This window comes from Ruditapes philippinarum, unplaced genomic scaffold (assembly GCF_026571515.1).
Source record: "Ruditapes philippinarum isolate M1 unplaced genomic scaffold, ASM2657151v2 ctg4599_1_1_1_1, whole genome shotgun sequence".
Classification (NCBI taxonomy): Eukaryota; Metazoa; Mollusca; class Bivalvia; order Venerida; family Veneridae; genus Ruditapes; species Ruditapes philippinarum.
The window spans coordinates 13,742-77,932 of record NW_026865769.1 but is presented as its reverse complement, the minus strand read 5'-3'; the positions used below and the strand labels follow the sequence as shown (position 1 = coordinate 77,932).

At 31.8% G+C, this 64,191-nt stretch overlaps 1 protein-coding gene across 1 annotated transcript; it reads right to left on the bottom strand.

Annotated features, from left to right (window-relative positions):
- Nucleotides 1-6,512: 6,512 nt before the first annotated feature.
- LOC132730239 (sine oculis-binding protein homolog) lies at nucleotides 6,513-32,039 on the bottom strand (the record flags this gene model as incomplete). The annotated part of the gene is given in 4 exon segments (XM_060716118.1): nucleotides 6,513-7,320; nucleotides 8,674-8,754; nucleotides 14,751-14,952; nucleotides 31,700-32,039. Coding segments are annotated over 4 exon segments (1,181 nt in total), but the record flags the coding sequence as incomplete, so codon positions are not given.
- Between the last annotated feature and the right edge of the window lie 32,152 nt (nucleotides 32,040-64,191).

Genomic DNA, 64,191 nt, shown 5'->3' with positions numbered 1-64,191 from the left:
TAGAATTGATATATGACCGAAAGGCAAAAAATATTTACAATTTTTAATATTGCACATAAATTATTCAATCAAAATTTTTAATAAATTATTGAATAGTATTTCCATCACAAAATTTATCACAATGTATTAAAATAAATTTTATGAAGATATTTTTACAAATAAAGGTACTACTAAAATATGCAAAAACTAAAAAATTTTTTAAAAATAAAAATGAAAGTGATTTAATTAAAATGACTAAAAAATATTGATTGCAAAAAATTTTCCCTTTAAGAGTTTTTTTAAATTATCACACTTGCTATGCCCCTAAGGTTTTTGGGTAATGTCCATTCCTGAAACCTTTAAAATAAAAAGTTTTTTTACCAAAACCCTTTCCTTTAATAGAAAACTGTTACTATCTCAAAATCGAGTGGAAAAATTTTCCCTCTTTTGCCAATTTGGAAAAATGCTCATTTAAATAACTAGGTCCCCAATTTGTATGTATTTAGTAATGACCAAAAATAAAAAAATTTACCCTCAGATGTACTGGTACCAACCCAACTTCCTCAAATAGCCTCCCTATATGGTCGGGGACTGGATTAATTTTAAAAACTCAAAATTTTTGGTGGGGCCTAAAGTTTTTTTTTTAATTTTGACTAAACCCCTTAAATCCCCGGGGCACACGAAATCAAAATGACATTGTTTTTAATAAAGAAAAAAAAGTTTTTTTAGTTACCTATTAAAATAAACTTTTTCTATAAAAAAAATTTAAAATTTTTGGGGGGCCCTTTTTAAATTATGGTTGGTAAACTCCCCCAGATAGACATTGTTGGGTCAGCCCAAGTATTTAACAGATTTGGTTTTTATTGTAACCTTTACTACAATTTTAGTTGATCACAGACCTAAGTTTGGTTTAGACGCAAATAAAATAGATTGTTTTCCAAGATGTGGGAAAAGTTTTTTTAAGTGACCACTTACTCACATGCTGAGATCTCAGTAAGTGAAGAATTAGGGGAATCTTTCCCCTGATACTAAAATACCTGAGTCTCAGCATTATAAAAAGCAATTTTATTACAAACCCAGCCCCCATACTTTAAATTTTAAATCAAGAATAGGAGGGGCCCCAAGGATCGAACTTGGGGCCCCCAAAAGTTAATTGGCGCTAGTTAAAAGTACCGGAGACATTACCATTGTGTGGCTAGATAAGAAAGACCTAAACCGGGAAATAACTCACTAAAAAACCCCCTAGATCAATTTATTGTTTATTACCTGAATTTTTTTCTTTTTCAAAAATTTTAGTACATCTCTCTCAAATTATTTTTTCAATCTTTGGGCTTTTTTGGGGATGAGTTTTAATGGGGTTTAGTTAATTTTCTTTTTAAAAGGAAAAAAGAACTGATACCTTATATTGTTTCCCAACAAGAAAACAATATTAAAGCTATTTTGGTTTTTTCTTAAAAAAAATCTAAAGCGTTAACATTTGACCCATTTCTTAAAATTAATTTTTACAATATTTTCTTAAAAATTTTGCGGAATGTTTCTTTAAAGAGGGATATGGGTTACCCAATTTTCTTAAAAATCCCGTATGTTTTTGAGTTATGTCCTTTACATTTCATTAAATTTTTTTTTTTTTAAAATTTTTAAGGTCTGCGATAGACATACTAGTTTTTTTTCTTGCATTAATGTGTATTTCAATAAGAAAATTTTCCAAAAAATTTTCATAAAAGTCCATTTTTTTTTTTAATTAAATGATATCTCTTTAAATTTGATAACTGTACACAAAGTGCGAGAGGTGAGCTTTTTGTTTACATGTTAAATTTTTTCAAACATTTCTTTAAAAAAAATCTTTTTCCCATACCCAATAGGGGCCCGTGTAGATAAAAATTTCAGGAATATTCCTGGGTGAAGCTCTAAGAATTTTTTAAGAATTTCATTTTCCCTGTAGAAATTTGGGGCTAGGTTTGTCATTGTGTTTTGGGAATGAAAAATATAAGTTCAAAAAAGGCCCTGCCTGGGGTTATGGATTTTCCCTTTTTTATAATAATAAAAATATTAAAATATCTCTTAAAACCATTAGGTAAAACTTAGAATTTTGTCATGGAAAATTGTTGGTGGAAACTCTACCCAAATTTTTGAAATTAGCCACTATTTTTTATTATGTTAAATTCCTTTGGGGCCCCCTTAAAAATTGAAAATGTTGCTTCATCCAAAATCCATAGAATATTTTTTTGTCATTTTATTTTAAAGGATTACGGAACTTTGTTGTATTCCCCAATCAAAAATTTTGATGAGTTACCCCCTTTCCCTCATTAATTGAAAATGAAAACCAATGGACTAATTTTTCCCCGCCCTTTCAATGTTAAAAATTTCTAAAGAAGGCTGCAATACAATACAAACAATCGGTGTTTTCCTGTTCAGATGTCCTGCGTTTGCGAGGCCAATTTTGTCAGTTTCCCCTGATCTTTAATGTACTGTCGATTGAACGTCAATTTAAAACTGTTAAATTTGGGACTGTCCTCCCGATCAGACGGAAAAAAGGGGAAATAATTGTTTAAACAATGGTTTTGGTGGGATTAAAAGAGGCAGGAACTTTGCCTGTAAAAGTTAAGGGTTCGGTGGGCAAAAATTTCGACTTCGCTTATACAACTCCGTTACCGCAGAAGTATTAGTTCATAATGAATGATAGATTTTTTAGTATCAAACCCCTGATTTTAAATGAAAGGGGTGATTTAAAAAATAAAAATTATCACACGCCCAATTTTTAAAAAAAAAAAAAATTTTAATCTTTTCAGCCCTATACAAAATAATAACTGTAAGTTTTTCGGAAAAAACGGTCAAGGGCTTTTGGCCCCCCCATAAATGACTACGCAATAAAACTATAGACTTGAACCCAAAAAACAGTAAAAATCTCAGTCAGTTTATATACCCATTAACCTAAATGTTATTGTAAAAAGGGTTTAGGTCGGTTACATGTACTTTTATTTTCCCTTTTTTTATTTTAAGTGTTTCCTGTCCGTGCTATGCCTTGTTTACTGTCCTTTTTTTTTTGAGGGATCCCCGGTCCCAACGTTCCCTTTTTGTGGGGCGTGTGGGATTGCGTTCATTATAGCCCCTTTCCTTGTTATCTTTTTTCCCTATTTTTTTCCACCGACATTTTTTCTTTTATGTTTTAAAGTAGTGCCTTTTATATGGGGAGTAAAGAAAACCCCAAAGATGGTTAAAAGGGGCCTGGGAAATTTTTCATTTTTTTTCTTTTTGGCGCCCTTTAAAACCAGAAAATTATCAATAAAGGGTTTCGTGCTCCCTTTTGGGGGGTTCCCCCGAACATTAAATTAAAGTATCTAATCTTTACCATTGCATGTAAAAGTAGGTTTGGTATAAGTCCCGAAAAGTTTTTGCCTATGGAAAAAAAAGGAAAAAAAAAATAGATTTTGTTGCTGTTCCATTACGGAATATTTTCACTTACCCCGGAATTTTGTAGTTTGAGTGACTTTTTATAGGCTTCTATATGTAAGCCCCAACCTTACGATGCAAAAACATCAACCCCGTGTGTTTGGGGGACCGGACTGAATTTTCAATGTATGTTTTTGATGTCGAAAAGCCTCTTTATAAAAAATTATTGTTTTTTTAAATCAATTTCTCGTAAAGAAAAGCTTAAAAATATGGTCAGGGAAATCTTTTAGTTGGGTTGGTTTTCCCAAAATATTTTGGAAGTAAAAACGTTATCCGTCGAAAATAACAGTCTATACCTGCGTTGAGATTTTTTTATCCTTTATCCCATGCGTTTAAAATTGCACAGAATAAAGGCGGTTTTGCAAAAGCCGGTGCAGGAGGTGGTTAGCTTTGTATTGTAACGACCCGACCCTGAAAATTTTTTTTTTTGCCGTGTTTGAGATTTTAAATTTCCCCCATTCATCTGTATTTTTTTGACATTGCCCCCCACTTAAAGATACTGCTGCTCATCTTTCCCGATGTATTTGGGGAGGTCAATTTTCTACGAAAGTCCCGCACTTGCCTTTAAAATTTCCTATTCCGATTGTTACAGAGTTTTCAGAGTATAAAAATATTAAAATATAAAATTACTGTTTTCGTCGTGTTTAACTAACATTTTTTAAATGATTAAAATTAATCACAAATGAATTCATATAGGCTTTTTAGGCTGAAAAATGATATCTTTTTAGTTTTTAATTTCGAATATAAAGTTTTGGGCAAATTTTAAAACCAATCATGTCGTTTATAGAAAACCTTTTTGGGGTGCCCTTTTCGCTCAAACCTTTTGGTCCCGTTTGTGAGCGTCAATTCTTTAAAAAAGACAACCTCCCCAATTTTAATATTTTCCCGACTAAAAATTTTTACATATCTCATACTTTTTTTGTATATGTTTTGAAATATTGTAAAAAACATTTTTTTTTTATTTGATTCATTTTCGTTAAATTTTGCCAAATGTCCCTTTTTTATGTGGCCGTTTTTGAAAAAATTTTTTCGGAAAATGGGTCGAATATGTTTAAAAAAGGGGTTAAAGTTTTTATAACGTTTTTATTTAAAAATTTTGCTGGCCCCTAATTAAAACATTTAAAATTTCCCACATGAGGTCGAAAACCGTTTGGGACTTGGGTTTTTCTTGTAAATACTCCCTGTAGTTTCAAAACCAAAAATTAAAAAACTTGTACCGCTATTTCTTAAATAGTCCAAAGATTTTCTTTCGGGTTTCCCCCACGAAAAAAGCTGAAAATTTCGGGTTATTTAAATCCAAAAAAAACTTGGTGTTTAAAAGTTAATTTTTGTTGTGTTAAATAAAATTTTTTGCAATAAAATTACCTCGTTCAACAAATAATTGGATAATTTTAGTTGTATGTTGTCCGTTCAAAATTTTATTTGGTCGGGATTAACGCCGGCATTCTTAAAGTGCTTTTATCAATTTTCTTCAAAAAGGCTAATTAAGGAAATTTCAATGTTATATACCGATGATTAAAAAGAAAAATAAAATTGAAAAGAGAAAAAAAACACATAAAACAGAAAATTTTTTGAAGAAAAAAAAACGTAAAATTTTATTAAATACAAAAATTTGGATATATACAAATGTCATGGGTTCAAGATTCTAAATTTTATCTTTTAAACTAATATGAAAAAATTGGGGGGATATAAAAGTTATTAATGTCCCCGTATTGCTTAAATGTTTCCCCACTTGCTTTCTATTAAAAAGCCTTTTTTTTTTTACCGATATTAAAGTTATATTAAAGAAAGGTTTTTGTAGGGGATCTTACTGATTATTAAAAACACTTTTTTGTAACCATAAAAATTTTTCAAATTTTATTTGGTTTGAGGGGGTTTTTTAAACAGGTGATGCCCCAAACGTCTAAGCTTAAAACATTTTTTTATTTGAAATCAGAATGTATTAAAAAAAATGTTTTTTTTTATTATGACTTTGTCTTCCCCAAAATGTGATAAATGAACTTATGACTATTTTTTTTTTTTTAGCAGATTTTCTTTGTTGTTCTTTCCTCTACAAACGCCCCTGGGCTTCATTATGTAGTTCATTTCTAACTTACGGCCTTTCCCCGGGGAAGATCCTGTTTCTTTGGGAATCCCGGCGTCAAGATGGTCCCCTTTTATGAGTAAAAATTATCTGTTGTGGAAGGGTAGTGGTTGATTTTAATGGGACTCTTTTAGCGTATAAAATAATTTTTTAACAGGGGCCCCTATCGTATATTTTTCATTGTCGTCGCGGGGAAATACTTTCTTCGTTAAAATTCCCCTTTATCACTATTTCCATGGTATTTTTGATCTGTGACCTTGTTCGGGTTTTAGACAAAACATTACTCCCTCGTTTGAAACAGAGTACGAAATAAATCAATGCGGGTATTTTTGAAATCCGTTGATAAATCGAAGAGGGATTGTCCGGGTCCCGATCTTTTATTTTGAAACTTTCGGCACGCTTAAACGGTGGGCATTTGACTTTAAAAGAAAGGTCCCCAAAATTCTACTACCAGATCTCCCTTTGAGCTTTCATAAAAGTAATATTCCCGGTTGATGTGGTTTTTTTGGGACTTGTGCGTAGCAGAAGTGGGACCTAATTTATTTATGTTTCTATTTATTTTTGGCAAAAAGGGGTGTTTGTTTTTTTTTTTTGTTCACCCTTTTCCCTTCTCTCCCAAAATTTTTTTAGTGTTTAAGTTGCGGGTATCGGGGAAGGGGACTGGAAAAGGAATTGGGAAAAGGTTAAATCGGAAAGGGAAAAGTACAGGCGGGCCAGGGTTTTAAGGTGAAAGGGTGGTCTGCAGCAGCAGAGACCCCTTTTGTCCCTTTCAAAATGCCGGAAATCCCGGAAATAAAATGCTCTTCTGGTTCTTTAAATTGGGTTTCTCGACTCATGCGGGTGACTCAGAAGGTGGATTTAAAAATCCCAATTGCACGCCTTAAATGTGTTCTTTTTTTCATTGTTTTTTTTCCTGCTCCGATTTTCCTTATCTCGGTTTCAGAACCACTTTTCCCGGGTTTAGGGGGCGGGGATAAAACCCCCGCTAAGGGCGGGATGGCCATAAGGTAAAATGCCTGGCGGAAATGCACCCATTAAATGTGCCTGATGCAGCCACGGGGCCATTGCTACCGATGGGTGAAGCATATGTGCTGGGAAGGTTGTTTCGCTCTGCGGGGAAGGTGATGTTACCTGAGGTTCAGACCGCACAGGACTGGTTCTATCCTGTTCCCTTTCTGACAGGCTGCGTCTATGTTTAGCTTCACTCTTTATATGATCAAGTAGAGAAATTCGCATTTTTCCGGAACTGTCGGTTTTATTGTTTAGTTTCTGCGACGGCAGTTTTTCTGCACTTATTGCAAATGTTTTTTTACTATTTTCTCTATCTTCACGTCGCTCTTGACGCTCGCGCTCACGCGCAGATTCACGCGCTTCTGCTGCTCGTCGCGCATGCTCACTACGCATCCATAACTCAGGGGTTATAAGTATTTCTCTTTCTCCGTCCTTGTCGCTAGATGATTCCTCTCCATTTTTGCTCATTTTCTGTAAATGTTCTTGTGTCTCCTTACAAAATATACTCATTTTATACTGATTCAAACACTTTTCACTACAAAATTGTAACTGTGTTTCTCCGTCCTGAAATTCCACGTAGTTCACTGTATGCCTTACGTGTTTACACCAATCACATGTCTTGCTCTTTTTGAAAGAGGCCCGCCTACATTGCGTAAAGCAAACCTCGCTACAGAAAACTTTAGAACCAGCCGTCGTATCCAATGAGATTTGTTTATTTCCTGGTTTCCGGCACCAAGCGCACTCCTGACTAGATTCGTTTTCAGAACGGGATTCAGTATCTTCCGATGCCGCAGCTTCTGAAAACAATAAAAAAAAACAAATTTGAGCTTTAATAAAAATATCAATAAAGACATCAATGAATATATCTTTTTGACCTAAGACGTAATACTAGTAATCTGTTAACTGCATCCAATCACCATGTCTTTTCTATAAGAATCACATTGACTGTAGAATGAAGTTGCAATTAAATTTGCACAAAGAGTAATTTTACGACAAAACGAAACATGAATCGTCCTTTCAAGACTTCTCAAATATCATAGAGATCATAGAGCCTTCATCAGAAAAAAATGACTGAAGAAAAACAGAGAAAGGAACTGATACTTGTATCAGCTCAATACGATCCTTGTTTCTTAAACATGGCTCTTTTTATACTCGTTACATGTATTATCAACCACGTATGACGTATACGGACTTAGTGGATGTAATTTATTTTGGCTGACAAGAAACAAAGTTGCCATATGCGGCAAAATATATTCTATGTGATCAATTTAAAATTGGACAAAATATCACTAAGAATTATGCCTTAAATGTCTTCGAAAGTGGTTCAATTTTTGAGATGCCACACAAAGCCAATCCTTCATTATTTAAAAAGTAATTTCACTTATATATTATATCATCTTACAATGCTTTATCATATTTCTTACATGCACAACTACTTTTGATTACGTCTGCAAAATTCACAAAGATCTAGTTTTGTGTATCACCATAACAGACTAAAAAAAAAATTGATATATTTGGCCTACTTTACAATTTTATAATGTAGACAGAAGCTATTTCTTATTAGACATAATTCAATCCTGTAATATAAACAAAAACAACACACAAGAACACCAATTAAGTTATAATTCTAAAGAAAATTGTCAAATGACAATCTGACAAACTATAAATTTGCCGTGACAACACGAAGCCTGATAGTATTGAAAAAACCTTCGGATTGCGACTAGTAAATAAATATGGAATTATTACATGTAAGAAAATACAAACCTATGGACGCTACACTGGCAATGTCAGTGCCAAGACAATAGTTGTTATACTAAAATCGTTTATAATTTAAGGTAGACCATTATTAATATATTAGCTCCACTTTGAAGAGCATTCAAAAAGGCTAACTGCATTGAAATTGAGGGGTGTGGGTTCCAATTTTTGTTTTCTTTCTGTTTTTCTTTTTAAAATTATTTATGTATCTCTAAGGTCCATTATGGAAGAAAAAGTGTTTGATTTTAATTATATAATTATTGTAGGTATTTATTTGCTAAATAATGCCAAAAGTAGTAAATATGACACAAGATATTTAAAATAAAGCTATCTTCTGTTGCAGTGTATTAATACAACACACTACTAGTTGAGTAAAAATGTATGCAGGAACTCACCTTCGAGTTCTCGTCTTTTAAGTGCTGTGACCAGGTTCATATGCTGCTGTGCTAAAGCGTTTTCGTCCAGGGGCAGTAACTCTGGAAAATAAAACAATTTTTATAGGCTAAACTATAAAGCAGATATCAATTGATGATGATTTGATGTCAACAAAATTTACCCACAAGGAGGCAATATATTTAACTGGTTCTGGTAGATTTATAAAATTCTTGCCGCAGAGACTTAACTCATATTTAAACACTTTTGAGATGATGGGCAAAATTTGTGAGAAATAAAACCACTGGTCAATTCGACATGTCGTCAGACAAAGCTTTACAAGTACATGTGCTTTTAATGGGACTTTTGGTGGTGTTGTTGTTGTTGTTGTTGTTTTAACCATATTATTGATAAAAATTAAAAACAAAATGATAACAGACCTACGAAAAACGGTTGTAGGTAGTAAGGGAATACATAAAATTGCTGTCGACTAATAGCCAATGAGAACGTAAACTTGTATGATATTATTATAGCCGAAATAAAAAAAAATGTATTCTTATTGCGGTTTTCCTTAATATCAAAATCTGCAGGTGTTATCACACACATGAACCCTTTTCACTTTTTTAAGCAGAGAACGTAATTTAATAATGTATAAACATTTTAATGATTAAAGATGGTCCTTTGAATGAGATAACAGAAAACTACTGCGAACATATATTTTCTTTTTTCTTTCTGTTATTAGAACAAGGGATTGATCCGTTTCATAAAATTGCGTCTATAAAACGTGCATGTGGCGAAACTGATATCTTCATCGTCATATTTTAGAAAACTCGATAATGAAAATTAAATGTATTCGGTATCAGGGACGTGTACAGTTACTGTACGTGCTCGAGTTGATATCCACTTATGATATCAAAATTCAGATATAACTTGATAATTATAAACTATTCCCGTATGTTTTATACCATTGAAAGGGATATGCTAAATACTGTACAGCAGGTGCGGCCTGTCATGATTTGTTTTTTTTCCTGTATCGGATTTGATGCCTTGTCTTATATATGAAGTAAGAAATATCTGGCCCCCCTTTGTTCTGGCCTCAAGGTTATAAAACTTTTTTCAGAGTTCTATCTCAAATCTCATGTTTTTCATTGGTCATTGTATATTCTGTGGGAGTCTATGACCATTCCGATGCCTGTGATCTGAGTTTGAATTAATACAAGGGAAAATCGGGTTCCAAGACCAAAAATTTAAAATCATTAACAACGATGGTCCTCGCACAGATACAATTTTAATTGTGCTACACAATGTCATGTTCCTTGTAATAATAATTTCAGGAATTCCCTTATGCGTAATGTCAGCTTTTTGTCAATACAAAGAATATAATAGTCTTTTAATAGTTTTTACACAACTGCAGTCGAAAAGTGATTTTTTTTGAAGAGGGGTTTTAGAAAACAATTCAAATATCTCTGTACATTATCATAAGTCGAAACTTAAGAATGATTGTAACATAGTATCTTTCAACCAAAGGGAGTTAAATTGTTATGTTTTACAACTACTTTGAAAACAGCATTGTCTCCCTTTATGCATGTGAAGATTGCTAATTTCCAACATAATAAATAGTAAAAGTATTGTCAAATAAAAAAGTACGAAAGCCTAATAGTGTCAAATGAAATAAAAATGCAAAGGCGTTATAACGCGAATAAAGGCGTAGTAACGCGAATCAAAAGGCGTAATTACGCGAATCAAAAGGCGTAATTACGCGAAAAAAGGCGTAGCAACGCGAATAAAGGCGTTATAACGCGAAACAAAGGCGTAGTAACGCGAATCAATAGAGGATATTTGTTTAGTTCAGTGTAAGATCGGAATATATTTCACCGAGTGAGCACCAAAAGGTATATTTCACGAGTGGCGCAGCCACGAGTGAAATATTAACTTTTGGTGTTCACAAGGTGAAATATATTTCGATCTTACACTAAACTAAACAAATTTTCTTTTTATTATATGCAAAGAAACGTTTAAAAAAGACATTAAACCTAATATTGAATGAAAAGCGCGCCAAATAATAATACAACGTGACGTCATTTACGACGTCACGTCATTGAGTTGGTACCCAGTACTGTGTACGCTGGTATTTCACTGAAACAACGTGAGGGGCTTAAATTCAAAACAGTGAAATTATCAAAGTGGTAATTTCACTGTTTCAAACAGTGAAATTACCAGTTTTATATCACTGATATATTTCTATAAACCACCGAAAAGCATGTAATAAAAAGGCGTAATAACGCGAATCAAAAGGCGTAATTATGCGAAAAAAGGCGTAGCAACGCGAATAAAGGCGTTATAACGCGAATCAAAAGGCGTAATAACGCGAATCAAAAGGCGTAATTACGCGAAAAAAGGCGTAGCAACGCGAATAAAGGCGTTATAACGCGAAACAAAGGCGTAGTTACGCGAATCAATAGAGGATATTTGTTTAGTTCAGTGTAAGATCGGAATATATTTCACCGAGTGAGCACCAAAAGGTATATTTCACGAGTGGCGCAGCCACGAGTGAAATATTAACTTTTGGTGTTCACAAGGTGAAATATATTTCGATCTTACACTAAACTAAACAAATTTTCTTTTTATTATATGCAAAGAAACGTTTAAAAAAGACATTAAACCTAATATTGAATGAAAAGCGCGCCAAATAATAATACAACGTGACGTCATTTACGACGTCACGTCATTGAGTTGGTACCCAGTACTGTGTACGCTGGTATTTCACTGAAACAACGTGAGGGGCTTAAATTCAAAACAGTGAAATTATCAAAGTGGTAATTTCACTGTTTCAAACAGTGAAATTACCAGTTTTATATCACTGATATATTTCTATAAACCACCGAAAAGCATGTAATAAAAAGGCGTAATAACGCGAATCAAAAGGCGTAATTATGCGAAAAAAGGCGTAGCAACGCGAATAAAGGCGTTATAACGCGAATCAAAAGGCGTAATAACGCGAATCAAAAGGCGTAATTACGCGAAAAAAGGCGTAGCAACGCGAATAAAGGCGTTATAACGCGAAACAAAGGCGTTATAACGCGAATAAAGGCGTAGTAACGCGAACCAAAAGGCGTAATAACGCGAATTGAAAAGCGTAATAACGCCTTTATTCGCGTAATAACGCGAAACAATAGGCGTAATTACGCGAATCAAAAGGCGTACTAACGCGAATAAATGCGTTATAACGCGAATCAAAAGGCGTAATAACGCGAACCAAAAAAGGCGTAATAACGCAAACAAAAGGCGTTTATAACGCTTATTTAATACCATATAAATTCCAAACAAGTGGCCTATTAATGTATGGAAGGAAGAACAAGTTGATTTAAATGAATTGATCTAGATGTACGTTTTATTATATGCCGAAAGAATTTCGGGCATATTACGTTATACCCCTGGCGTCCGTACGTGCGTCCGTCCGTCTGTCTGTCCGTCCGTCCGTAAGCAATTTTGGTTTCGGGAGCATAGCTTAAGTTTCCATTTGCCCACAATATCAAACTTCGTAGGAGGATTGTTATTTGCAGGAGGTAATACTTTATAACCTATAAGTCACCAAGTCATCTTATATTGGCAAATATTAAAGAGTCTTTATTAGTTTATGACAAATAGTTTGCATAATTACTGTGCAAATGGAATGAAAGTTATTGTAAATGTATATTGTATTATTGTATACGAGTTTATATCTTGAGCAATAAATTCAGATGAATATTGGTCTTCCTTTCTCGCGAATTTGATTAGTATAAATATGGTATTAAATTGGCATTATAATGTGTTTTAATTTGCGTTATTACGCCTTTTGTTCGCGTTACTACGCCTTTATTCGCGTTACTACGCCTTTTGATTTGCGTTATTACGCCTTTATTCGCGTTATTACGCCTTTTGATTCGCGTAATAACGCCTTTATTCGCGTTATTACGCCTTTTTATTCGCGTTATAACGCCTTTATTCGCGTTGCTACGCCTTTATTCGCGTTATTACGCCTTTTGATTCGCGTTGCTACGCCTTTATTCGCGTTCTTACGCCTTTTGATTCGCGTAATAATGCCTTTATTCGCGTTATAACGCCTTTGCATTTTTATTTTTTATTTCATTTGATACTATTAGGCTTTCGTAAAAAAGGTTTATTAAGCATGATAATATGTATAGAACATGAAATTCGTTGTTACATAAGCATTATCACACCCTGCAGAGAGTAGCAAATTGTAGCTCTATACGTCACAAATCGGGGTGTATTTCTTCTTGCTCGATTCGGAAAGATTTTTTAGGGTGTGACAAAGATTCAGAATCAGTATTGTCAACGGGTAAATGATATTTACATTCATATCTGGGTATTTCACAGTCATAACTGAATTACTAATAATAATTGATTATCAACTTTTTTCTTTTAAAATTATCTCACTTTATAAGACGTCAAAAACCTTAGGTTTTTCAAGAGTTTTTGAAGATATTTCCAAACAATATACCTGAACGACCAGACATCGTCGGGTAACATGGCATCTTGATATTTCGGGCTTGGATATCCGACGATGTAGAATAGATTTAAGTTTTATTGATGAACTAGTGCAAGTGTTTCCGGATGTAAGGGCATCACATTCTTTAAAATAGCATGGACAAATTATTTAAAAAAATGTGGAATAATATTCATATTTATTTTACTCAATTTAAAAGCATACAATTACAGACAAATGTAAAATCTTTTGCATTAAAATTTTCAAGATCTCTATATTACTTAACGAATATGCGGAAATTGAACTCTTAAGCCAAAATATTTGTTTAGATTTTTTTTTCTCAAATCTTTCATTGTTTTTCTGCCATTATTCTATCCCTCTAGTCAGAAAACAGACTTTTTCTATGGCTGTTAAAGATAATACGAGAGTTTGTATTACAGTTTCCAGAGAGGCCTGTAGCTGTAACGTATAACATCAAACATTAATCATAGCCGACAATCAGTTTGATATATCCTTCATTATCGTGAAATTCTACCCGAGGGGTCCGATTCGAAACTGGAGCCATCTTTTCTCTCGTTTAACTATCGTATAGCCTATTATGGAGAGACGTTGTCGGGAAAACAAGATGGCGGCCGACTATAGGGTTGCACAAAAACAGCTGAATGCACCAAACTTTGCGGATCGAGTAACACACTTTTCCTGTAATTCGCAGACATTTTATCGATAGAGATGTTCTTGGTTTTCTAGTTTGCCACACACACATGTGGCTAATATACCAACATGTAGGCACCATCAAGGCTTATAAGTTACAGAAATACTTCCCCTTTGAATATTAGGCAATTATAAAGCATATCATAAGAGAAAAAACTAGAGTGCGGAGAAAAAAATCATTCGCCTTATCATGATGAAAAAAAGAGCGTTAGATTGATTATTATGACTATTAGATAAAATGAAACAGGCAGAAATATTGCAATACTAAAGACGTCATAAAAGCGAGAACAAATCAGTGCATTTCGAGAAAACAAATATTCTTATTATCAATATTTTATTTAGAATAGAGGTATTACTTTCAACACTGTTATCCACAGTTTTAATCATCTATTGTTTTATGAAATTATTATAATCTTAATTAATATCAAATTTATCAATTAAACATTATGGAATAATTTATCAATTTAATACTATGGAACCAGTGTGTGTAAATATCCGACCATTGTGTGAAGCTATGTTGCTCTATAATGACAATTGATTGATTATATCGAGTTAATTGAATTTACTTGAAACAGAAAGTCTGGCAAATATCTTAATTGGCTGTGATTAGACCTAAAGGCTCTTTGGCTAAATGGTTGAAGTATTTGACTTCAAACCGCCTCCCTCACCGCAGGTTTGAATCCCACTTGGGTCATAGGATACTACCGTGTGAGGAACATACCGATCTGGCTCCCTATCGGTTCCTGAAACATTTCTCTATTATTAAGTCTGGAAAGAAGGACCTTGACCTTATCAGTGTCATTATACGTCACCACCACATATACAAATTTTATAAAAATTTAAGTTTTTAAAGCAGTCCTTGATATTAAGTAGCAAATAAAGTCAAATGTAGTAAATACTCACTGCGCCTAAGACTTGACTTCAGTCTATCAGAGGGACGTCTTTTCTTATTTTTGACGTCACTACTTGTCTCTGACGTCGGCGAATCGCTGTCGTTGTTTTCCGTGTAATTCTCGAGGTTTAGATTTTCTGTGTCGGTACTATTTACTTTATCATCGTAGCCAAATAGCCCCAATAGTTCATTCATAGTATGCTCAGCATAATTCTGAAAATAAACAATACAGAAATTTGAATATTCTTTAACAATTTGCTTTGAAGATTGCTCGTTTCTGGAAAATTAAATAAACTTTATGTATTGCGCAGTGCCATAGAAAGCAATACTCCCATTGGTCAATTTCAAATGCAGAATCACCGATCAAAGAATAAAATCACAACACAAGCTTCTATAGCATTATATAGAAATACTCATAGAAAAATGAAACAGATATGTTGCTTTGTTGTATTTTTACACATTATTCAATGTTTACCTATTTTTTTATCATCTTTGACCTTTCTTTGTCAGTTTATACTTATCTTTATTTTTGTCAGTAAATATCTATCTTTGTCAGTTTAGACATATATTTGTCAGTCATTTTGGAAAACTCTATTAAAACAAAACAAATCATGACCAACTTTCTCATCTGTAACATGACGTTTATGAAGAAGATTTACTCTCAAGTTATAAAGATTAATTGTGGCTCTTACTTTAATCAATAGTCGTGGAACTAAAGTCGGACATAACGAGAAATTGAAACCAACATTTTTGAGCGCTATATCAGACAATGCACCAATTCAAAACTTGACCAATATAGTTAAAATAGATAAATATCGGACAAATATTAATGGACATCCTGTTCAAAATAAAACACTCGTCGTTAATATGTAACGTCAAATTAAATGGGCTAATATATTATGGTAAAAACATTGGGACCATCGGCAAGGTTCCGTGAGTTCATTTTCTATACCTGACCGGTGAGTGTAACCTACACAGTAAAGTGTCTTAAGTTGTCTGTGCTGGTATTCATTATGTAGCCTGTCTTACTTAAATTTTAAAATTTATAGCAGTATCTCATTTTCGCTGGACACTCAACATTAAAAGACTGGCAAAAAGCTCCTGTCACTCTTAACAAGGTACATTGCTATATTAAGACAAATAAGCCGCAATTTGTTGCCACTCTTTTTAATCGAAATTCACTATTTGGTAAATTACTTGATAAAATAAATCATCACAATTTTGGATTCATATTATTAATAGCCTCTAAAAGAAAATGTTTGATGTATCATTTTTTAATACACTGTTCAATATTCTAAGCTGGACAAGTGCATTGCAAATATTCATAATCGATTAATAATCGATAATCGATACCAGAATCGATTTTCGACATAGAAAACATAAAAAAACCTTAACATTGTTTAAAATCAGTATACACCTATTTTAAGTTCATATAATTTCAAAATTCATTCAATTCTTAATCATAAAAAACTCGTAAATTTTATTTGAAATAATATAACAGCACAAGAACGTTGCCAATGTATATATTAACCAGGATACTTTTTTTTACATGAAACCATCATTTTTTCACCCTATGTCTGTCATACATATCACAAATGTTCCAGAATATATTTATGAATTATTTATGTTTCTGCTATTTTATACATATAAGAAATTTTATATTTTCTTTGACAGCTATATTTTGATAGATGAAGTTAACATATGATATGAAACAGCATTAGAGTGACCAGACATACGTGATTCCTAGATGACGTTTTAATGCGAACACGATCTCTTGAATGTTTATTCAAGTTATAATATTCCATCTTATTTCACGTCCAAATCAATATCTCCAGCTTAAAGTCGGACATTCACGGAAATGATCGGAAATACGATCCGGGCTACGGAATATGAGAACCGTGCGTGAATTAAGCATTGATTCCGTATTTTTGTAGCGTCTGAAACGCTTGGCTCTAATACATGGTATCGAATAGACGAAAATGTTTGCTTCGTGATTAATTATGTTTTGGGCAATTTAAGCATCCAATTTCAGCATTACCGCTTGCCATATAACAATATATTTTTCATGTCTGTATTATGTTAAATATAATAAGCAATAAATATAATATTTCCATTACGAATGTTTTATTACAGGGTCTCCATTCTAAATTGACGTCCTCTCAAATATCACTGTTATTGTATATTTGTTAACCAAACACATGTTCTCGTTTATAATAATCGTAAACAGCAAGTGTGACCTTTCTCTTTGGAAAAATGTAAAAATGAGAAAATATCTTCTTTTTTCACTTATTATCTGAAATTCTACACGTCAAATATCTTAAATAGATTTATTTCCCTGCAGTTTAATGAACAAAATTCTAATAGTTAATACACCTAGTAAGCCAATTAGCACCTGTTCAGTTTATATAAGTTTCATATAATTAATTTACAAAAATTCAATTCTGTGCACACTTTTAATATGTGAGGGTTGTAGCTAAGCAAAGAGACCCTTTTTCACTGTCAACCATACACTGTCACCGTCGTGTTCTCTTTTGAGAATATTGTGTTTGTAGGGTTTCGGATATGCTGGTTTTCTTTCTTTCTTTTTCTCTTTCTTTCTTTCTTTCTTTCTTTTTTTCTTTCTTTCTTTCTTTCTTTCTTTCTTTCTTTCTTTCTTACTTACTTTCTTTCTTTCTTTCTCTCTTTTTTTTCCTTCTTTCTTGTCTTCTTTCTTTTCTTTCTTTTTTTAAGTACGAAACCATTTCTTTTTTTAAAAAAAGAAACAAACATGGAGACGGAGGTGTCTTGTATATGAATATAAACCAACTGTGAACAAAACACCCACGGGAACCCGACGTCCTAAATGAAAGGTAATGAGTACCATGTATGTTATAAGTTACATGGTATTTAACAATTGTTTTCTATTAAAGTCGTCTGCTTAAAGTTTAAGGTTACCCGTATGTCATCAAAAGACAAAAACTGCACTTGTTATCTTTTTGTGTAAATAATGTAATAATACACCTACATACATTCTTAAGAAATCGTAAATGCATAGTAATTAAATAATCTTCAATAATATCGTAAGTTGAAAAAGGCCGGGGAACGAACTGACTGCTCTGTTTCCTGTGCTAAAAATAGCTAAATATACGTCACAACTTGGAGTGACATGGCATTTAGCGGGGATGCATACCTTCTGATATTCCTCTTTAAAAGAGTTTGAAAATCTTAAAGTCAAAGTCCCCGCTATTCCCCATGAGTGAAAACCGTGATTTTTGATTCCGCTATTAAAATTATGTGTACATCTTAGACAATGCGATGGAATGTTGAATACGTTCTTGGTATATGGAGAGAGAAAGTCTTCTGGACAAGTGGTCATTTTAAAAAAAAAAGACTATGAAAAACCTTTATAAACTTTTTAAAATTATGCTCTCAGACATTTTGGGAATTTCTCATGTGTCTAAAATTTCAATAGTCATATCAAATTAAAATCTGACACCGATGTTAATTCAGAACGAGGTATATAATTGTTATCATTGGACCCTTTTAATTCGAGGTATAGATTTGCGTTACATGATATCATAAATAGTATATTTAGTGTCATACTCTCCTCGTTGTAGTTTGATATCTATCCAAATTGTTTTATAACTTGATATAACTTGATATCAAAATTGAAGGGAACCAAAGTAAGTTGTGTTGTTGCGTTGGTTAGACATCGGTAATCAAATAGCCGCTTACTCGACGGGTTCATGTTACATACTGGAGAATAACTCGTTATTCATGGTATAGACGGGGTATATCACTGATAGACATAAAATGTATCAATTGTAATAGATACCAGTATGTACTACGCTGACATCAAAGGTAAAGACAATCAGACTAAACACTAAGGAAGAAAAAAACAATGTTTATCTTAGTGCATCAGTATATCATGGCACGACCAACCCGACTAATATAGTTACAATAGTAACAATTGACAATGTATGTAAATGTTTCCACTTCCTAATGCTGAAAACAATCAGATTCTTATGTCGTGCATTTTTTAAGATATATATGCGATGTCTAATAGAATAGAGAAAAATAAACATCTTTGAATACTAATAAGAAATTTCAATGGGGTAGGGGTAGAACATGGGGTGGAGGACTGAGTTACGATATTCCTTACTGCTTACTGGGCTTCTGTCATGTTTCATTTGTTGTTTCTACTTCTTTAGCTGACATACAAGCTAGCATACTTATGACTTTGAGCCTTAAAGAATTAGTTTGTGAACTTATACATACATAACGCTATCACAATCTTTGTTATTTAGACATGTAAATTAGGATTTTAGATATAAAGCAATACACACATGTTCTATGCAATCGTATCAATGATTATGAGTAAAACTGTCAGAGTTAAATCACATGAAGTTTTAGTTTTATAATAACTAACTATTTAAGAAAGTGTTGCATAACCTTGCAGTGAAAGTGTATATTTTATCTACTTAGTAAATCTATAAAACAGTACGCAACTATGTAAATATGTAAAAGTACATTACGTACATTTGTATTTAAAATAATCGGCGAGAAAGCCCGATAACGAGACTTAAAGATAGCACATGTTAGATAATGTTTCATATTTTAATTGTCAAACTTAAAACAATTATCAATTCCACCACGTGCAGATGACAACATTGGAACTACTTTTTTATAAAAAAAAGTGAATTTAAACAACCTTATATCCTAAGCATAAAACAAACAAATCTTGTATATCTTCAGATATCCGTTCAAAATATTATAAGCTACATTTTCAGTCGGATATTTTAGCTTTGGCATACGCTCACATTGTCTCATTTTTCCGTGAATTCTTGTCAATTTACACAAAAAAATATTTTGTTATTAAAAATATGAATATCAAATTTCTGAGAAAAGAATTCCCCCTTAAAAACATCTAAATAGAAAATAATTGCCTACCTTTCTTAAACAACTTAATCCGTACCAGTTTTAAGCTACACCTATTTATGTAAGACCCTCAGCTATACGACGGGCTTTTAAAACCGTTTTTAAATAAGAAAGTTGCGTGCCACATCGTTATATGATAGACCAAGTAAACCTTTCTCTTGTTTCAGTTCAGGTCATCATGGTTTATTACCTCAAGGTAAGCTATGAAAGACGATCTATAATATAGTGGACAAAAAATACGGTTAAATCTTTATAAAACTCTAAATTCTTTCTTTAATAGTCTACTTTTAGAAAAAATTTGGCAGATAATATTGGACCCTGCCCTATTGCAGTCTTAACCTTTTTTTTCTCTCGATAATTATGAGTGAAAAGACTTGTTGAAAATTTAAAACCGTTTTTGTCACTTTTGCGATATCGAATAAGTAACATAATTCTACGGGTGTAATGAGGCTCTGTGAATATAGTATTTAAGTTTTGACAGGTGTTGGGCTCCACAAAGGAACAGCATTAATAGGCAAATTTTTCTCGGGGGTCGGATTACATTTGTAATGTAACGCTATACGTCTTGAATGTGCATGGTAATTTTAATTGGATAAGAAAACCGATATGAGTTTGTTTGCATAATTTAAGGGGAGAGTAAATGAGAGCCTAACAGCATACGTTTTTCAGGGCTTTCATTGCATATGATATGTATTTGAAAATTAAAAAAACAGATATATGGTTACATTAGATAGCACAAAAAATCGTAATCACACATCCCGCTGTATTTAATTAGATACTCGACACTTTTGTGGGTTTAATGAACAAATAATCCCCATATCCTTATTAGAATATAAAACACCCTAAAGATTAATGACTAAAAGTTGTTTTAGTTTTTGATATGGAAACCTGTTGCCAGTCCATTCATATCTTTTCAGATTCAAATAATTACCAAAATTTAAACGATCCAAGACAAGAACAGATCAAAGTTCAATGTCATTTAAAGGGAAGATGCTCAATCAAGAGCACTATTTAAAGTTCCATAATGCAATGTTATAACAAGATAAATCTGATATTAAAATGTAATTTGCATAATATGGATAGCTGTACGCTTAATTAAAATAGATTAGAATATTTGACAAACCATGTACCATACAGTGAAGAGGTAAAAATAGTTAAATCTATCATACCCATCATTTCTCAGTTCTTCCGTGTTAAATTAAAACGACACCCAAATTTGATATGTAACCATCTTCTTATGTAATGCATTATTTCTGCCAGATTTACTTAAGATAACATTTTTTAATTCAGCAGTATTTTGTTAATATAAGCTTCTTTTTATTATCTACGACCCAACACAGTCTAACGTTTCAAGTAAATAGTATAGTATATATAATATATGGGGCATTAAATCCTCTTATTTAAACAATTTACATAGATTTATATTAAAACCGATAATTTCTACAAGCAAATCATTCAGAGATCAAAACTTCCCTTTTTTGGTATACGATAACAAGACATAATTAGCAAAACGTATGTATAGTATACATTAACTCTTTAATTATTACATATTTTTATTTTTATTTTTAAAGCCAGGCTAAAAACACGACAGTACAAATAAGCTAAATAAATACAGATCAACTCGTGTGGAAGGCCACCTAAGATGACCAGCAGAGTGTTATTAGTATAAAATTTACTTATATTTATTCCAAATTTATACAAAAATAATATATATATTCAGTTGTTTTTACCGTTAGTTTAATGTATCATACAGCTGGGACTAATTAACGCCGATACTTTAACAAGTCATATCAAATATTCGGGTTATTCACCCCTAAATAAAATACAGTTACATGTCAGGTGTCAAGTTCAGAGTAACAGATACTTTCGGGATAGGTTTGCCAAGATTAAATTCTTTAAATATTACGTCAATATTCTATATTTGAATGGCTGCACACAAATAAGGAATTAGATTTTGCTTGACGCTTTTAGCTTTTAATCGTCTGAAAAAGCATTATTAGGAATCTCAGAAAAGTTCTTTTCTTGATGCGATTATATAATGAAACAAAACACCACGTCCACGTGTTATTTTAGATTTGCACTTTGTACATGTATATCAGCTGCGTCATGAATACATTGACATGTTTATAGATGGTTTCTTGCCCTTAAATTTTCTTCGAGGAATATGAAAAATAGAAATCTCCAGATCGGCGTTTTATAAATGACGACAATAAAAGAAGAGGAAAAACAACAACATGTAAAAAAACAAAACAAAAATAAACCCCAACAGATTACAGAATTAGTGTAAACTTGTTTTAAAGAAATACGTAAGAATATAATGATAGGGATACAAACAAAAACCTATGTTAACTCACTCCATCTTACTTTTCTTACTATGCCGAACTTTTTTTACATTGCACGTTTTTCACGATTCTGATTTTTTTGGACATATAAAACAAAAGTTCTGTTTTCTACTCAAGAATTTTGGATATACTTTATTTGCATACTTACAAGTGAATGTATGTATGTATGTATGTATGTACGTATGTATGTATGTATGTATGTATGTATGTATGTATGTATGTATGTATGTATGTATGTATGTATGTATGTATGTATGTATGTATGTATGTATGTATGTATGTATGTATGTATGTATGTATGTATGTATGTATGTATGTATGTATGTATGTATGTATGTATGTATGTATGTATGTATGTATGTATGTATGTATGTATGTATGTATGTATGTATGTATGTATGTATGTATGTATGTATGTATGTATGTATGTATGTATGTATGTATGTATGTATGTATGTATGTATGTATGTATGTATGTATGTATGTATGTATGTATGTATGTATGTATGTATGTATGTATGTATGGATGTATGTATGTATGTATGTATGTATGTATGTATGTATGTATGTATGTATGTATGTATGTATGTATGTATGTATGTATGTATGTATGTATGTATGTATGTATGTATGTATGTATGTATGTATGTATGTATGTATGTATGTATGTATGTATGTATGTATGTATGTATGTATGTATGTATGTATGTATGTATGTATGTATGTATGTATGTATGTATGTATGTATGTATGTATGTATGTATGTATGTATGTATGTATGTATGTATGTATGTATGTATGTATGTATGTATGTATGTATGTATGTATGTATGTATGTATGTATGTATGCATGTATGTATGTATGTATGTATGTATGTATGTATGTATGTATGTATGTATGTATGTATGTATGTATGTACGTATGTATGTATGTATGTAGTTTTTTGTAGGGCTTTTGAATGTAATGAAATAAAATGTTGAAAATGTTGATTTTGAAAACGCTCGTGTTTTACAAATATAGTGGGAAATCTGATCAGATTTCAAATAACAAATTGGTTTCTTCATTATGCACGTTTTACCTTTTTCGCTAAATTTTTGTAATTGAGTTGTCCTCCCTTGAATTTAGTTCAGTCGATCACAATTTAAAAGTATTTTAATATGAAATCAAAATATGCTAACAGCATAGGGTCGGACTCTATACTGTGTGCAAAAGCACAGACGCTTCGGGGTATACGGTATTTTTTCATATATGTAAAAATTGTTTGAAAACCATTTTTACCGTTGTAATAGATGTCCTATTCGTGTTAAAATATTAAAATAGTTTTGGTAGAGTGTTTACAGGGGCGTATCACGTTGGGGGCAGGATCTGACCCCCCAGCGTCTGTGTGCAAAAGCTGACAACTATCGGGTTAAATGTATAATAGGTCAGCGATTGTGGTTTTGCAAAAGCTGAATGTCAAATGATATTGACAACTAATATCAATCACTCGAGATTTCTCAATTTGAACTGAATTTGCTATAAAGAGAATATGAGGGTTGAAGCCAACTTTAATCTTATACTATTATTATTAAACTTATTATTATGGTGAACACTGGACATGACATATACTGACCATTACCAACGAAACTTGAAGATTTTAATACATGTATATACTTGGAATATCTAATCACTTGAAGTGGACGCTTTCTCGTAACAATTAAAATAACACTCAATAACAAATACGATATGGGATCCAGAAGTTCCCGAAAATACGCAGACACAAAATCATAATTTTTTATTACACGTCATATCAACTTTCCTTTCACTGTTGAAATTAGACTATAGAAATAGGAAATAAATCGAATATCGTTATTAAAGAAGATTTTCATACACAATACAGAGCTTTTGTTTACTTTTTGAACGTCCCTTGAAATGTAGTTGAATGTGACACTTCCACTCCGCTGATCAGTGAAATTTTATATCATTTAATTCTCATTCTTATGACCCTAAAAAGATGCATAATTTTGTGCATCCAGGGCTTTGACCTAGACAATGCCGTCAGTTTCAGTTGAAAATGATAATCCGGGCAACTACCTAGTAATTAGGCATCCGCAGATGTGTCGACTGCTGCAAATTTTACAGGACCCTTGTCAGTTGAAAGTAGCAGGTGTACAATTTCATTTGAAATTAGATTGTTATACTTTGAAATGTCTCAGTTTCAAATTAAAGGCGTAAGCAACATAATGCGTGTAAAAACTTTGATACATGATCTGTAACTACAAAAACGACTGGAAATAGCTGTCAATCAAGCGTCCACAGTACACCGATGTTCAGGATTCAAATTTCATGGCGGTAATAATTTGAAACCAAAACGAGGCCTAGTTATGTCGTCTGCAGCAGATAGACGAACAATCAGACAGACAGATTCATAGACGTCAAGCTATGTTCAAAGGTTCTTTACAGTGAGATAGTGGGTATCAATTTTCATTTTTTGTTTAGTCTTATTGTGGGTTTTCTTCTTGTTTCGTTCTCAGACAAAATTTTCTACATCCAAATGAATGCATACATTATATCATAATTAAATGTACATAAGCTTTCCGGATATGAGAATGACTTTCTTGCTATAATTAGATTATTACAACTGTATCCAGGGTGTGAGATAATAAAGACATTTTCTTAGCTCAAACATAGATCTACAGTATTTGATTGGTAGGAAACTAACATATAATATTTGCTAACCAATGAAAAACTTGAGACTTGAGAAAGAGATAAGGAAAAATATATAGCATCGAGGAGGCCTGTTCTATAAATAGAAACAAAACATTATTGAGTTATGAGGCCAGCGGGCGGCTCTCAGTAGAGAGGCTCGCTCCGGATGTAGAGATAAATCCGATCTTATCAAATACATGTGATTTAAATACTTGTATGGTGACCGTTTTACAGATAATGTTTTATTTCATAATTATTATTTTAACGTCTATTTAAACGTTACGTGATGACATGACGTCCGTAACGTCATACTAGATTTCTCACTATTATACAATACATACATCTTATCTACACATCTTATATGTCCGTATAAAACAAGTAATAATGTAGTACTTAGTATACAATGTAGTTACATGTAGTTAATATATTCAGTTATAAATAGTTATATATAGTTATTAATAGTTATGTATATGGTTATATATAGTTAAAAGTAGTTATATATAGTTATATCAAAGTAAATCTATTTCATGTTAGTTCGTGAGAAAACTTGGACCATATTTTGTATAATAGAACAAAAATTATGGAAATCAGTCCGAAAAAAAAAGAATAGTCTTTTCTCCTTGATTAATAATTACTTTTGAAGGAATGGAAATAGATGCTAGTCAATTTCGATAATTCTCCCAATTATTTTATTTTATATCTGCACATGTAAGTTTTACCCATATATATACATAAATATATCTAGATTTATATACATATATTTATATATTACAGCATGGGCAAAAGTCATTTGTATCTCCCATTATCATCATATTTCCCCCTGAAGAAATTTTATTATAATTCGTAATATCAGATGACGCATCTCATGTTCTTCAAGAAATACAATATTGAAGGTGTTACAAGAACCAACTTCTGATTTATATCCAGTTTCGTATATACGTTAAATGTCGGCTTGCATTTTTAATTGCGTCTCTGTCTTTCCCAATATATAAAAAACAACTAATTTCATAACGAATAATTGATTTTTTTTTTCTGCTTAAAACTGACACTTTTTTGTCACAAGAGTAAGTCTTAAAATAGATATTGGTTTACTTATTTAGACATTTCTGTCTTTTTTATTACTCTCAACTGGGAATTCGTGAGTCGTTAAATAAACTAATCTCGAAATCTTTATTCTTACTTTTGCCCATATAAGGACTAATGTAAGAGAACTCTACACAAACATTGTTTACTTTACTTATTTGGTGCTGACGTAAAGTAAGATATCCATTAAGTAAATATACGAAAATAAATTTCTATTTGAAGGATCATCCTCTAGTATTTCACGCCTAGACGAAAATTCTAAATCTATATTTATTTCCTCGTGCATGTAACAATACCAGAGCCCTCCGTGTCTTCAAGGATATATTTTTCCGACAAATAAACTTTAAACTCGTTTCCAAAACTTTAAGCCACCCGGAATAACACTTAAGTTCTTACGTAAAATATATAGATATACAGTCTTTTTAAGTATTAAATTTCTTAAACATTTTATTGTGGCGTCGTCCGATCCATCATGTAGCCTTTATTTACTGGACTCAAATTTCAGTCGCACTTAGTAATTAGTGGATTGTGATATGACAAAGATCTAGGGTTCTGTCAGAAAAAGAAGTAGCACAGTTGTTTTGTATCTTTTAAGTAAACCTATCATGACAGTCAAGCTCTGAGTCATGCAGAATTTATATCATTCCCCAGTTATATAATTACTATTATAAAATTTAAAGCATGGTATCGAATAACTCGGTAGCAACATAACAAAACCGGCGCGGTTTCATGGGAAACTACAGCGTTTACATATTGTGAACACGTTATTTACAAACTGGGATATCACTGTCAACAAGAAACTAAAGAAAACTACTTCATTTATGGAAGAAAGCCGTCCAGTTTCTCATTGGTCAAAAGAATTCGACTAATATCACATTCAACTAAGAATATGTATAATTTAAGTAATTCACATGTATAAATTAAGTTTTGTTTGTTTGTTTGTATGTTTGTTTGTTTTCATTTTACGCCTTTTCCCAACAGTGTTTCTGTCTTATAGGCGGGTAGTTTCCTAACCATCGTTCATGGAGAGTTACACCAGTACTAGACTACCTTCCTCCGCGCTAAACTACTAAAGCATCTCCCGGGGATCGAGCCCACGCCAGAGAGGTAACTGGGTAACTAAGAAGTCATCGTTTCTAACCCTTCGACCACGGAGGCGGTTATAAATTAAGTAATTTACATTTAAATTTAATTATTCACATGAATACACTTAGTCATTCAAATTTATAAATGAAATAAATTACACGTGTAGATTTAGTTGTTAACATGTATAAATTTAATAACTTACATGTATAAATTTAATTACATAATAAATTTAATAACTTACATGTATAAATTTAGTAATTTACGTAAATGTCACTTTCTATAACTCCCAGAAAATAAAATTTCCTTGTACTAATGAGATTTTGTTGTAATATAAAATGCACAAACATTTTTAGATTAACACTGACAAAAACCATTGACAGTATTTGGCACAAAACAGTTTCTTACGCATAAACACATACATGTATATTTTATAAATTGAGGCGACATTTTGATTTTGTTATATCTCCATATTTCAAACGAAAATAAGTAATAACATATAAAGGAGTAACCGCTGCTATACAAGCCCGTAACACAAATAAACCCTTCTCGATTTTTTTGTTTGGCAGAAGAACAATAACTCTTTTTTTATAGACTTCAAGAACAGTTGTCGTTCTTTGATTAAGAACACCATTATCTATTGATCTAATTTTTGCACGAAGAAAATCGCTATCATCTTACAGCTCATATCTGATAAAGTAGATTACATTAAATACTTCTTACCTACATAATGCTTTGAGAACTATTTTAAAAACCTCTTTTAAAAGTAATTAAGCGTTCAGGTAACGGATACACGTTGCTGGCACTTGAGGCAAAGAATTTTATTGTTTATATACAATCAAAGACTGCATCCGATATTTTGAGTCGGATGGCACCGACCGCTGGGGGAATATGTGTGTTAATAAACCTGACGCCAAGATTTTACCTGTGTGATACTATAAACCATGTGAATCAAGTATGCGAAGAATCGTGAATGTGAATATAGAGAATCAAGTATCATATTTCACAGGTACACCGAACATTACACGCTTTCTGAACGTTTATTTCGGCATCTCACATGAAAATTACCTACTCCAAAGAACTAACAGATGTGTGTAGGAAGAAGATAGCTCGTGAACTGGTTGCCAAAATCAGGTGTGTTTCCTTTGTTAAAGATATACGCGCGTGCGACATGTGAATTTCATCAAGAATATTCTAATCATGATCATGGCATGCATTTACAAATAAAGTTCGATCATATATCATTTTCGAACAGTTTAATATTCGGACAAACGCGCGAACACATGTGCGGACATACGATCGGAAAATCTTTATAACGTTAAATTGTTTTATTATCATCATTAGATCATAAAATCAACTACATTTTAAAACAAAATAATGTTTCTTTGGTTGCATCTATTTTATACTTATTTGAGTAAAATGATAAATTTCCAACTATTGGACGTGTTGTTTGTGGCCTAAATTCATCTGTTATACTTTTATTCCTATTATATGTAATACTCTTTTAGACTAGTTGATATTCAAGGTCATATACGAGTAGATATACTTTACCAACTTTAAAATTTTAAGATTAAATAAGTTAAAGGAAAGGAAGTAAAACAAATCTAGTATAATGCTTCACCCATTGTTTTTATACGGCCAATCATATCAATGTTTGACCTCAAACGAGGAACATATGTTGCGTGAGGTGTCACCCTACATTCCATTAGTCAGTAAGTAAACATATCAAGTTACTCGTGCAAATGATAAACCCGAGCTATTATGTTACAATAAAGATATTGACATCGATAATGAAGCGATGTTGACCATATAGAATGTCCGTCTTATGTGTATTAATTCAACGATATCACGTGATAGTAAAGTCTTCTGGCGCCAACCATGTTACTTAAAGAAAAACGCAACCAGATACACGATGAATACAAGATACGGGACATGGGATATGTGTATTATACAATTTTTTGTTAACAATACATTGTATTTCAATAATAATAACTTTAAAAAAACGCTTAAGTTATTTTTAAATAAATTTGTTTGTAAACCTTTACGTATTTCTAATAACAGACTGGGTCCCCTTCATGACGATGATTTATTTCAGTTCTAGACTATAGGAACCAAATATAACAATTCAAAGTTCCCGTGCAGCATCACGAGGGAATATGGAATGGACTATATGACATTTAACTTTCTCAAAGTTTGGCCGAAATATTAATATATAGGATAATGTCATTTCGGAATTTAAAAAAAAGCAAAAGATGCTTCTTCAATTGCCAATAGTAATAGATACATGCATTTTAGAACTGAGTTCTCAATTTTCATATAAAATTGTAGAAATAGATGAAATAATACCAAACGACTTGATCTAAAATAGCTGAACAATTTAGCTGTTACTGAAATACTAAGATAAAGCCATCCATATATTTAGCTATTGATGATTTTCTTTTTATTTTTAATAGCAAACAGTAGACCAAAAACAGCAAGACAACGTTTGATCTACGTTTTTTTTTAAAAGATAGATATCAGGAGCAGCATTCCATGCTAGCAGGGTGCTTATAACATCTGCTAGAGTTGCTAACACTTTGCTCGGTGTAAGAAATATCAAATTTCATTGGTTAAAGCATAGGTAGCTGGTATTAATTGGTTGTACATGATAAATGCTGGTACTAATTATCTATACCATGCACGAAACTTCTAAGAAACTCACGGAAATATCAGATTTCCTCCAAAAATAAACCCTATCATGAACTACACCCATCCCATATACATCATGAAAATACGAGATAGAGATTTAAAGATTTTACATCACGTGAACGGGGTTTCCTTTTTTTGCTCGGTAAAAGTATTATGATAATGTTCTTTAAAAATGGTTTTATGAATTTACTCCCTTTGATAATATTTTTGTTGTTTTTATATAAAGGTATATCCGGTCTTTGAGGAACATGAGCTAAAGTAAAGACGGAATTTTTCTATGTTTGCATCTTATAGATTAACATAATCTTGTAGTTTGTTGTTCTCTAATAAATTAAAGTTTCTTAGACAAAATTATTAAACGGTACAAGGGGCATATAAATAAATGTTTACCTCTCAAATATTTTTGACCAACTATGTAGATATACACTGCTGAGGGAAGTAACTCATGATGTAGCAATGTAAAGATTAAATAATTCTGTCTTGCGTACATAAGAATATTTTCATAAATATGTGGTTACAACCTTGAAATCAATCATAAGTTTCATAGCTTTTTGCCCAATCCCAAAATGTATTGTATAAATATGTGAATATATCCAATAAACATGTTTAAAATGAATCGTCTATATCACAGTTAGCTCCCCTAAAGATAAATGCAAATGGCTTTAAATTACATCAATTTTCTCACTTTTCAACATATATAGATACTGTAGCATTCCACCTGCAACATAATATAATATTGTTATATCATGTCTCAGATTCTGCTTATAAATTCAGGGTACAACAATGCTTTATCCTTGTATACGACACACGATTTAAGGTTATACACCCATCATGAATATTCGGTATAGTTCGCCACTCTTCGTGTTTCTTAATATTGAATGAAAAAGAACAGATATTTATCACCTCGACATACTAGATACGGAAAGAGACGGTGTTTGCCGAATTCATACAATCTATAAATGGTTGCATAAAAACCGAACCAAACAGTATCTTTTTTCAACATCTTTTTTACACCCCTTTCGCACGTAAAACGCACTCGAAAATTGAAACCGCAGCTTAATACCAACGGCTCATCTGTGGTAATGATAGATCGTTTTAAATGGAATATTAGTATAACATTGCAATACGCGGTTACCTTAACTGGTGCGTAATAAGAACCCATTTTGCTTGATAGCTTTTCTCATCAGTTATGATATAAAAATATGGAAATCTAAAAAACGCTCGAATGTAACGTGATAGCGCGCGGGATATGCGTCAAAAGAATATTATTTGAGAAGGAATCGGGTTGCAATATTTAATGTCAAACGCTAGGCATATGGCGTGGCTCAAAGTGTGCATGTCTGGAATAAAATTCTTATAAATTGAAAATAATGAATAAATTGTGATCTTGGGTTAAATTCAAGCTTGTTATTTCGTTTTTAATTGTATAGAGCGTTATTTAAAATTCATTAAAGTTTGCTATCTAGAAATTTGATATGCGAAACATGATATCTGTACATTGGCATTTTGATATCAAACAAATAATGACTACATTACAGACGTCTTATATAATATAAGGTTTTTTAATTTATTTACAATTAACATGAAAAATATTTTACTTCTAAAAACATTATGTACCCACCGATTCGTGATGTTTAGAGATTCTGATATATGTATATCCATAAATTAATAAGTTTTGTTAGAAATTTATGAATGACTTTAAAATTCAATTTCTGTGCCTTTGTGATTTTTTATTTTGATTTTTATAAGTAGGCGTAGGTAATAAATTATACTTCTACAATAAAAAAAATATCACTACAGTTGTGTACACTAACGATACAAATATACAAATTTAATTTACATGGTTTACGATATCAGGCCAGATATTTTATAAATATCTATAATCTGATGACAAAAAAGTATTTACACCAGCAAATTATATGTAAACAAAAGACATTGTATAATAAAATATCAAAATTTACATAATAGGTACAATATTGTTAGTATAAACTAAAACTTTCTACTCACGTTACAAAAATCACGTTCGTATTCTTTTAATTATGTACATGTATCATATGTATCAAATAAAGATATATTCTACAAGTATATATTCTTACGTTGACCGGTCTAATTAAAGTATACGGAGTTCATGAAACTTATGTAAACAAACTTCTCTAACCTTAATAGTATCTCCTTCCGGTTCATGTTTTATTGAGACCGATTCCTTCGTAACCTCATCACCATCCGCTGAATTCTCACTTTTATCCATTTATTTTTCTTAACTAAAAACTTTTTTTTCAGACAATAAAAACTTTTGCCTACCGTCTGCTTTGCTATAGAGCCTTTTCCGCATCTAATACTAGAAGATCGGCGAATAACACTCTACTCCGTATTGACTGGGGAAACTTGATCCGTCTGCAACATGATACCACATAATAATACTGGCGGAGTAGAAATAACGCGGGCCGGTTCGCGTTCCGTTCAGCCGTATATAAAATAAGCGAGGGAGGTGCGCTGAGGTTTTACAGCACGCTTGGTAATGATTCCACCATTATCACAGCTGTATTCAGTGGCCTTGGTAGCGATTGTGTGGCCTTTTTGAACAATTACATTATCATAGTCACATTACGTAAAGATAATAAAATTCGGAATACTTCGACAACAGCCGAATTCCAATATAAAAACCCGCTCAATTTGATAATGTATATGAATATTGTTAATTAGAAAATGTGATATTTTAACATTCGCATATTTGAACGCGAACAACTTTTTTTCTTAATCGTTTTTGATTTTAAAAACATTTTTTATAACCTTAGTTGATGATTCAAGAGAGATAACCGTTTTTACCCAATGAACAAAAAAGAAAAGAAAAACAGTATTTATTTTAAATTTTTCATATGAATAAAATTTGGGCTGAAAATAATTTATTTGTTAGATCAAGAATAAAATGATGTATCAATTTGTAGTTGATTTATATGGAGGGCGATCGTTGCCAAAATTCCAGACATGTAATGTGTTCCTTTTGAAAACTACTTTTGAAAATGCGAACATGTATGTCTAGCATTTTTTATTGCATTCGTGCACAGCAAATGATATGCCTCTTAATCCAATCTTTTAATTGAAGGCACCCGCTTTTAAATAACACGTTTACATGTAAATCTTAACAACTGACCTAACATGGAGAACAACAACACATTTACAAGTTCGTATCTACCATTGCATATAATACATAAGCATGTTTACACACTTGTAGATATATATCTGTACCTGAAAAACACAAATGAAATGTAAAACTCGAATGCAGAAAATATAATTTAATAAAACGTGTTCCAGTCGTAGAACTGCAACAGTACGTTTACACAGTTACATGTTCAAAATAACAAAAGTAGATTAACAAAGTTAGACGATTTTAAGTCATGCATGACGCCCCGCCTCTCTCTGAGTATTTGCGATCTTCTATCACGGAAATGTACGGACAGGTATAATACCCGTCGCCTCACTCCTATTTCTCAATAAAGTGAAGGAAAACACGGCGTCCATTCTAACTTTTTTATTTCTATAAAAAGTCCAATATTATTGGTATCAAATGAAAGATTACTCCATAAGCTTTCTATGAGTGCCTCGGAAATAAAAATGAATTAAATAGATGTATGGAATTTTTAGGTTTTTTTACTCTGAAAATAACACTCTCGAATTGGTAAGAAAAACACGGCGTTCCCTCCAAACTTTTTTTAAGTTCGTAATATATTTTGATAATTTTGGATTGAAATAAAAGTGTGCTTCATACGATTTATGATATATAACTATATAATGCCTAAAAATAAAAATGAATTAAATCAAACTGAATTAACTTTCGTTAAAAAGTTTATCATGTTACTTTTTGTAAAATAAAGAAAATAAGAATCCATAAAGAACGCTCAAAACGACAAAATTGAGAATGTTGCAGGCCCGGTTTGATTGAGCCTGCTCATGGATGGTAATGGAAAGAGCAAGTTATCGTCCACGCCCTCTAGCACCGGCTTAAGCAAAATTCAACATGAACTGGTACAATTTTGAAACATCCGCAGATGTGTTAATATGGCGATTATCATGGAACCTTCAATGTGACTCGTAAGTGCCATACCATGAAAAACGGCATATGATCCCCAAGTAAAAAAAAACACACTCTGAAATTCAGTAAGAAAAAAACATGGCGCCCCCTACTTACTTTTTTTATTTCTTGGTCAATTTTGATAATAAACAAGATCATCAAGGAAAGGCGGCGGAAAATTACATAAGAATTGCAGATTCGGTTTGATTGAGTCTGCACATGAGGGATAATGAACAAGTGACGATTATCATGGAACCTTCAATGTGACAAGTAAGTGACACGCCCCCTAGCACCGGCTTGAACGGTACTCAATTCTCAACACTTAATAGCGCTGGCATCAATGATCCCGAAGGACCAGAAAAACACTGAAGTGAAGTACGGGGCAACTTTTTACAACTGCCACACGGCACTTGGCACCTGCTGTTGTGAAGTATTAAAATCTGGAAACAAAATGATCCCTCGGAAGCATTAATCACTACAAAATTACATAAGAATTGCAGACTCGGTTTGATTGAGTCTGTACATGAGGGATAATGAACAAGTGCAAAAAGTTTTTATTCATACTGAAAATACCGTATTAAAGATTGTACATATGTGCTACGGATAAGTATTTTCTTGATTTCGGAAAGGAAATCTCGGTGGCCGCTTTAAAATCCTATTTTTGCAAATATTTTGCAATGATACCAATAAGAATATTGGATGTTTTTACATTATCAATAAAATTACTCCCTTGAAGTTGGTCATTGTTTCCCCTAAAAATTTCCAAATCGCCGATGTTTCTCAGGAATATATGATAAACAAGATCAACAAGGAAAGGCGGCGCTCAATGAACGCAACCCTACTTATTAGTACATGACCCAGCAACAAGAACAAGTGGCAAGAAGCTCAGGCGGACCCCAAACAAAACATAGGACAGGGCACTAGGCATAGCACGGACAGGCTAATCACTAAAATGTCAAAAATGATAAATAATTTGTAACTGATAAGAACACGATGTTAAATAATAAGGTAATGCACAAGTTATCTTCATCATAAATGGTAAAATCAGCAATTTTCAAGTGATGTTGCTAATGACAAAACTTTTGTAACAAATACAACATATATTTGTTATGAAAAATGCCGTATGTTGTCCTTCAGTTTTATTTAAAAATATGGGAGAGGCGCCGTTTTATACCTGTCCGCAATAGAAGGTCGTAAATACTCCGAGAGGGGCGGGGCGTTATGCTTGACTTAAAATCGTTTAACTTTGTGAATCTACTTTTGTCATTTTAAACATGTTACTGTGTTAACGTACTCTTGTAGTTCTACAACTGGTAACACGTTTTCTTAAACTCTATTTTCCGTATTCGAGTTTTACATTTCATTTGTATATTACAGATCTATAAGTGTGCAAACATGCGTATGTATTGCATGCAATGGAAGATACGAACTTGTAAATTTGTTGTCGTTTTAGATGTTAGGTCAGTTGTTACGATATATATGTAAACTTGTTATATAAAGGCGGTAACCTTCAATTAAAAGATTGAATTAAGAGGCATACAATAAAAATGGTAGGCATACAAGTTCGCATTTTCAAAAGTCATTTTAAAAAGGAACACTTTACATGTCTGGAATTTTGGCAACGAACGCCCTCCATAGATTTAGGGACAGGACGAATGTCATTTGATATACCGCGGGTATATTCGTTAATCTATCAATACACACATGTGCTTTGTCCAAGACTCGCACTCCCGATCACATGTCCGAAGTCAGAGGCCCTACTGTTTTCATACTTACTGATATGTAAAGAGAAGGTATTTTCCCCTTTTCTGTATCTAACTGAACCAGCCCATTTCGGTTCAATTAGATGTCCTTACTGACGTTTAGTATATTGTACCATTTTCGGCCTACATTCTGACATTTAATATCGCTTTTCGTCATCTGTTTTCACAAAATACAAGTCATATAAGGGTATCATGACGATTTAAAGGATCCGGGTTTTTTATGCATTTAAATCCATTTTAATGTTAAAAAAACAATTGGTAAAATTAGTTTCTGTAATCCGATAGGGATTTAAAGTTTATTTATTGACCGACCGTATAACCAGCTAAAAGGTGTCTCCAAAAATTTATAAATGAAAAGTACATTTTTCTTTTCATTAGGGAAGGTCCAGTAATGGATTAAACAAAATACAGATTATCAAATGATATGTGTAATTGATGACTGGTTTAAAGTGTTAAGAGCTTCGTACTCGGTTCCTTATTGGGAAAGTCCGGGTCAAGTCGAACCTGATATAGCCCTTCAACTGACAACACTTTATGGTTTCTGGCTTTTTCAATACGGTGTCAAGTGTAATGAATGGATCATATTTAAAATAATAATGTACATATGCTTGGGTAACGGTTTTACTAAAGAGCTACATAAATATAGATGGCGCTTTTATGCCAACGAAACGTGATCGGAAAGCAAATAACGCTGTAATATAACCCTCGCTGGGCTTGCTAAAGAAATAAATAATCATATAGAGAATGACGGAGCAGTCCCATTAAAGGATTCTTTACATATGAAGATCAAATTTCTGAAAATCAATACAACATCAAACTGACTGCGTGCTATTGATTTAAAACAAGATATTTTCATGGTCTAAAATCCATCTGAATTGTAAGCACCCCGTCCATGTCTCCTATATCATTTTTGGTGTAATCAACTAATGGGGGAAATGTCTTAAGTAAACTGATTTCTATATGAAGTTTCTGTTCGTTTCGTTGTCTAAGATATCGTTTTCATTTCTGGACATTATTTTTAAACTTTGGAATCCATCAATTAAACCATAGCTGACCAGTAACAAAATAAAATGTTAAGTTGATAATTTATATGCATATTGGTTAATCTATCTACATTGTATTAAATAATTAGTTAGTATTTCGAATATTGGGAACGTTTGCGTTTGAAAACTATAAGTAACCTTAAAGTGATTCTACTGAGGTTTTTGACATGACGGGACTGGAAATGAGTTTTGAAATTGTTGTTTAATTTGCTGAAGGTCTAGACCATTAACTTGTGTACAAAACTTCAGATCATTCGCTCACTCCATTTTTTTTTCAGAATAATTATTCGAATGTGAAGAATGACCCAAAGTTGTAACGCTTTTTACTCGAATCAGTCTTATGATAGAACATGTACATAAATACAATTTTCAATTTATTTCGGAGTATATTTTCTACTTATCTTTTGCATATCTTCATGTTTAAAGTGCCTCAGGTGACCTATGTATGAATTTCAAATTTTTGAAACCTCGTTGAAATGCCTTTTAATAAATAAGTTAGAATTAAGGTTATTATTCCTTAGTCTTAGTATGTGACAGTGTTGAGATTTCGTTAAAGACAGACTCCAACCATTAAAAGCCTTTTCTGCACATATTTTGATCTCCATTTGCAAAAAAGAATGTTTAAAAAGACAGCAAAATAGAAATAAGATGCGTTTTCATTTTTATTTAGCTTATTACCAATTATAACGAACGATCAAAATATACTTATAGACAGTCGTTTTAACTTGATAGTTCACTTCTAATTATAAAAAAACACACAATCATACTCGTGCCTCTGCACACAACTCTACGTTTGTCTTAAGTTTACAATGCCAACATGATCTGTCAAAGAACTTCGGAAAATCAGATATTGATGATGAGATAATTGCACGATATTTGAGTCCCTTGAAAAATTTAAATCTTATGTGCAGATTATCTGTTACAAATATGGTATTCGACGCATTTTGTTGAGGTCATTAAACGTGATATTTCCTAGATTTCAGCATTCTGTCACAATACACTTTACCGTTAGTTGATATGTGTCTTAGACTAAGTGTTCATTCTATAAGACATTTATAACTAAATAAAATAATGTTCAGAATGCGTTTTTATTCTGTTTTATGGCTTCTTTGTAGCCCTTCCTGATCATTTACTCGTGTACGTTAGTGTTAAAGATTGAATACCGATAAAGCCGGTGCTAGAGGGCGTGTGAGATCTTGCACTTTTAATGTAATGATTGCTAGCAGCATGGATTCAAACCCCGTCAGGGGCCAGTCGTTGTTTCCTTGAGCAAGAAACTTTACACTAATTGCTCAGTACTGGTTGGTTCCATGAACGTGTTCGAAAGTGTGTCTATAAGCTTCTAGCTTCCTACACTTCAGCGGGATCACTACTTTTCGTTCCGAGATTTTTGTCATGACTGTACTGTACCGACCTACATCCTTTTTATCTATGCATATTTCATAATAATATCTCCTTTGAAAAAAATTAGCCTTTTGTCGTCTGGTTGTTCCAACATATCAAGGTGACTTTGACATGTTAGATTTTCTTTTTGGTTAAATGATAGGGTACCAACATTCAGCATAATTTTGATAATTCAAAGTCTTTGGTAATTTCAAGAACACATGATATGTCAGTTACGCACCTATATTGGAAATAGTTTAAATCCGTCGACATCTATTTCAACTGTTGCTGCAGCAAAGGTTTGAGAGAGAGTTTAATCTTTACTAGATGAAACGGTCAATAGAGATTACCTGTCACTGTATAACATTATCTATGTCACAGGCAGTTGTTAAAAATTAGCATCACTCTTGATCAGTGTCTATTAATACCTTTTTCACATTTCCTGCTTTAATATCATAATATTATGACTGTTGGTTAAAATGCACATATCTGGAAAAACGACCAAAATAATGTATGTTTGTTCTAGCAAGAACTTCATAGTTTCAGCAAACTTCTGATACACTAACATATCACAATCGTATGAACAATATACTTTCCGATGGATAGTCGTTTATCCATTCAGTCAGTATGACAATCATTTTATCAGTTCTGTAGTAGAAGATGTTTAAAGGTTTTTCTATTTTTAGCTCTGTTGACCCCTAAAAGGGGCCTATTGAAATGACATGAGCAAATTCAAGTGTAACTGTCACAAGGATGCTACAGACCAAATTTGAAGTAAATCTGCCCAGCGGTTTCAGAGAAAAAGACGATTGTTGACGCTTGACGACGGACGACGGACGCCGGAGTATCCCCCTTAGATACTAATAGCTCACCCTGAGCCTTCGGCTCTGGTGAACTAAAAATGCAGACTCGGTTTGATTGAGTCTGTACATGAGGATAATGAAAATGTGGAACATCCCTCACGTGCACGTACTCTAGCACTGGCCTGAGCGGTACTCAATTTTCAACACTTAAAGTGTTGGAATCATTGATCCCGAAGGACCAGAAAATATAACACCACTGAAATTACATAGCCAACCAACGAAAACATCATCTTACGTTAATGTAACTTAATTTTAAGGGATATCATTTAAAGGTATGGCGTTATATAAAAACAGATCTCTATACTATCAACAACAACGGCACAGTCATTACCATAAAATGAACTCCTCATTTAAAAGCTTTACTCACAGATAGGATGCAAGTGCTTTTCAAAGACTATTGAAAAATCTTTTGACTTTCATAAAAATTGTTTTGCTACATAAAGATTGTTTTGCTAAATTCTGAAGATTTTGCGTAACACGATATACATTTAAAAGCTTCTTTTACAAAAAGGATGTTAGTCCTTTTCAAAGAACGTTAAAACGATCTCTTGACTTTCATAAACAAATATGTTGCTGAAAACTGAAGATTGGGTGTATCATGATTCTAAATACAAAATAACGCTTTCATCTCTTCATATTTTTTAATTTTGTTTCACTTATTGTTAAATATTTAAATATAAATAAATAAAAATGGTTGTAATGTTTTTGTTGGTGCAACAGCTATTGCAAATAGAATATGGACATAAGTAAGCCTCAGCCTTTAGAATAATAACTGATTTCAGTGTTGTTACATTTTTCTGGTCTTTCGGGATCACTTTATTCTAATACCTAATTGACTTCAAAGTTGAATCCTAAAACAGTGCAGGTGTATAAGAGATTTTTCCACTTCTGTCATCTCACATAAACATGATAAATAAAAACCAAGTATATATTTCCCATCTTTTACTATTTTGCTTTCGAGGGGTGTCCCATATTTCAGATTTTGTCTTGTTATAAGTGTAAGTTTTCATTGATATTTTAACTTATATACATGTATGTATTAAACATTTTGTATATCAATATAAAGCAATGAAAGCATTAAGGAAAACTAAGGTTGAGATATCTAGTAATCGCGACATTTCATTTTGTAAGGTCACCAATGCTGTTGTTTCTATTACGTCTGTATGACTATATCCCAACAGTAATGTTGAATAAGTTAATTTGATACGAAAATAATTACATAAAAATGAAAAGATTAATAAAGCGTATACCTCTTTTTAAATATTGATAAAGGCAGTTTTGTGTTTCCATCGCACAGCCAGTTTAATCAGATTGCCTTTTGTTCTCAGGGAAGAGCACAGGATTTTGTTGCAAAAACTTTTGGCCCAACACTTTTGTATATTGTGTAATTATGTTGATGTAAAAGTATTGATGTATAGTTTTATACGCATAAGATATTGTGAAAGTAAAGCTTTTATTCTCATTAAAATCATTCAAACAAAAATGGCAAACTACCAAATACAAAGATATAAGATATACAGTTAGTTAAGGATTCTTTTAGAGCGCAAGCTGCATTAAAAGACGGTCTTTGACACCCAACCAGTATGACTTTTATCATTGTAATATCTCGACACGATAATGCTGACGTCGGCGGAACTGTAGACGTTTGTGTTCTCAACAACAACTATACGTATTTTATTCCATCTGAAAACTTTTAGGTATTAAAAGCCTTACTACAATAATATATATAAAGTTTGTTTCTATAAAGATCTAACAATTGCTGTTGTCATCAATAGCTATAACTGTCACCAGATTCATGATTTCAAATATAAATAGCGGATCATCACGCACTTTAAAGGCGTAGTTTCTATTTTAATCGAACAAAATCGAAGACATTTGACCGGCAGAACATTTTCTTGACTTCTCAAATTACATGAGTCCATCAATTTTATCTGGGAATTTTACCGGCATCGAAATCCAAACCTGATTTCATTTAGAAAAAGTTATTTTCTATAGCTTTAAGCACGTCATAGTGTCTCATATTTCCTAGAAAAATTATATTTCACTTTCAGAGAAAACATTTCTTTTGGTCGTTATATAATCTGTTGAATACACTAATCTGTGTAATGTATTAATGCCTTGTATATATTTATATTTTTCTCTCTCTCTCTTTCTCGTCGTGTGGAGTGTACTTTGTATTATACATATTATCTTAGATAATACCCAAATTGTAGTAAATATACAGTTACATGTATAAAGGTTGAAGTGTGAATCAGTCAAATATTATTCTATTTTTATCTTATGAGTGCTTATGATTTTAAAAAACTGATTTTTTAGATCAAGTCCAGTATGTACATTTCGTTGACTTTTCTCGGACATCATGATTTACGATTTGTATTTGTAACAAAATAAGATAGTTGAATACCTTAAGCAATGATGTTAACATTGGCAATTATATAAGTATAGGAGTAAGAAAAGAAACTAAATAATGTTACGTTTAAAATAGACAAAATGTCAGATGTCGAAAATATCCGTTTATATTACTGGTACAAATAAGAACAAACTTCATATTCATTTTATTAGATTAATGCATTGACTGTAGGGATGTAAATGTCATCTAGATGTTCAAACATTTAAAAGAGAAATTGACGTGTTTTTTCTGTGTGATAAAAAGATTGGATACCTGCCATTATAGCACAATTTAAAGTCTCTGTCAATTGCATTTAATTTAACACTTTCCATTTACAGTTTCATTTACAAACTATACTTTGACGATACAGTCGTAAAACATTAAGTTCTTATACTATTCTTAGTGCTGAATTAAAATTAAATGTTCTTGTCTTGATTCCAACTAATCAGTAAATATTATAACAAAAGTATTGAGACAAATATAAGGGCCATCATGGCTGCCTGTATTCCTTTACTTTGAGGACCATACGCCGCTTTTAATGGAATGACACAAACGTGTCACATTGAAGTTTTCGTAATAACCGCAGTATGATTAATTTTATGATATAATGTTTATTGGTCATAATGAACATGTCTGTCATTGTTTCAAAAAGGTAATTGCTTACTAGCAATTTGTCAATGAGCTGCTATTTTATTGTTTCAGAAATTAACTTATAGACCTTCTCATCAAAGCTGTATGAACATAAAATCTTCCGAGGCGTCAGCATAAAAAATCAGTTTGACATCCTTTATATCAGAATACATTGTATTACCTTTACTTGTGACTTTGTGTTACTAGTATTATGAGACGCCATTCATGCTTTTATATTATATCAAAGTTTCTTTTTAAAGCGGGTCTCAATAATACTCCACTATCACATATTGTTAGCCATTGGAAGCGCACTCTTACGTTAAAGTATTTTATAGTTTAAGGGTTATAATTTTAAGATACGGCTCTATATTAAGAAATAGTTCAACCTACTCGATTTTTATTGATCAGTCTTTGATTAAAATGAATTCCTCTAGGTAAATTAACATTTGAAAGCTTTTTAACATACAAGAAGATGCTAGTGCTTTTCAAAGAGCTTTACAAGACCTATGAAATGTTTTGCTGAAGGCTGAAGATTCGGCTCACAAGATATTAAGGACAAATAAGTAAACAATAAATATATGGAGAGAAAGAAAAGATAAACAAGGTGTGATAAATAACTTTTGAACTTTTTTTAGAAGTGAGATAATTGCATGATATTTGAGTCCTTGAATTTTAAATCTTTTGTGCAGATTATCTGTATTCCACTCATTTTGTGGAGGATATCAAATATGATATATTTCCTAGATAATTTCAGTATTCGTATTTGTAACAATATACTTTAGTTTATATGTGACCGTTTTAATTTATATTATTTCACACATTACATGTCCCTCTCCTTTCGCAGCCCTTGTGTCCACTCCAGGTTTTGTTTGGTACCTTCTGGGTGCCCTACTTGGGTATGTCGGGGAGCTGCGTCCTGTGAACGTTGCCTTTACCTTATTATTGATCTTTATTCTTGTTTTTTTGGACTATTTGTTCATTTTACAAGACATTTAGAAACTAAATAAATGGCTTCGTTATAGTCCTTCCTGATCATTTACTCGTGTACGTTAGTGTTAAAGATTGAATACCGATAAAGCCGGTGCTAGAGGGCGTGTGAGATATTGCACTTGTATCTCTCATGTACAGATTCAATCAAACCAAGCCTGAAATTTACATGTTATATTTGTGTTTTCATTGCTTCAGAGGGATCACTACTTTTCGAGATATTTTTGTCATGGCTGTCCTGTACCGAGCTAGATTCGTTTTATCAAAGCATATCTCATGACGATCATATCCTTTGAAAAGTGCAATGAGCCTTCTGTCATCTGGTTGGTTCAACATATTAAGTTGACTTTGACATGTTAGATTTTCTTTTTGGTTAAACGATAGGGTACTAACATTCAGCATAATATTGATAATTCAATGTCTTTGGCAATTTCAAGAACACATGATATGTCAGTTACGCACCTGCCTGGAAAATTGTTTAAATCCGTCGACCTCTATTTCAACTGTTGCTGCAGCAAAGGTTTGACCTACTAGTGGAAACGGTCAATAGAGATTACCTGTCGTCATGTGTTTCTAACTGTATAACAATTTCTCTGTCAGACAGTTGTTAAAGAATTAGGATCACTCTGGATCAGTGTCTATAAATACCTTTTTCACATTTCCTGCTTTAATATCATAATATTATGACTGTTGGTTTTAATGCACATGTTGATAAAAAAAACCGGCCAAAATAATATAATATATGTTTGTACTAGCAAGAACTTCATAGTCTCAGCAAACGACTGATACACTTACATATCACAACCGTATGAACAATATACTTTCCGATGGACAGTCGTTTATCCATTCAGTCAAAGAAATCAGTATGACAATCATTATATCAGAATACATTGTATTACTTTTACTTTTGGTTTCTGACTGGTGAGACGGTGAGATTTTATATTGGTATTTTGTGGTAATGATGCCATTCATGTTTTCATTTTTAAGTTTCCTTTTAAAACAAATCTCAATGATACTCCAATATCACACATTCGAAATTTGTCTGGTCCGCCGTAAGCATTAATCACAACAAAACTACATAACAATTGCAGACTCGGTTTTATTTAGTCTGTACATGAGGGATAATTAAAACGTGCAACATCTCTCACGCCCCTTAGTACAGCCCTGAGCGGTACGATTTTTTTTCAACATTTAATAGTGTTGAAATCATTGATCCCGAAGGACCAGAAAAATATAACACAACTGAAATTACATAGCCAACCAACGAAAGCACCACCATACGTTAATTTTACTTACGTTTTAATGATATCATTTAAAAATACGGGGCTATACAAAAACAGATCTCTATACAATCAACTATAACGGCACAGCCATTACCATGAAATGAACTCCTCATTTAAAAGCTTTCCTCGCAGATAGGATGCTAATGCTTTTCAAAGAGTATTGAAAAATCTTTTGACTTTCATAAAAATTGTTTTGCTAAAATCTGAAGATTTGGCGTAACATGATATACATTTAAAAGCTTCTTTTACAAAAAGGATGTTAGTGCTTTCAAAAAAAAACGTTAAAACGATCTCTTGACTTTCATAAATAAATATTTTGCTAAAAACTAAAGATTGAGTGTAACATGATTCTACAGACAAAATAACACTTTCATCTCTTCACATTTTTCAACTTTATTTTACTTAATATTGAAAACATAAATAAATAAAAATGGCTGTAGTGTTGCGTTGATGACCAGATTTAGATTGATCAGGAGTGCCATCTATGAGTACATTTAAATAGGTGGTTTTGAAATATTTCCATGTTCAGACCGAGATTCATGAAGTGTTCACCCGACAGCAGGCTGTTTAAATTTTCAAAGCCATTTTATATTTTAACTCATTACCTTTAAAAATTAACAAAAGAAAATAATGAAGAAATATAGTTCGACAATAGAATGAAGAAGTATGTGACATTACTTGAAAATCCTTTCTTTCAAATAAAGAATAATAACAGCTCCTATCATTGGCCAAACAAGAAGCATTTCATAAGAGACGACGTCTCTAACCGGCGTCGCCAGTAATAGAAGTAGAATAAGTAATACCAAAATAAGCACAACAAGAATTCATCAATCTGCTTATATTTATCTGCTTATATTTAGAGGGGTTTCTGTAGGTACAACTGCTATTGCAAATGGAATATAGATTGTATGTTTTTGGAATATAAACTCATCAAAGTGTTGTTACATTTTTCTGGTCTTTTGGGATCATTTGATTCCAATACCTAATTAAGTTGAAAGTTGGATCTTGGCCCAACACTTTTGTATATTGTGTAATTGTGTTGATGTAAAAGAATTGATGTATATTTATATATGCAAATAAAATATTATTAAAGTAAAGCTTTTTTTCTAAAAATCATTCAAACAAAAAAATGGCAAGCTACCAAATACAAAGATATAAGATATACAGTGATTTAAGGATTCTTTCAGAGCGCAAGCTGCATTAAAAGAAGGTTTCTGACATCCAACCAGCATCACTATTTACATCGTAATATCTCGACACGATAATGCTGACGTCGGCGGAACTGTAGACGTTTGTTTTCTCAACAACAACTATTCGTTTTGTATTCCATCTGAAAACTTTTAGGTATTAAAAGCCTTACTACAATAATATATAAAAGTTTGTCCCTATAAAGATCTAACAATTGTTGTTGTCATCAATAGCTATAACTGTCACCAGATTCATGATTTCAAATATAAATAGCGGATCATCACGCACTTTTAAGGCGTAGTTTCTATTTTAATCGAACAAAATCGAAGACATTTGACCGGCAAAACATTTTCTTGACTTCTCAAATTACATGAGTCCATCAATATTATCTGGGAATTTTACCGGCATCGAAATCCAAACCTGATTTCATTTAGAAAAAGTTATTTCTATAGCTTTAAGCACGTCATAGTGTCTCATATTTCCTAGAAAAAATATAATTCACTTTCAAACAGATATAGAAAACATTTCTTTTGGTCGTTATATAATCTGTTGAATACACTAATCTGTTAAATGTTTTAATGCCTTGTATATATTTATATTTTTCTCGTCGCTTGAATTCTACGTTGTACATGTATAATATTAGTTATAAAGATTTATGGTCCCATATAAACGGTTGTTTGTATATATGTAATAGTAAATATACAGTTACATGTAAGAAGATGTTGGAAGTGTGAATCAGTCAAATATTATTCTATTTTCATTTTATGAGTGCTTATGATCAAGTCCATTATGAAGCATGATATATACATACATTTCATTAATTTTTCTCGGACATCATGATTTACGATTTGTATTTGTAGCAAAATAAGATAGTTGAATACCTTAAGCAATGATGTTAACATTGGCAATTATATAATATAAGAGTAAGAAAAGAAACTAAACAATGTTACGTTTAAAATAGACAAATTATAAGTATATCTCAGGTATGTTTTAAAATGTCAGATGCCGAAAATATCCTTTTATTTTACTGGTACAAATAAGAACAAACTTCAAATCATTTTATTAGATTAATGCATTGACTGTAGGGATGTAAATGTCATCTATTTGTTAAAAGAGAAATTGACGTGTTTTTTTCTTTGTGATAAAAAGATTGGATACCCGCCATTATAGCACAATTTAAAGTATCTGTTTAAGAGATGTTCTTTATTTGTTTCAGAAACTTTCTTTTTTCATATGAAAAGGGCGTCAGTGACAGCATAAAAGTTCAGTTTGACATCCATAATGTCAGAATGCTTTGTAGTACCTTTACTTTTGATATCTGACAGTTAAGAATTGATACTGTGTTATATGAGATGACATTCATGTTTTTATTTTATACCAAAGTTTCATTTTTAAGCAGGTTTCAATTATACTCAATATCACACATTCTTAGCCATTGAAAGCGATGATGTTAATGTATCTTATATTTTAAGGGTTATCAATTAAACGGCGCTATATAAAAAGGAGCTCTACGAAATCAATTGTTATTAATCAGTCTTTGAATGAAATGTCTTCCACTGGTAATTTTAACAATAAAAAGCTTTTTATATAGAAGAAGATGATTGTGCTTTTTACAGAGCGTTAAAAGACTTACGAATCTTTTTGCTGAACGCTGAACATCCGGGTCGTCACAAGGACTACATAATTATACAAGAAATATATGGAGAGAAAAAACAACATGTAAATAATCACTTAGCCTAGGAAACCAACTGCAATACTTTTTTTTATAAAAGTAAGGAAACTAGAATTAGTTGATAAATAAATAGACAAATAAATAAATAAATAAATAAATCTTAATAAAGGATTTAGCAGTTTGACTTGCTTACAAAAAATGCTTTAAATGTAGCGTAAATTAATTACATTGGGCTAAATATACATGTATATATCTGTGACAATTGAAACGTTTACACCAGATGATATTACTTCAATAACGTTCTGAAAAATATATATAACACTTTGAGCTTTCTTTATTTTTAGTAATATTTCATGGTTATGCTAAAAGCTTAGGCAAATTGTTGCAATGTAAAATTGGTGGTAATTTTAAGGGACATTCCTATTATTTGGATTGTCGTTCCTTGTTACATTTATATGTATGTATGTATGGTTTTGGAAAAAAAACGGGAAAATGGTATTGCAGAATTCAGACCGATATCCATATTGCTTAAATTTATATTTCTACAGTTATACTATAAACTAAATAAGATTTTTTGTTCTTATTTGTATCAAAACAATTAACGGATATAATTACATTGTATCTGATATTTTAAACTTGTCGGTTTGTCTCTTGTATTATTACTATCTTTTCTCACTCCTAATGTTTACCATTGAAATGTTAATGTCAAATTTCTAAAGGTATTAAATTATTTAGGTACCGTATGATACTAAACATATATTATGATTTGCGATAATAAGACATGTACATAGTGAACAGAAAAGGAAAAGAAAGAGTGAAAGAAATGACATTTATGGCATTTACACATTCTTGCAATTGATTTTGTTAAAGTGATATTATACTCATTCTTTCGCAGTCAAGTTGAGATGAATATAGTTCTTTAACGTTGACTATTATAATGGTGACTGACCAATTTTTGATCATGATACATTAGTCTAAAAATTGTAGGACAATATACCTACCTTGGTCTGTTACTTGATGAGTTTCTTGATTATAATAAGACCGCTAAATGTATAGCTCAAAGTGCAGGTAGAGCACCGGGGTTACTTATTGCGAAATCAAAAGCATAAGGGTCAATGCCATATGACGTCTTTGATATGTAAAATTACAGAGGATAAAATTCTGGAAAACACGGAAGACATGTCAATTGGTTCATAGTTTATTCCATTTAATGTTTGCATGTAAGCAATTATGTATACAACATTGTAATTAACACCCATCTGCGGCCTTGTGAGTAAATTTGTGCTCTCATATTTCCAAGGCAATTACATTTTAACAGTTTCAAAAGCAAAAACAATAGTAAACTTTATTTATTAGTACACATATACCTAGGCTCATCTGAAAGGGGTCATTTTCTCTTTTGCATTTATCAAATACCTCAATGGTTGATTAACAAAAAAGATCTTTTTAAAAGGTATAAAATCTAAAAGAAAAATGGTTAATATTAAATAACTTTGCTCTTAATCTGAATAAAATAATTGTTTTAGTTCTATATGTAATATTTCGATAAAAAAAACAATAAAATAGTAAAAGTAAAACTACTGGCAGGTTCATTAAGTCTAGGAGGCACTTTCGACTGTTTAAGCCTGATACCTTGGAAATATGGGTACCACGGAAATATGAGGCACAAGTATACTAATCTTCACCCAGGCGATTTTTTGTTTCTTACACTTTGCAATTGTCTTGTTGTCATTAATGAGTTTTGAATTGACAATTGAGATAATAATTATACATTAAAAGATACAACGCATACTCCGCATACTCGAAACTATAATAATGAGAAAAACAAAACAACATGGCACCGAAAACATTAAATGAATTCCTATATGCTTGAAATAAAATATAGACCAAGGAAATAATTTCCTTTTGGTCCAAAAGTAAAAATATATGTTTTCTAGGAAAATGGTATTGCAGAATTCAGACCGATATCCATATTGCTTAAATTTATATTTCTACAGTTATACTATAAACTAAATAAGATTTTTTGTTCTTATTTGTATCAAAACAATTAACGGATATAATTACATTGTATCTGATATTTTAAACTTGTCGGTTTGTCTCTTCTTGAAGTATTATTACTATCTTTTCTCACTCCTAATGTTTACCATTGAAATGTTAATGTCAAATTTCTAAAGGTATTAAATTATTTAGGTACCGTATGATACTAAACATATATTATGATTTGCGATAATAAGACATGTACATAGTGAACAGAAAAGGAAAAGAAAGAGTGAAAGAAATGACATTTATGGCATTTACAAATTCTTGCAATTGATTTTGTTAAAGTGATATTATACTCATTCTTTCGCAGTCAAGTTGAGATGAATATAGTTCTTTAACGTTGACTATTATAATGGTGACTGACCAATTTTTGATCATGATACATTAGTCTAAAAATTGTAGGACAATATACCTACCTTGGTCTGTTACTTGATGAGTTTTTTTGGGATCTTAATTTAAGACCGCTAAAGTATATAAAAGTGCGGGTTTAAAAGCCCGGGTTTTATTTTTGCAAAATTTAAAAGAAAAGGGTTAAAATCCCCTTGGGACGTTTTTTTGAAAATTTTAAATAAAGAGGATAAAATTTTTGGAAAAAGGGAAAGACATGTCTTGGTTCATAGTTTTTTCCCTTTTAATTTTTTGTTTTGTAAGAAAATTTGTATAAACCCATTGAAATTAAAACCCCCAAATTCGGCCTTGTGGGGAAAATTTGTGTCTCATATTTCCAAGGCAATTACTTTTAAACCCGTTTAAAAAAAAAAAATAGAAAACTTTAATTTAAATTAAAGTACACATTTTTCCCCGGGCCCTTATCAAAAAGGGTTTCCATTTTCCCCTTTTTTACCCCCATTTAAAAATCCCTTTCAAGGGGTTGTTTAACAAAAAGATCTTTTTAAAAGGTATAAAATCTAAAAGAAAAATGGTGAAATATTAAATAACTTTGCTCTTAATCTGAATAAAATATTTTTTTTAGTTCTATATGTTACATTTCGATAAAAATACAATAAAATAGTAAAAGTAAAACTACTGGCAGGTTCATTAAGTCTAGGAGGCACTTTCGACTGTTTAAGCCTGATACCTTGGAAATATGGGTACCACGGAAATATGAGGCACAAGTATACTAATCTTCACCCAGGCGATTTTTTGTTTCTTACACTTTGCAATTGTCTTGTTGTCATTAATGAGTTTTGAATTGACAATTGAGATAATAATTATACATTAAAAGATACAACGCATACTCCGCATACTCGAAACTATAATAATGAGAAAAACAAAACAACATGGCACCGAAAACATTAAATGAATTCCTATATGCTTGAAATAAAATATAGACCAAGGAAATAATTTCCTTTTGGTCCAAAAGTAAAAATATATGTTTTCTAGGAAATTTGAAACAATATGACATTTGATAATGACTTGCTAAAAGCTATAGAAGGATTCTCTAAATGAAAACAGGTTTGGATTTCAAATCCAGTAAAATTCCCAGATAATATTGATGGACTCATGTAAGTTGAGAAGCGACGAAAATATTCTGCCGGTCAAATTTCTTCGATTGTGTCCAAACAAAACAGAAACTACGCCTTTAAGATCGTGAGGATCTACCATTAATTATAACCAGGAATCTGGTAAAAGTTACAGCAATTGTGGGCAGCAACAATTATTAGGTCGTATGGACATACTTTTATATATTATTGTAGTAAGACTTTTTTTTATACATTACACTTTTCAGATGAAATACAAAACGACGGGTTGTCTCTGAGACAACATACTAAGACTATTATAATATAGTTCAGCAGACAACAACACAATCTTGTCAAGAAGATGTAAATGTGTATACTAGGATGCCTTCACGTTACATATTGTATATCTTGTAAGTTTTTGCATTTGTAGTTCGATGTTTTTCCCAAAATATAACTGAGCCGCGTCACGACAAAACCAACATAATGGGTTTGCGACCAGCATGGATCCAGACCAGCCTGCGCATCCGCGCAGTCTGATCAGGATCCATGCTGTTCGCTTACCAACCCTATTACAAGTAGAGAAACTGATAGCGAACGGCATCGATCCTGATCAGACTGCGCGGAGGCGCAGGCTGGTCTGGATCCATGCTGGTCGCAAACGCACTATGTTGGTTTTGTCATGACGTGGCTAAACTAGCAATTAGGAAAAAGTCTGAACAAACTGGCTACTAGTATACGTTGGTAAAAATACCTGCCCTTAATACAAAATAAAAAGGTGAAAATTATCAGTATGAAAAATATATGCTTTACTTGTCTTGCTAACGAAATCTTTCACATATCAAATATATCTTATAAATAAGCTAATTTAGCTTAACTGTTTGTAGAGATTCATAAAGACATAATTCAAATGATAGAATAAGGGGTCTGTAAAAATGATATGTTCCTTATATTATGTTTTACTGTCCTAGACATGTTTTCCTTTTTTCAAAAGCTGTTAATTTTTGTGTGTCCAGTTATAGTTTCCAAAAAGTTATTCATTGACCACTAACTTAGACCATCTTTAGCTTCTGTTGCCTGTTGGCAATTTCTACAGTTATGGTGATTTAGTATTTTGTATGAAAGTCAAAATACTGTTTACATTTTACTTTTTTTTAACACAAAACTCAATCAATTTTCGGAATCTATAAAACCCGGAACGAAAAAATAAAAATAAATAAATAAAACACTGAGGAGTGGTCATGCGGAATCATTGAAGCCAACACAATTAAGTGTTGATTATTGAATACCGATCGCAGTTGCTAAGGGCGTGATGGATGTTGCACTTATTCATTATCCTTCATGTACATATTCAATCAAACCCAGTCTGCTATTTTCATGGAATTTTGTTGTGATTAATGCTTTTGAGGGATCATTTTGTTTCCAGATTTTTATACTTCACAACAGCAGGTGTCAAGTGCCGTGTGGCAGCTGTTAAAAGTTGCCCCGTACTTCACTTTAGTGTCGTTATATTTTTCTGGTCCTTTGCGATAATTGATACCAGCATTATTAAGTGTTGAGAATTGAGCACCGCTCGCCGGTGCTAGGGGGCATGAGGGATGTGGCACTTATTCATTATCCCTCATGTACAGAGTCAATCAAACCGAGTCTGCAATGTTCATGTAATTTAGTTGTGATTAATGCTTCCGAGGGATCACTTTGTTTCCAGATATTTTGACACGGCAAAAACATGCAACATATTTGCTCACAATCCGTATTCTATTTACAATTGTGGTCGCTTATAAAGAAATCCCTCTTAACTTGAGAAATATATGTAGATGGGTGAAATCCGATTGTGCTTACTTTGATATTTATTATGTTTTATTTTCTCAAACATTTTTTTTTATATTCAAAATAAGTTTTAGTTTTTCTAGCAGTCCCACAATCTACTTTTTATGTTGTTCTTTTAATGTTTAATTATTTTATTTTTCCAAGTTTTCAAAAATATACAATTATATCTATTTTAATGACTTAGAAAATTTGTAAAGCTTGCTGACGAGTTACCAGATTTTCCCCTTAACAATCTTTCTTTTCTTTAGCCTATACTTGATTTATCATTGCATTTACAGGATTTAATGACGTCATAGATACAGAATTAAATAAAGATATTTTGCAAAAGGACCATGAAACTAGTAAAATAAACACAAGAAGTAAGCACACTCAAGTTTAGAGGGGTGTGTTGGTGGTATTGATTTCGAAACTTTTTTGACTTTCGCACAAAATACTGAATCACTATAAATGTAGTTTTTGCCAAAAGGCAGATGGTCCAGGTAATTGGTAAATGAATAACATTTTGGAAACTATAGCTACGAACCAAAAATATATGCTTTTGAAAACAAAGGAATGCATTTTTATGGCATAATGGATCTTTAAAGTATTTATTGTATTGTTAGGATTATGTCTTTATGAATTTCTCTAAACAGTCAAGTTATATTAGCTTATTTATAAGATATATTTGATATGTGAATGATTTCATTAACGAGATAAGTAAAGCACATAAGTTTGATACTGATAATTTCTTAACATTTTAATGTTGATAAAGACAGGTTTGTGTTACCAACTCTTTTCTAATTGCTAGTTATAATTTGTGTCCTTATATAGAAAAAAATTGCGAGCTGCAAATCCAAAACTTTGACGTGTGAATGACAAGATATACAGTATGTACAAATGCATTCTATTATGCATATTTATGTCTTCGTGACAAGTGTATGTTGTTGTCGGCTAAACTGTAGTAGTTTGTTGTCTCAGAGACAGTCAGAGACAACCCGTCGTTTTGTTTTCCAGTTTAAATATAATAATATATAAAAGTTTGTCCTTACGATCTAAATATTGTTGATGTCATCAATAGCTATAATGTTACCCGCTTATAATTAATGGTGGATCATCACGATCTTAAATGCGTAGTTTCTGTTATGATTGGACTCAACCAAAGAAATGTTATCGGCAGAATATTTTCGTCACTTCTTAAGTTACATGAGTTCATCAATATTATCTGGGAATATTTTACCGGCTTCGAAATCCAAATCTGATTTCATTTAGGGAAAAGTAATTCTTCCATAGCTTTTTGCAAGTCATTATCAAATATCATATTGTTTCAAATTTCCCAGAAAAAATACATATATTTTTTTTTACTTCTGAGCAGGAATGGAAATCATTTCCTTTGGTTAATATATAATTTCTAGAATATAGAAATTCATTTGATTTTTTCGGTACCTTATACCTCTATGTTTGTTTGTTTTCTCTTATGTTATAGTTTGAGTATATGTTTGTAAATATATACGTGTACATGTATAAGTTTAGTAAAATGAATCAGTCGAAGATTATCCTATATTTTTCTATTACAGCTTTTAAAGATAATAATCAATAGGTAAACATTGAGGAAACATGCACAAATATATGATTTGGTTAAGACTTTTTTACCTTATTGTGTAAATACACAGCAAGGAATGCATTGATTACTTCACGATTGATCTTCAAAACCATGGAAAGAGAGCGTCAATTTTTGTTTATTATTTTGTTTTCACGACCATTTATTTGTCAATTCCAAACTAATTAATTGAACAAGATAATTGCAAAGTGTAAGGAACAAATATTCTCGTGGCTGATGATTAGTTACGTCATATCATAACGATTTAAAGCAAGGATACTCTAACAATATTAACAAAATCAATTTGAAGAATGTTTCAATGCCCTAAGTGACAGTTCCTTCAACTATCACTCTTTATATTCCCTTTTTTTTCACTATATAAATTGTCTTGTTCTCGCAAATCATTATTTCCGGTTAGTAACATATCGTATCTAAAACATTGAATAATTTTAGAAACATTTCAATGTTATCATTATAGGAGTAAGTAAAGAAAGCAATGAAACATCAAAAATAGACAAACCGTAAGTATATCCCAGACAGGTTTGAAATATCCGTTATCCGTTTATTGTATTGGTGCAAAATTATTACAAAAAGTCTTGATAACTGCATTCACTATAGTAATATGAATATAAGCAGGTTTTCTTCTTAATTATTCCTTAAAAATCTTATTTTCTTTTGCCTACACTTTACTTATCATTGCTTTAACAGGATTTTATGACGTCAAAGATACAGAAATAAAGATACTTTGTAAAAGCATCATGGAAATAGTTTGAACGAAATGTTATTGGAGAGTTTTGAAAATGATTTCAGACTTAACAATTAAAAGTATTATTATTTAGCAGCACGCCTCCAGATTCTTGTTAATTTTCATGAAAATTTTGGAAATGTATTTGAAAGTAAAATATTGTGAGGTTAACAGATAAAGCAATTTAAATATTGCAATCGACACTTAAAATCCGAGAAAATTACCAAAGAGGGGTCAAGATATGCAAAAACAGCCCTTACCGCGTGACTAACGCTAACACACTAGAAATATAGTGATAAAATACTGCAAAATCAGTCTGAAACCGCACATAACATGTCAATTTTAACTTGTATCTTGAATGTTTTTACCTTTCTTAAATTTTAGTACATTTTTCTCATTATTGATTTTCTTGAGATATGTTGGCTTTTGTAGGCGTGCAGCTTTAAATAAAGCATGTGACACTTAAAATATTATAGAAGTTCATGCAAATTAAAATAAAAGGTTGAAAAGTACCGTGTGATTAGTTATTATCACAGCGCGTGGCAATTCTTCAGTTTGTATCCAATATTGATTTTATAAAATTATTCTGGCTTTAGATTTTTTAAAGTTTATATGACTTTACCTGTTGGCTTCAAACATTACAGGACATACCTAGTGACATGTTCAGGATTCGAACCCATGCATATTTATAGGTCCATAGTCACCGTGTATATCCAGTAACGCAGGAATGTGCAAATAACGCAGAAATTGTGCAAACGTAACGCAGAATTGTACAATTTAGTGACTTAAACGAGCACCATGATAAGTAAATGGACCAATATTTTTTTATTGTACACCAAATTAGAAGAAATGAGGTAGCGCTTACCATTGGTGAGACATTATACTTTTAACCACACCAACAATATTTCCATGAAAATGATTATTTTTCAAAATCATTCCTGAAAATGACGACCTGACTGGCGTATTGATGGCGAATTTTAGTTTCGTTATTACAATAACGTAATATTACCTTATGATTTTTTATATTCGGTGTACCCGAGACATTTTCCGATGTACTCGTGTCATATCACACTTAATTTAGCAGTATCTCATTTAAAATAGCTAAATCCTATTTTACCTGCAACCTTCTATTTCTATACGACACCTGTAGTTTGACAAATGATTAAAGTACACTGAATATAAAAAAAAGTTTTAAGTATGTTAAATGTACACATTTATTTGACGAAACACAAACATCACCTTCAAAACGGTGTTCAGATTCTCTTTCTCACGAATGATCTTAAGAAGTAAATATATTCCTGAAAAGAAATGTACAAATGCTGGTTAAAGTATAATGTCGTAACAACCGTATGTGCTAATTCATTTCTTTAAATTTGATTTAGAATAAAATATTCTTGTTCGTTTACTTACTGTGTTATTCGTTTTGGCAATAGCGTTGCACAGATTCGGCGTTACTTTTACGTTAATTGCACATACCTGCGTTACTGGATATGCATGGTGATGGTACGCGTAACCAGAATAAGGAATCATTCAGAGTAGGCATAGAAGTGGCCGTTCTATGAAAATCTATTCTAATGGACAGATATGTAATTAAATTCGTGTGGTATGAATTGTATATGTATGAGGAAACTTTGTTATGTTGTGTTTTGTTAATTCTTATGTTATTTTGTTGTGATTAATGCTTCCGAGGGATCACTTTGTTTCCAGAATTTTGAAGCAAGCTTATTGATGAGCGGATTGTCCTAATCAAGTATCAGCATGGCTCAATGATGCGTGAATGGTCATCTGAGGTGTTTCTCCACCAATATGGTTTGGAAAGTCACTGTATGACATTTCGAATTTCTTTTTTTAGCAACCCTAGATATCAACAAAATTAAGATTTAAATATTTTCATTAAACACCAGTATTGGTAAAAAGGTTATAAAGTCACCTATGAATCACCTTTACAATTAAACATATGTTCTCACCTCCCTCCCCATCCCATTCCCCTTGAAAAAGAAAGAGAAAAAATTAAAAAGCTTCAGGGTCCGTTCTATATTTCAGTAAAAACGAACAAGGTCTTACATTTGTGTTCATAAGAGGAAAACTGTTGCAGACCACTGTGCAAAAACTTCGATGACAATAGTAATTCATTATTCAAACTTGCATATTTCTAGTAACTTTAACTTCTAACTAAAATTGGTAGAATTCTTACATAAAAACAAACAATGCACTTGTTTCTGTTACAACAATGATCGTCTTAAGCTATTACAGACAGCAGATTTATTCCTGGTGTCTAATATTATAATAAGTGGACCATTATGCACTTTAAATGAGAAGTTTCTAGATCATATCTTGAATTCTCAAGTTGCACTTCTCCATCATTTATTATCTTAGAACTTAAACGGCATAGAAAACCAATATGATTTCATTTAGAGAAAGTTTCGAATTTTCTTTCCTTAATGTAACGCAATCGAAGAAATTCGACCGGTAGAACATATTTTTGACTTCTCAAGTTGCAAGAGTCCATCATTATTATTTCAGAACTTTAACAGCATAGAAACCAAACCTGATTTCATTTAGAGAAAGCTATGTAGCACGTCATTATTGAACGTCATACTGTCTCAAATATCACAGAAAAAATATTTGTTCACTTTCGGATTAATATGGAAACATTTTGCTTTTCGGCGTTAAAGAAACCGTAGGATGTTATTATTAATTTAACATTTTCATTAACCCTTGTTTATATTTAGTTTCCCCATTTTGTCACAAGGCCTTTTAAATCGCTCATAAGGTGACAAGTTATTGAATACACAAATGAAACTATTTGTATGATACCGGGTCCCAATATGCCAATGGTTGAATACGTATACACTTGTTTTAAGCATTGACTACTAGTATCCCGTTTTTTCTTCTTCAAACAATGCATTGAGATAATAACTTTTGTTCATAATTGTGTTCACGCGACAATTTTTTGAATTGTCATTTCAAATCTAATCAACCAGGACATGACAATTGCAAAGTAAAAGAGTGGTGATGAATGGTCCAGTTTAGTAATGATAAACGTCATATCATAAAGATTATAGCAAGAATAGCCTCACTACGTTAGGAAACAAAATTATTTAGTGCAGTTTACTTAGGTTAATGCTATTTTATTGTAACTATTCTATATATAAATACATGTAAGGTTACATGAATAATACAAAAACACGAGAATATTTTATATATAATATTTATTTCGGTATTTCATACAATTGTTTTTTTTAATTGAACAAAATTCTTTACCCATTGCCTTCAAATATTATAGTTAAGAGTATACCTGAAGACATGTTCGGGATTCGTACCCCTGTTAATTAATAAGGCCTGAGTACGTGTAGTGATATTTAGGAAATATTAGGAAATATTCAAACAAAGAAGATGCGCTTTGTTGAACTGTTCCCCTATTGAAAAGACAGGCAAATTTTTAAGTAATAGTTAGAATTTTATGTTTTAAACGAACGATGGCTGGTAGAGCATACTCTTGTGTTCTCAAGTTGCAAAAGGTCCATCAATATCTTATCAGAACTTTAACGGCATAGAAACCAAACCTGATTTTATTTAGAGAAAGTAATCCTTCAATATACTGTAGCACATCATTATTGAATGTCATACTGTCTCAAATATCACAGAAAATATCTCTTTTATACTTTCGGATTAATATGGAAATATTTTCTTTTTGCAGTTATAAACTCTGTAGGAGATCAGAATCCATATACTGTGTTCAGTGCCACAAAATCAATTTTTAAAATGTGTAAATGCCATCAATGACAATTACTTCAATTATCACTTTTTACATTTCTTTTTGATTCATTATGTACATGATTTTTTTCTCTCGCAAATCATGACTATTAGTACGCACTTAAATAGTTGAATAATTTAGAAAGAATATGATTTATTTTGATAATGATTTAACTATAGGAGTATGAAAAAAAAAACTTTTAGAATAAACACACCATAAGTATGGCTCAAACACTTTATAAAATGTCAGATGCCGTATATATCCATTAAATGTTTTAGTAGAATAAGAACACAGTTTTTAAATAAGTCAATTACATTACTGCATTGACTGTGGTTTTATAAATGTAAGAAGGTTTTGTAGTTTATCATTCTTTAAAGAAAATATTTTTCACATGTCTACACATAAGTTATTGATCAATGCAATTACAGTGATTATACGATGATAGAACGATTTGAAATAGAGACGTTTTGCAAAGAGGACCATGACATGACAACGCGATTTGAAAATGTTTTCAGATAAGATAATTTCATCTACTACTATAAAAAATTTAATGTCTGATGTTACCTATTCTGTTGAACTTCGAGCAAATGAAGACAGAAATATTGAAACTAGTTTATGGTCACAGCGTGTGTTATTTCTCCAGTTTGTGTGCGATATTGGTTGATAAAGAAATGTTTGACTGGAGTATACATATTGGCTTTAAATATTATATTACAGGACGTAACTTGTGACATGTTCGGGGCTCGTACCATTGCAATAGACAATAGACAGACATGCAATTAAATGTTTAAGAGACTGAGTTTTAAATAATGGGGGAGCCTAAAACTAACTTATGAGTGGTCGGTGGACTTTCTCGTGTGTCATCATATGTCACAATGATGCATGAATGGGCAACTGAAGTCCTTCTCTCTCAATAAAGCCAAGAAATTGCTATATAACCCTTAGCATATCTAAATCATTACTGGAAAAAGAACAATTTCATTTCACACGGTAAGCGGAGAACAGATAACTTACCTAGAAGGCATCTTTGCCATTTTAAAAACGCAAGGTCTTTCCAACCGGAAAAGAGCCGTTATATTTCAGCAACGTCTGGCAAGTTCTAACATTTGTCTTATTTCTCTTAACTCAAGACATTCAAACAAAAACGTCCATGACAATTATTTCATTTCAAAACGAAACATTTCCAGTTAAAATATCTTTACTGTGACAAACCATACACTTGTTTTTCAGTAGCTGCCATTGTCATCAGATTTCTGGTTTATATCATAATAATCACATGTAGTTGATCATCACGCACTTTAAAGCGTAGTTTGTATTTCAATATTTTGCATGTAACACAACCGAAGACATTTGACAGACAGGACATATTCTTTACTCATGTTTCCTGGAAAATTTTTACCGGCACCGAAAAGCAAACGTGATTTCATAGAGAAACATTTATCCTGCAGTATCTTTTAGCGTGTCATTTAAGAATGCCATATTGTCTCAAATTTCCTAGAAAATATTTTTGTTAACTTTGAGACAATATGGGTTTGTTCCACTGGTGTCTGATATGGTACATTAGCAAATTGAAGAAACACATCTAATGGTTTCAGTCTATACTTATTTACTTATTTGCCGAGGCCATGAAAGGTGACACCGTTGAACACCAATGTCAGTCCTAAATATATAAACAATTATTTGATTTAAGTGAATCAAACTGGGATTATCCTACAAGTGCAAGAGTAATGTATCGAAGGAACAATCTGTTGCACTATTGATATAATTTAAGGCATGAAAACATCTAAATTGATATTATTAAATATATCATTGTTATTGCAAAATAACCGCGGTTAGATTTCGTAATCTCATTATTTCATTTCGATTTCTGGATAGTTTATGAACATCGCTCTAATATTACTTAGACATAGAGTAACTTGTTCGAATGCAAATAACTAACTTGGTGGAGAAAATGACTCTGTCCTTGTGATCTATGCAAATCAAGATCAGCCAGAACATCCATGATTGTTATTTCGGATAGTATATAATATTATTTCAAAATGGCAAACAAAAATCAAGCATGATCTTGCCTTGATTGAAAGGTGGGCATATTAAGCGTTGTGAGGGTAAGGCCGCAAACTGCAGAGGCAGGAAGACGGACAAAACCCCACATGTTAAAACCCCACACCTCAAAGTTTTATAGAGTGGACAAAACCCCACACCTAAATTTTATAGAGTGGACAAAACCCCACAACTTCAATTTTATAGAGTGGACAAACCCCCACATCTCTTATTACTAATATGTATAGACCCTTGAATAATAATTAATGTTAATTAAGATTAATGAATGTTTACAGTTAATGTTAATGTTAAGAGTTCGTAATATTTGAATGCTTACCCCTTAAATTTTTATTTAAAAGTTTGTTATATTTGTATAGTCTATTATCATATAATCATATTGTGTTATATATTGAAATAAAATATAACCTACCATTAATTATCATGATCAAAGGAACTATGTAAAATAATCAAAGTAACTATATCAAACTTTAGTAAATATTCTATTTTGTTCTTTTCTAACAAGATCAAAATTATATGAATTGTATTGTTTTATAACAAATAATAATAAGGTGTGGGGTTATGTCCACTCTATAAAATTGATGGTGTGGGGTTTTGTCCACTCTATAAAATTCAGGTGTGGGGTTTTGTTCAGTCTATAAAATTTTGAGGTGTGGATTTTGATATGTGGGGTTTTTGTCCTACATTCGCAGAGGCATTGCTAATTTGCACTTAACGGAATCCAGACATTTTTTCTTACTGAATAATATTTCATCATTATTTGAATACCAAAAACACTTTGAATAAATCTTAATATTATTTCATCATTATTTGAATACCAAAAACACTTTGAATAAATCTTAATATTATTTCATCATAATTTGAATACCAAAAACACTTTGAATAAAATCTTAATGACGTCTATAATTACTTGTCTTATTGACATAATGTACGGTAACAATATGCCAACGCTAACGGTATTTACTATATTAATTCAATTCCACATATATACCATGTTCCAGGTTAGTACTTTCCGATACCAATGGTATATAACTTTACATTGTAGCTCCCTTACTTTTCCCTTCTACGTATGCGGCACTTTTTGGATGAAAATATCTCATAAATACAATATAATTGTACCATATATACATTTATCAACTACCTGTTTTTTCATGGCATAATAAATATTGCCCATTTTCACGTCACAAACTGTAGTTGTTTTGCTTTCCCCAAACTAGTATACAGTAAACGGCTGGTCGGCTAACAGATGCACATATATTTGTTTTATTGCTTGGACAGCTTGGTCTAAGATTTTCAGCTTAGTATAGAATGACATTGTGAAATCCTCAATCTTCTGAATATTGGAAAGATGACTATGTTCAGTGAGGTTACCTCTAAGTTCTATTGACTTTTGTTAGCGTGTACTTTAATATCAACAACACAGTCATTACTGCATTATTCAAATATTTCTTTGAAAAAGCGATATTTTTATGGTTTTAATAATGTAAGGTATTTTGTTAATTATTTCGTTGAAATTACAATCGCTCAGAATATAAACCAAAGCACAGAAGGCGCTGAATTTGTTTGGGTCTCAGAATGTCAGAAAGGTGAAGGTTGTGGGATTATTAAACAATTTGTTTTTTTTATAGTGCCATCAATGCTTTCCAGTGTTTTAACTGTAGTAAATTGGATATAAGACTAATTGCAACACTGATATTCAATTCAATGTTTATTTGACTTAAACAATTTAAAAAAATGAGTTGCCTCAACTGGGATTTGAACTGCAGACATCTCGATTCCTAAGTGAGCGTGCAAACCCCTCGGCCACGGTGAAGTTATATGTTAACGGCCTGAAGAAAACCATATTATTCTAAATTAGGGTTTGTGACTCTTTTTATTTCGACGCTAAACCTGTTGTTTAACACAGATGTAAATAATCATGGAGCTTACTATAAGCATGTATATCTATAAAGAATAAAACAACATTAGAAATCTTCGACCGTTCGGGAACTTTTTTGCTTGAATATTAATGCGCCTGTCATTTGACAATCTTTACGCAGTGATCTCCCCTGAATTTTTCGGCGTTAGTGTGCATATACAGGGGAGTAACCGCTTCAAAAAAGCGGACTACTTCCGGCATTTGCAATTAACAGCATCAGGGTCTGAAATTTCGCTACCATTATTTGTTTGGTCTGACGACCCAACAAATAAAAACGGTATTATCATCGATGCTATAAGCTACTAAAGAATGACATGTTTGAACATATTCTTAAACTTAGGGATGTTAAATCTAATTTAGTTTTTTTTGGTAGAAGCATCAATTTAGAAATTGGCCCTCAGCATTTATTAAAATATAAACATCGAATATTTTGAAGATAGTTTATATGATTTACTGTTGTATAAGTGGCCTAATGTTTCGAAGTGATCATATGACATATATACTGAGTTGTAAAAGAAAATGTGCACTTGAAATTGTGTATAATATTGGCATATTTGGTATCAAAAAGACTACTAGATGGTTAACATTCAATTGAAGTGTGATTATTATGAGAACATTCGTTATGTTTAAATAGCTGAAGGATCGAACATAAAAGTCGCAGAATTGTGTCTTTTGTAAATGCGTTTTTGCCTTAGGATAACTGAATTTTTAAGTGAAACATTTTTCAAACCAAAAACAAAAACAAAAACACACACAAAAATTCTGATAATTATCAAATATCATTTCAAATTAAACCATTGTTTGGTCAATACATATCTGCCAATTGTAATTCAAAATTTGCCATCTTAAATTATTTTTCTTTCTTACAAATGAGCATCGGTGTCATATACATGTACACGTACATATACACGGTGTCAGAATAGAAAAACTACCAAGATAAACAAACGATGTCAGAATAAACAAATATCTTAGACACGTTGTCAGTGTAAACAAATATCGTAGACACGGTGTCATTACAAAAAATATTTTATACACGATTATTAAACTGCTTTAGATATCAAAAGAATCATAGTTTTGTTGATTTTTGTGAAAATAAGGAAACTTTCTATCAAGATTTTTATCTGGATAGATTGTGGTCCAGATATGTGCGCGTGTTTTCTACTTCAAATCTTATTTTTAAGACATAATATTTTACTTGTTTGCTCCTGATATATTGTTACATTTAGATGATATTTTGACATTTGGAAACAGACGCAAGCTTATCTCAAAGGAATCATAAATATGTTATGCAAAATTACTCTCAAAACAATGTTGATAGAGAATTCTTCAAACGTTGTCCGATAATGATTCGAGTGTTGAGACATTTTGAAAATCATTTGAATGTCAAACTTTGATTTGAGTTAAAATAATAATGTTATCATACAAGTCAAATAAATCGTGACAAATACATGCTACAGAAAATATAAAACTTATTTTTTTTTAATATTTTATTGAGAAATAACATTTTCTTATCTCTCCAGTTTGTGTTCTTAATTTATAGACTTTAATCAGTCAGATAAAATATAATGTTTTTAAGTCATACAATAATATCATAATAATTATGTAATTTCGTATTGTCAATGTCATTTGTTTTAAATCTCATAATGTTTCTATGTCTGCCAGTCTCAGTATTTAGATGGTGCGATTTAGCTCTTGCGTGTCTCAGTTCAGACCAATGCACGAGTAATTTGATAAATCAAAGTTAATTCAAAGTTCTATAAACAAAATGAGTGTTGTTTTTTTTTCTAACATCTTGCCTTTAGTTGCTAATATCAATTTTATAAATCATGTTATAAATATTGGAATAAAAATATTATTTTTACAGACTCCGGTATTAACTAAACATCATTGAAATTTGTTTCTTGAAACAATTGCTTATCAATGATGACAATTAAACACAAAGGAAAAACAATTACAAAGGACATTTCACATTTTAAATTGTTGTCAAATCACGAATCTC